The 71,656-nt window shown below is 44.7% G+C and overlaps 1 protein-coding gene across 5 annotated transcripts; it reads right to left on the minus strand.

Annotated features, from left to right (window-relative positions):
* Positions 1-431: 431 nt before the first annotated feature.
* On the minus strand, positions 432-45,926 carry ADGRF5 (adhesion G protein-coupled receptor F5). 5 transcript variants are annotated; one of them, XM_054822019.1, is made up of 23 exons: positions 45,641-45,926; positions 32,391-33,527; positions 30,359-30,486; positions 28,861-28,991; positions 26,553-26,613; positions 24,535-24,705; positions 23,027-23,206; positions 21,011-21,138; positions 20,478-20,536; positions 19,654-19,796; positions 18,641-18,859; positions 17,100-17,333; positions 15,518-15,682; positions 15,166-15,384; positions 14,700-14,918; positions 13,353-13,505; positions 11,911-12,107; positions 10,784-10,963; positions 8,416-9,783; positions 7,431-7,472; positions 7,280-7,339; positions 2,894-2,978; positions 432-1,797 (listed from the first exon to the last, which is right to left on the minus strand). In XM_054822019.1, the coding sequence occupies exons 4-23, from the start codon at positions 28,963-28,965 to the stop codon at positions 1,718-1,720; spliced, it is 4,068 nt and encodes a 1,355-aa protein (XP_054677994.1). In that variant the 5' UTR covers positions 28,966-28,991; positions 30,359-30,486; positions 32,391-33,527; positions 45,641-45,926; the 3' UTR covers positions 432-1,717. The 5 variants fall into 5 exon arrangements, with proteins under 5 accessions (XP_054677994.1, XP_054677996.1, XP_054677995.1 ...); XM_054822021.1 differs by lacking the exon at positions 32,391-33,527 and adding an exon at positions 40,122-40,170; XM_054822020.1 differs by lacking the exon at positions 32,391-33,527 and adding an exon at positions 42,817-42,956.
* Positions 45,927-71,656: the final 25,730 nt, after the last annotated feature.

The raw sequence follows: 71,656 nt of genomic DNA on the forward strand, positions 1-71,656 counted from the left end.
ACAGCTCGGCATCACATCCTGATTTCTCATTCACATACAGTTGAAACCCAGGCTTAGCTAAACTAGGAGATGTGGTGAAACCTCAGAGGTGAAATGTCTGCAGAGATAAGGTGTGGTGGGACTGTGCTGTTTACAGGGACTTGTACTTTGCAGTTTATGGGAAGCCTCAGTGGGAGTGGATGGTTCTGCAGCAGGTCAATATTGTACAAGGTACTTCCAGAGTGAGTTAGACCAAATGGCTGTCCAAAGGCAAATTTTGCTTGGAATAATGTGCAAAGGTCTGATTTTCAAGTTTCCACTGGCCATACAGTTCAAAGAGATTCTGGATTTTCAAATATTTCTTAATCTCTGTGTTCTAATTCTAGTATTACATCTACATCTTCAAGCAAAAAGAAAATTGCTTTCAATATAAGCAATACATTTGCTGGATGCTTGTTTATTGTCTTTAATCATCACCACCTGCCCATACCAAGCCATCACACATGTCTGTAACTGTAGGCAACAGTTTCCCATCCTGGTTCATCCCAAAGTCCTGGGAACAGGTTCACCACTGGTAAACATAGGCCTGATTCTCCTACAACCAAATGGGGCTGTACCACCTGACAGCAGTATTTGATATTGGCCTCAAATCTAAATCTTTATGATTCCATCTATCATATTTTACATTATTTCATAACATTCGTGTGTGCTATAAATACTTTGCAGGCTCTCTTGTAGCCCTCTGCTTAAGACAGGAGTCCTGCCTTTAAAGGTATACAGACTTGGAAAGAACTGATTCCACAAATGTAGTATTAGAGCAATAATTTACACAAAACCTTTCATCCTGCCTGGCACATGGTGGTTTATATTCACTGCAGAGTTGACTCTCTGAGCCCTCCAAGTGTGATTCTCCTCTGAGAGGAGACCCAAATATACAGACTTTACACAAGAGACTCCTTGCATACTTAACATTACTATGCATTAAATAAATGCATTCCCCTCTGTGGTAGATGGCAACAGTCATCTCTGTCTTATCACATTACATATCAAGGGAAGGAGAATTATAGTTAAGGATATAAAGCTTCCTTAAAAAAAAATGCCACATGGAGCTTTCAGTACATTCCATCTGAAAGAAGACCACGCAGGAATCATCACAGTCTTCATTTTATCTAAGCCAAAGTGAAGATCTGAAATGGACCTTCTCAGTTGTGAATCTTTGTTCCAGAAAGTCTTAAATAGAAAGTGGAGAGCACTATACTCTATGGCCTTTCCAGACTCTAATACGAGGGCAGGCGAGAAGCTATGAGGTACTTGTGTATCTACACAGGCCTTTGGAATCATTCAGAGTTGATAGGGGAAATGCTAAAACCACTGGACAACAGCTGTATGTAGCACTGCAATTCATGGCTCAGTACTGCATAGTGCTAAGCACCCTCTTAAAGGCTGAGAATTCTTCATTCCCAATGTCTTTTCTATCACTTGAAGGCCTTCAAATCCTTCCAAGTTTGAAACATCTTGTCATCTCTTCCAGGACTGGCAGCCCCTGTAAAATTCCATCTCTCAAAGCTTCCCTGCCTTACACATTAGCCAGAAATGATTATTCCAGAAGAATGCACCAAGGCACAGTTTAGTCAAAGTGAAGCAGTCCACTTCTTGATGACTCACAGGTGCTTTTTATGTGTGTCTTGGAAAGGGCAGAGGTCCTTTCAGAGTTACATGATTTAGCATTTGCAGTGCCTCAGTTAAGCAAAGAATATGACTTGGAAGTGTTTTCGGAGGAAGAGCTGGATGGCTCTGAAGAAGATACTCTGTATTTTCCTGCAAAACAAAGCATAGTGGTTAGATGTAAGGACAGATAGCCTAGAACATGTTGGCACTGCAATGTAAGGACTATTAAACCTGTCCTGATGACCCAGGTGACTTTGACTTGGTCTGCAGCTCTGATACAAACTGAATTACAGCAATACTACCAACCACAGAAGTTGTGTTGGGTGACACAGCCAGGATGTGTCAGCTTGAACTGATGATCATGCCATAAGGAGTAGCTTACACAAATGAAGGGACTTGCTGGTCTTCCTTGAGCATGGGGATCCATCTAGAATACACGCTCTTGAGATGAATCCCAGCTCCCTCCCTCCTGTGACCTCGAGGCTCTAAACTAAGACCCAGGTGCACAGAACCCGAGAGCAGAGTGTGGAAGAGAGTGCTAATAATATGCGAGTTTCAGGTGGCAGCAGCATGGCAGGCAGTTGTGGGCAGATCTCATTCTTGTGGTGGGAGGCTTCTGCATCTGCCTAGTGTACTCATGTAAACTTACTATAGCAGAGTCAGAGACCAACTTCTTGTTTCATTATCTAATAAACAGACTCTTAAAAAGCAGTTGCTTGCCTACATTAAACTCCTTCATATCCCACTGATCAAATGTCACCATCTTCTCTGAGCGAGGGTTGGATGCAAAGATTACACATTTAGGGATGAAATTACTCATATTTTCACCAATGCTTCTTCCAAAATAAAGTCATAACTGAAATGGTGACACCCATAAAATGACTGCCAGAGAACTTTGAACAGTTACAACTCCGAGGTGGTGAAAACTACATGACCAGTAAATGAATGGAGGAGCGCCATGTCATTGTATCATTAAGCTCAAAACAAAGCTCAGTTAGTGGGTTTTAGAATTGGTGAAACATGCCACCATCCAAAACTTGTTTTAGTGTTGGACAGTTATGCTGCTAGCATTATGCTACAATCATGAGCAATTATGCTAGGGATTCCAATGACTTATTACAGTTCTTTTGTACTAGAAGATAAAATACCATCTATGGATGGATGGATAGACAAATAGATTAATAGATACCAGGATAGACAGACCCTGACAATGAGAACACAGTAGGAGAGATCTATTGTCACATACCTGTTTTCCCACATAAGTTGTTAAAGGTTCTTGAAAATGGATAGCTCATTGCAAGCATTGGCGTCACCAGGATCAGGGAGGTTGACTGTAAGAGAGAACATTGCTTTCTGTCAAAAGCCTAGGACTTTCTTTGTAGCCACATTGCGGTGAAAAAATAAAAGTTTACAATAAAATGTTGTTCAGTAGTACAAGCAGGCAATCCACAGAGGGACAAATTAGATGTTTGTGAGGCATCAAGTTCACATATTTGCATGTTTATGATGGCAATGAGGGTGATCAACTTTAAAAGAAACTACAGGACACAAACAGCCTGTCTCTAAATGTTGGCCAGGGAAGTTGGCTTAGGCTCCAGAGTCTGTCATATCAGACAGTACAGAGTTCTGGTCCCTTATCTGAAGGAGTATGTCCATTAAGGTAGCCAGAAAAGCTAAGATTGATATGCTTGTGGATGGTTGTTGAAGGCTAATAGGCTAAGATAATCAGAGGCAAATTTAACTTGACACACTAGAGGGCATTGGAACACAACTTTCTACAGTCCAGATGGGAAGGAAGAAACTTTTTGCTGCTAAAATTAAGTTTCTTTTTCAGTTTTGGAGTGGTTTAGGAATTTAAGGGGATTCCTCCAAAATAGGTTGAAAGTATGGAAAACACACCTTTTTCTGTTCAGTCCCTCTCTGTTCATTAGGTTGTACCACGGTGGGGGAAATTAGGCAGCTTTGTGCATTGGCACCGACATCATAAGGTGGTAGAGGAAGGTTAATGAATCATATCTAAAAATTTTGATCAAAGCCTTTGATCTTGCTTTATTTATTCCTTATCAGCAGTACAGCCAAGGAAATACGCCAATTCCCACTGCCTGAGGCAGCTTCCACAGTGTCAACTAGTGTTGGAAGTGTCTGGCCCAGGAGATTTTGTCTGAAAAGGAATTCAGAATCGGGGTCCAAGACTTAACAGACTTAACAACTTGTTCTCTCTACTTCATTCTCTTGGATGTGTCCGTACAGGAGGAAATGAAGAAACTGACATGCTTAATGATAGTTGTATCAGTTATTCTGCCTTCCTTCCAGTTTCCTGGGAACAAGAAGATTTTCCCACTGTCAGAATAGCACCACAACCAGCAGATGTCATTTTCAAGCCAGAAAGAAGGAATGGCACTTTAAAAATGCATTAGGAAATGTTCCCAGACCTGGATTCCCAGGAGTAATCCTCCTGCAGAAAACGCTGGAATACTCTGAGTACCAGTTAAAAAAATCCAGATGGATGATTCTGAGGATCCTAAATGAAGAAATGTGAGGTAGAAACTGCATCTTTCCTGTCTCATCCTGACACAAGATCTGAATGTGGCAGGTGGTTGGAACGTTTAAAATTTGAGCGCTGCTCTGCCTGACAAATCACAGGCTGCCTCCTCCCGGGCTTCAGCGCATTGCTGGAGGGGACAGGCAGAGAGGTCATTACTGGGTCCAATACTGGTTTAACATCTTCGTTAATGATATAGATGATGGGAAAAGTGCACCTTCACGAAGTCTGCAGATGGTACAAAACTGGAAGGAGTGGCTGATAGATCAGATGAGTCTGGTATCATTCAGAGGGACCTCAACAGGCTGGAGAAATGGGATAACAGGAATCTTATGAAGTTCAGCAAAGGGAAATGCAAAGTCCTGTCCCTGGGGAAGAACAGCCCTGTGCACCAGGACATGCTGAGGGCTGTCTGACTGGAAAGGTATAAAGACAGAGCCAGACTTTTCTCACTGGTGCCCAGTGAAAGAACAAGAGGCGGTGGGAATGAAGAAAGAGCCAGACTTTTCTCTTTTGTGCCCAGTGAAAGGACAAGAGGCATTGGGAACAAATAGAAATACAGGAAATCCCACTTAAAAAGAAACTTTTTCACTGTGAGGGTGGTCAAACACAGGAAAAGGCTGCACAGAGAGATTGTGGAGTCTCCATCCTTGGAGCTACTCAAAACTCAACTGGACACAGCCCTGAGCTCTCACTGACCATGCTTTGAGTGGGAGGGTGGTACTAGATAATCTCTAGAGGTACTTTCCTGCTTCACCAATTCTGTGATTCTTGTGGAAGCTGGAGTGATTTCAACCAATGCTGCTCCTAGCTGACAGTCCAGCCTTAATGGACTCCTTAATTCCTTTGAGGCTATGTACCTATCTGTCTTAATTATACTGGTTTTCAAGTCTGCTTCCCAGTTCTTTAGCAATACGTCTACAGACTTTTCTAAATAAACCCTGTTCAGACACCAATATAAAACTAAGCTCTATTGTCATGTAAGAGTGATGCTAGCATTTAACACCATTTTCTTTTTCCACCCCAAGTGCGAGTGGTTAGATTCTGATGCCTTCAATCCCTTACCCCCCTGGAGTGGCTTCTTTGGTGAGGGATTATGAATGCGGAAGTGTAAGTTGAAACAAGCATTTCTGTGTTAGAGTACAGAGTTATCCATCCTCATGCAGCCATCCCAGATAGAGGTATTTTATTCCCGTTGCCTGAAACTTTTCTGTATTCGGTGTGTGGGACTGTGGCTGCTCTTGTGCAGACGCAGAGATGAACAGACCTTTGCCATCAGCAGGAGGAGGATAACAAACAACTCGGTAGCCCCAACATGTCTTTAACCAGCAGACTTCTTTGTGAGGTGAATATTAGTCCATAGCCTCAGCTTTTGGCCCTCTCCTGGGGCTTTAAGATGTGTCCTGGGTCACTTTGAATCTGCCAATCATTCGGGTCCGGTTTGGTCCTTAATTATCAAACTGGATGGCACATTTTGTCCATGGCCACATAGCAGCATACATCACTTTTAAAATTCCCCATCAGTTGTCTGGGCTGAAGAGTCCTATGTCATTCTAGCACAGCAGTCATCCCACCTCTTTGATACTTGTTCTGCTCTGCATCTTTCCACTTGGGCTCTATCTTTTTTGAACTTAATTAAGCTCCTTTGTCCCAGCACTTTCCTGAGGCATAAATAGCTCTGCCTCCCTTTAGGCATTTTGGATGAAAGGGCTATGGTGTCATGAGATGTGTGGAGGTGAAGGAGGCATGGAGAGAGGAACCAGGAGCTGCTAAAGATTAGGAGGTGTGAAGGGAGCAGATACGTGGCTGGCACAAGACAGTCTAGCTCCATGGCTGCCCTGTAGCTTATAGCAGCCGGGCCCCGGTTTACCCTTTTCAAACACCTACATAGCATTTTTTTCAGAGTCTTGATCTCTGGACCACAAATTGAAATGGAAGAAATTCCATTTAATCATAAGAAAAAGCTTTTTTTTTTATGCTGAGGGTGGCAAAATACCACAACTTTTTGTCCAAAGAGTTAGTGAATTCTCCAGCTTTAGAGATACTGAAAACCTGATGGGACAATGTCCTTAGCAACCTGCTGTAGTTTATCTTGCTTTGAGCAGTGGGGTTTGGACTAGATGATCTCCAGAGGTTCCTTGCAGCCTCAACTGTTTCATGATTCTGTGACATGTCTTTTCAGTAGGAACACTGCCTGCATTTCTGTCCTAATTGTTTTCCTCAGCAGTCATTTTCCCGAGACACTGTGCAAACTTTTTCTTTTACAGATGGCAGTGGAACTGTTTTCCCCCTTTAATGTGGACACCTGTTCCGAGCAGAGACATTTCCAGATGCCCATTCAAGCTGTACTTCAGTTCAGGGAGGAGTGCAAGAGTCACTGGGCCAGAGAAAGTCTCTGTGGATGGAAGAGAAGCCCTCCAGGATCTTCCTTAAGAACCCGGTCCCTGTTTGCAACATTATTTCTTTTATTTTTTGGCACTGAATGTTTTTTGTTAAATGCAGGAATTTGCTGGGTATTGGACCCAAGTTTCTCCTCTTCTGGGAGTGTGTCCAGGACAGTTAGTTCCAGAACCACATTTATTTATGTTCTGTCTTTTGCTCATTGGAATCTGTGTCTTTGCTGCACATAGACATGATTTTGACAAAAGATTCATACTTCCTCCCATTTTCTATTCCCATCAAAAAGTGCAGGGTAACCTGTCTCCTTGTCTCACGAGTTCAAGTTGCAATATCTCCGTCCTTCTCTGCTCATAGCTAAAGGGCATCTTTCTCTTAGGTTGTGAATAAATAATGGTGCTACTGAAATTTTCAGTTTTCTAACTTAAAGTTTCAGTTACATTTTGTGGTTTATTGTGGAATTTAGATCAAATGTCCACCAACCTCCTTCTCATTTTTTACCAATTATGGGTGAAATAATAAACCTTGAAAAAGGGGGTATATTCATATTTATGTTGTTAGTGTCTTCTATTTCTCTGACTAGTTCTAATAAATAATTCAGAATACAAAGTGCATTTGACTGAAAAGACACTTGGAGAATGTTAGACTATTCAGCAGTAACTCTGAAATGCATTCTTAAGTCAAGGTTCTAACCTTTGTTTGCTGTGAACTCCATTTGGACGTTGAATTCCTCTTCAGCAGGGCTTCTTGTATCTATTTATTAAAAAAAAATCAATCAGTAAATATAGCAATTATGTTCAAATTCCAACAATATTTTCACATAAGAAATAGTTTGAATTCTTACCTTCTTGTCCCAGAGAGTCCCAAACACCAAAATGAATAATCCCTAGGAGACAGATAATTTCATGGAGTTTGATGACACCAACCTTTAATTGCAGTAACTCATAATTATCTCAAACATTGTCCATGTTGACTATTTGAACTCTTTGATAGAGCGCATTTTTCTAACTGCATCTCACATAATGGACTGCTGATGTGGCAGGAGTTCTCCAGGCCTGGCCTATTTAAACCGTGTGTATATCTGATCTACAAAAGTGACAGATAGTTTGCAAGCACTAAACATATTTGGAAGAATGGACGTTTGTGTATGGAAGACATACCCTGCCTATGCTCCCCAGATAAGCTTACAGGCTCACAATGTAAAAGGCAAGTGAGTTTGGTCCGAAGCATACAATTTTGAGGCCGTACTTAAGAGACAGATTAGACATAACTATTGTGTCCTTAAGAAATCCCATTGTATTGGCATCTTACTGGCCACCTAAATATGTTGTAAAAATCATACTAACTGAAAACGCTCAATCGTGTATTTTGATCAGTTCCTCTCTTTATTAGTAGTACTACTCAACTGTTCTTGGTGACTTTCATGTTGTTTATACTCCGCCATTATTTGAATCCACAAGAGCGCAATATGATGCCTCCAGATGCACCATAAAAGAGACCAGACATGATGAAGCTTGCCCACTTGAACACAATAGGGCTATTTTCCTGATCTTCAAGAATGAAGTTCTTCCCAAAGCTACTGGCAAAATTGGAAGCTATCTTTATGTCAGCTTTATCTATAAGGCACATCTGTTAAGGCAGCTGGGAATACAAAATACTGCTGGATTCCTGGAATGGGTTTCCCAAAGAGTCCTTTGGGAATAATGATGTGTAAGGCAAACCTGAGCTTTCCCAAGCTGTTTTTATTCCCCCTCCAGGCACAGCGCTGCAAGAATGTCACTACGTTCATGGTCGTAGAGGAAACAAAACCATACATGTGTGTAACTCACCTGCAAAGCATTGAGCAGAGCAAATAGGATGTGGAAAGCTCGATGGCTGTTTTTGATGACAGTGGCAAGGCCAAATCCCCAGGTGAGGCCTAACAGTGGTGTCAAGATGGCCACACTTTTGCCAATTTGAAACAAAGAGTTCCTTTCCTGCCTGTTTGACCTATCCCCAATAGTTGGCCTCAGTATTTTTATTATAACAATTGCAGTGATGAATAAATTCATGGCCACAATTATCAGGGCAGGTATGACGAATGCCAAGAGAGCTTTGCTGTCCTTCCAGTTGAGCCAGCAGACATCCTTTCTGGTGTAATTGTTCCTTGGCAGTGTGACAGCAATGGTGATGGCTGCAATGACAAAGGGGCACCCATATCCCAGACAGAATGCCACTGCTTTCTGAGTGGTCTTGCTTGTGTTATGTAAGATGAACACCAGTCTGTAGAAAAGAATGAGGCCCAGGCTGAGCATCCAGAAGAAGACGCACAGGTAGAATAAATGGATGAAGAAGGTGGCAACAAAACAGATACCTCTGCTTATCTGTTGGTTTTGGTCATTGATGGAGGCAGTGACAATGAACCAAATGTCAGCAATCAGGAGTGATATAGCTATGTTGAGTATACAGACATGGCGCATATAGGAGGTTGTGTTGTTTGTCACATATTTCCAGACTAAGGATTCAATTATAATGCAGACCACCAAACTCAAGATTGAAATGGCCAGGCCAATGTAGGTAATATAATCTTCAAAGATTACCTGGGAGGATTTATCAGGTGACATCAGAATGGAGAATGATGTCAAGTGATTGCAGGAGCAAATGACATGTTCATCTACCTCTGTAGGTCTGCAACCACGAGTATCCCAGCCACCCCCATGTACGTTGAGTGTGAAGTTCCAAAAGACACACTGGGGCATCTTTAGAGATAAGTTTTTCTTTGCAAAGGTCATATTAATATTGAACTTCTCGCTTCTGTTGCTGCTCACAGTTGTTGTTATCAGTAAGCCGTTCACATAGTCAGACTCATTCTGGGGCAAAATTTGTCCAAGTTTTGAGTACATCACACTGACGACCGTTGAATTTTGTGTTAGAGTACGAATTTCAGCTTCACCAATGAGCACATTAACGGTGAGGTTTTCTGTACTGCTGAAGTTTTTCTTATAATCCATGCTATTTTCTGTGACAACTATACCTTGTAGCTGAAGGGTGTTTGCAAAGACAAGAGGAATGGTATTATTAACTGGTTGGAGGCGCAGGGAAAAATTTTCTACCGAATGCAGTAACAAAGAACTTTTGATTATCTTGTCTTTATTCAGGTCTTCCCAAGCTTTAGCTGTGGAATCAGCAACAATGAAGTCCACTGTGGAGAGGAAATTCTGGAACAACAACAGAATAATGCTGTTACTGAAATCCCATTCAAATCATTATTGTTTCTGATGGTAATTTCTGCGTGGTCCTAGAATTGCCTTTTGAAAAAAGCCCAGTATTTTCTTATTTTGCTCAATCCATGTGAAACCTTCAGTTGTTAACCCTCTGCATGCCCTATTTTCAAGTCAAAGTTTCCAAAAGTGGAGCTGTGTGGTTTTTGTTTACACGTTACTTAGTATTTTTTCTTCTCCTTATATCTAATATAAATCTCCTCTCCTTCAGCTTAAGGCCATTACCCCTTGTCCTATCATTCCATGCCCTTGTAAACAGCCCCTCTCCAGCTTTCCTGTAGCCCCTTTAGGTACTGGAAGGTGCTATAGGGTCTCCCTGGAGCCTTCTCTTCTCCAGGCTGAACAACCCCAACTCTCTCAGCCTGTCTTCATAGGAGAGGTGCTCCAGCCCTCTGATCGTCTTCATGGCCTCCTCTGGACTCGCTCCAACAGCTCCATGTCTCTCTTGTACTGGGGCCCCCAGAGCTGGACGCAGTACTGCAGGTGGGGCCTGACAAGAGTGGAGTAGAGGGGGAGAATCCCCTCCCTCGACCTGCTGGTCACGCTGCTTTTGATGCAGCCCAGGACACTGTTGGCTTTCTGGGCTGCAAGCGCACACTGCTGGGTCATGTCCAATTTTTCATTCATCATTTCTTGTCCTTTCCTCTAACTTAGAATGCTAGAGACATTTATGGGTGCCTAGAAGATTTCTAGTTGCTAAGCATACAGCAGTCTCTCTTTTGTGCACAGGCTCCTTGTCTTCATCATTTTGACTTTTCATAAACTCTTTTATATCTTTGCTGTCTTTTCATCTTTGATGTCATTTCATCTCATTCCCTTAATACTTTCCTGTTCCTGACCCTAACTGTGAAATTTTTTCAGGGAGAATGTCATCCTCTGTGACAAAAGGGGCCAAAGGGCTTGATAAGTATAGATAAGACTTAAAATAAAACCTTACTTGAATAGTGAGCTTCTCTGCATCTGCTGGGATAGAGGAGATCATACCCAGGATAGTAATGATTGCACCTAGGTTTGCAGGAGAACTGTTTATTGTGTTTTGCTCCTTTTCTGTCTTTTCCTTAAGCTCTGCAAGGTAGTTAGGTAGGGTTGCTTTTGCGTCAGGACTGTTGACCAAGGACTGGAACAGAAGATAACAGTAGATTACACGTGTGTAAGTTGCCTAGAGCTTGGTCCTCCTTCATAACGGCTACCCTTACACTAGTAAAATAAACAGAGCCAGGGTCGTTCTAGATGTGCTGGTAGCATTCAACTCTCTGACTCTCCAGAGCAGGGTATCCTAACTGCCTACTGAGAGTGGTCTGTCGCCTGTGCTAACTCGCAGACTGCTCCTGGAAGTTCTGGGGGAAAAAATAGTTGGCCTGGGCCCAGACCATATAAGGGAGTAACCCAGCAAGTTAATAAAATACATAACTGAGTAGCTGTACCACTGCCTGGGGCCTTGCTGTGCCTGATTTACTAAAATAAACATAATATTTGATGAAAGAAAGATGATTGTTCTCATCTAACCTCACCCTAAGAGGAGGGTGACTCTGGATGGTTTGTAGAAGTGAAGAGCACTATGACGGGATACCTAGGCTGAAAGCCACGGCCCTGTGAAGTGTCGTGGCTGGGGTCATGCTAAACGGCCCGGGGTCTGAGGTTGGACAGTGGCCCAGAGCTGTCCCTGCTGTGTCTATAGCGTGCTTTGGGCTTGTGCCACTAGCGTTCACCGAGGCAATGCCTGAGCATGGTTCAGGGAGCACCCCGGGCCAGCGACTGTTCCCGCTGGACGCTGTGGATAAGGTCACCTTGTCTGGGGGAGAGAGTGTTCATGTGTGCGGATGTTAGCCGTGCAGTGCCACATGCCCGCTGGGCCAGAGGAGGGGACCTAGCCTCTTTCACTGAGTTGTGTAGCTATAGTCAATCATTCTTTATATCTTTTAAATGATATTTTTAATTAAATATTTGAATTTTTAATGCTTCATATATTTTAGATTATTTTAAGCAAAAAAACACCCAACAAAAATTTTTGCTCTCTCCTACCTGCCCCCCTGCCCCAACCTCTAGAAAACTCATAAATGTTACCTCGGCATTAGTCAGGAGGTTGCTTATTGGTACAGACAGGCAGTCATTCCTTTCAACCTTCCATGATTTGTTGGAGCACTTGTAAGTTTTGTTGCCTCGGGTAAAATAATCTGGATTATTTAACTCCTGGCATCGTTTTACTAATGTGTCCTCTTCTCTTCCAATGCCAATGCTGTCTGAGCAGGAAACTTCCTTATCTGTATTGACAAAAAGACATAGAGGTAGAAAACTAAGACAGAGGAAGAGGAGTAATTTACCCCCATCAAACCTGTGACCTCCTGAAGTTCAGAGGTCTTTTAATTAGTTAGGATTTCAGCTTGCTCTCTTCATTAATTATGACCTTTCAGGTCGTATATGTCTTGCATTCCCAATTTTTTGGAATCATGAAATTAAAAAGGAAATTGAATAAAGCCCCTTGTTTTTGAGTACCAAATCAAACCAACAAACCAATATCCAAAGTTTTAGGATTTGTCTGTTAGATTACAGGGTCAGATAGGGCTGGAGTGGGATTATATTGAACAGTAATTCGCACAAAGTTTATTCTTGTAAAGGATTCAATGCTGCTGTAGCGCCAATAGGAAATGCATTAAGACTTGGATAGTGAGGCCTCATCCTTTTTGATGAACAGTGAATCTTGCTAATTGGCTTTGATTGGGTTAGTCATATCAGTAAGTATCTGATGACTAAAGTAAGTAAAGTGTCTGCATATTTATTGCCTAAGAGAGTGAAATCTGGCCAGATACAGTGATTCAACAGTAGGCACCACTACTGTAGAAAAAAGAACATTTCTGCATTATAGGGATGTTAAACATTTCTTTCTTTCCAATTTAGAATAAGAAGCTGAAATATCCAAACTCTGGTCAGAACTAAACATCAAAACTGGATTTAGCAATGTTGAATTCTAATTACCCAGCATTTCCTGCAGAGCTGACTGGAAGCTGGGTCTGCCCGGGTCTCTGCAACACCTCATGAAGGTTGCCATTCTTGTGTTTAAAGTGGATATGTTCTCCCACAGGCTGACCTCCCAAGCTAGATGACTTCTTCCTGATGCACCACAATCTTTTATCCTTGCTAAATTATTGGTGCAAGCTGGGAGCTGTGTGACCACATTTCAACACAGGAGATGAAGCTTGGTGATGCAGGCTGCACCAGAAGGAAGTAGGGACAGAAGATGACTGAACTATAACTGCTTGGGAACATACTGGGGCCACTGTCAAATACAGTGAAGATAAAACATCTTGTCTACTTATTTTTTAAAATTTTAGCCAAATTGATATTTTCCTCCATATTTCAAAATTTTCCATCAAAAAAGGAGACAAAAATTCTTGGCTAACAAAACCTGCTCCTGTTAGGTGTCACCAGTGATAAATTTGTGGCATCTGATTTAACAAAGATATGTGGATTTCCTATTTAACAGCTTTAAATAGTAACTTCTTTCTTACCAGGTATCAAGTTCAGTCTTATTCTTTCACTGTTGACTTCCTGTCCAATGCGGTTAATAAACTTGCAATATGCCGTGATCTCTTTCTGTGTGTTGCATTCTGTTTCTGTGTAATTGTACATGTAGCAAAACAAATTTCCTGTTTTCTTTTTCCCTGTATGGAAGGATTAAGACAGGTTAACACAGAGTTGGGGGTCAATCAGCCAGCAGACAGCAGAAAGCTTCTGCAAAACTTTCTTTTCTGTGGGTCCTTGAGAAAAAAAACTTTGATGAAAAACTTCCTTTCTGTACGCTGATCTCTGTCTCTTACTCACTGCTTATTAAATCTCCTGGCAGCTGCTGCATAATCAGTACGTTTTCAATTACTGGTGTATGAGCAAATCCTGAAACCCTCTTTTACCGAGCAGGAACCAAAATTTGCTTTAGAAACCATTTTGGAGAATACTCTTCCTGCTGCTTCTTCTACCACAGGTGTTTCATTTAGCCTAGGATACTTTTTTGCTGTTCTTACGTGGTTCTTGGAACTCAGGATCTGTACCATACTCCCATTGCTTTTCAGTATGCCTGTGCCTGAGGGCCCCTGACTCCAATCTCTTCCAAGAAGATCTTGGCATTTTTCTTAGCAACCAAAGGACCCCTCAGTCTCCACCTGCTTTACACTTCAGCCTGGTTTTTTTGCACTCCTGCATGTTTTCTGACTTAGTTTAGGAGGGTCGTCTTTGCTTTTTTCAAATTAACTGTTTTGTAACCCACTTGAAAACTTCTCGTATATAAAAACATCCCAGGGAAGCTGCAGAACTACCCTAAATTTGAAGACATGCAGAAGAAGGTTAAGCTTTTGTGCTGATAAAGCTGTCACCTGTATCCTTGAAGAAAATAGAATAGTTCTTTGAATAGCATTCTTACTGTGTTGTTCTACATTTTTGATGAATTAGTAGATCTTCTTCTTGAGTAACCTGTCCTCAATACTCAGTTCAAAAAAATGACAAGAGTGGAAGGTAAAAGCAAATAAACAGAGTTCAGCAATTTCTAGTCTGAACAATGATGAGGATACTCACTTCTTACTGCCTGGCAAGGCAAACCAAACATTGAATTTACCTATTACACATTTATTGCCACAGCAGTGACTTCAGTGGCTCTTCTATTAATCTCAGCCACGCTCCTCAGGCATGGCAACTATCCTAAAAAAAGTCCATTTCCCTTTTTTTACACTCTCAGGAGTACTTGTGGGTTGTCATAATAGCAGTAAGTATGAATTGGTTACACGGACCTAACTGAAAACAAAAAACCCAAGGGACTGGGTTCTGACACGTAGCACCAGGGATTCTGCAAGTTTATTGTTTCTTACCAACTTGAACTGCATTTCCTGGAACCACGAATGTGACCTTGTAATCTTCCATGGTGCTAGCATTTATGCAGCACTCAAGGGCTTGTTGCACTTTGCACAGTATAGATGCTGCAATAGGGTTTATCAGGATGTTCTGCTTCAGAGGCAAGGAAATAACCTCGATTGTCACGTTGGCAGAACTCTCCAGATGCTTCTGGGAGAATGTGCAGATGAAGGTGCCTGAAAGAAGTGACACAAAAAGTATGTCTCAGTCAACAGAAGCACTCTTCAGCTTTTGGTCATGAGCTTTAACAGTGAACAACTGTTGGCAGCATCATGTCTTGCTGTCCTTCAGCAGTTATGATCTTAACTGTTTTTATTTACTGTGGCCAGGCTTCACAGTGATTTGCAGGGCTAGGGATGCTGTAAACGATCTGGTACAGAGATTTCATTGCCTTTGTAGCCAATACAAACCAGATTCACTCACCGCTCCAGTCCTGTGTGGCAGTCTTCACTGTGAGCACAGACATGGCTGGAAATCTGCTATTTTTGATGCATGTATCACAGTCTACTCTTCTTGTGCTATTTCCAGACTGGATTTTCCAACTGATGCTGTCATAATTGCTCACATCACTTTCACACGTTAGATTGAATGCATATCCCTCGGAAACTGATGAGTTTGTGCTTGAAGATATTGTTACATGGGCTGAGACAACACAAGAGAAATGCCGTATTATTGAGAGTCACTTGTTATAATCATTTGTTTGCAAATGACGTGCCACAGAGGCCACCTACACGTTAAAGAGCTGATGGTCTGTTACATGTTACCTGGCTCTTACCTGTCCGGAGGTATGTCACTCTGATGTCTTGACTGTGCCTGGCACCGTGTCCAGTCTCTAGCTCACATGTATATGTTGTCACTGTACCTGACTTCGCAGGTGGGCATAGTGATTCATTGATGTTGAGCTTGTATTCAGTGCAGTTTGCACTGAGACTGGAGACTCCTAGAGAGAAAGAAACATTCTGTGAAGGGCTATGGATGTCCAAAAATACCTGGGCTCTGGAAATCACAAGCATTCGCTCTAGCTAAGGAAAATCTTGTGAGTTTGTATGTAATCTTTGACGGCGTGGCACTTTTAACTTATTGTTGCTGAAGTTCATTTGCATATTTTATTCTGGCAACACTCGCAGTAGTCTTCCAAAGGCCTGAAGACAGCTCTCAGCACAGTGCTGGGCACCTGCTGCCAAAACCAGTCTAACTGAGAGCAACAACATTACCTCAGGATAAGCCAAAATTAATACTATTCTGGTTCAGCCTAACCTCATTATCCGCGATATTTAGGATGAGTAAGATAAGTAAAACAGGAGTAAACACTGCAGATTTTAATGTCATCTTATTTTGAAATAAACATTTGGAGGTACTTGTCATTCAACTTTAAACCTGAAGGGTGCAGGTTTAGCTATAAGGGGAAGACCTGTCCCAAGCCGGAGCTGAAAGTGAAAGAAACTCTGCTGTCTGGCATGGGAGCAGTTCCTGGGGGAAAGCCTGGCCACAGGGAATCAAGGGCAACACAGCTCATTACAGTAGGCCAGGATCACCCCTCTCTCTGCAAGCACTGCCCACCAGTACCTGTCCTCCGTGCACATGAGCTTTGAAGGTTTTCTCTCATTTTGCTGTCCTGCTTTCTGCTAAATTTCATTTATAACAAGTGGTTAGCAATAAACAGTTAGTCCATACCCATAAAACATTAAGAGGGCAATAGGCTGTTTATGACTATGGTTCATAGACATTTATGAGTGTTTCTATTGATGTTGCTTTTAATTCTTTGTAACACATTTACTTGGCACTTTATTAACTCTTTGTATTCCTGTTATAAGTAAAGTCTTGTGGGATGCCACTGACTCAGCTGGCATGTGATGTATTACAGCTACAGGCGGAGAGGGAAACTGTGCGCTCAGTATTTAGCCATGCTGTTTCAAAGTGTAGCACCTGCCTCTCTGGGTTGCCAAATCTCACTCTGAGGTACCCAGAAGCTTTTCATACCCCGAGGATGATTCTGGAGATAGTAGTAGAGACTGACGCACTCATCCTTGCTCTCAAAACTAGGCAATGTAGAAGTAAGCTTTTTGGAGAAAGTTGGTATGATGCCGGTCCAGGCAGCTGTTTCCATCTAGGATGGCACAGTTTTAAGCATCAATGTCTGCACAATGCATGGAAATGCCCAGAATCCCACTGGCACCTGCACAACACTTATGGAGTCTGTACCACACTGTAAATCCATCACCCTTCCCACACACAAACCTTTGGAGCATACCCTATATTCATCCTAGGACTCGGCCTTCAGGGTGGCCAATTAGGAGGAGATCTTTGAAGAACAAACAAACCTAGCAGGTGAAAGACAATATTTTTTTTAATCTTACCTGTAATATTGATTGCTCCATTTACTTTCCAGTCACCAGTAAGTGATGGTAAGTGTCTGTCAATACAACAGGACAGCAGAGGACTGTTTGTCTGCATTTCAGGACTGTTGCATGTAACATCGATGTCATTTAAGTTCGGAGTGATGTGTAACGGAAAGACTTTTACTGGTTTTGTGGCCTTGTATATCAGTCTGTGAGACGAATCGCTCTTTGTGAAAGTGCAACTATAGGAACCTGTAAAGCATAGGCAATATCTTAGCATTGAGAACACATTTTGCTGGTTTTTCCTCTACGCTTGGAGTTAGGAGCTGGGACCTACTTCCACACCTATTTTTCACATCTCCCTGCTCCGCAGTGGCTCTGCTACTTGCTAATAAAAATGTACCCTCAGGTCATCTGCAGTGCGCTTTCTGCAGACTCCTGGTGCCAAATGTATCCGGATTAGGGAGCTTCAGTGTTGATGGGTACTTGAGAAGAGACCAGTGCTCAGGGACTGAAATACTTAAAATCTGGCTGAGTTGGTGTTTTTGGGGATCTGTATATTGCTCATAGTCCACGTGGCAGCAATATGTCATGGTAAGAGTGTAGACTGACTGTGCAAAAGGTTCCTACGAGAATGGGTAAGAGATAGGTCCCCAGGGTGGACTCCACAAGAGCTGGCACTCCGGGTGTAGGTACATACACTTGCTCGGAAGGTATTTGCAAAGTGGTATTTATCAGTCGCTTTCTCAGGCACTTGTCCCCTGGATGCAGCCAGGCTTCCTTTTGAAATTGGTAATCAGAGCTCCAAACTTCCTTCATACTTTACGTAGATGGGTTCCCCTTCCCCATTGGAATAGCCAAGTGAGTAGGCCACTTTCATAGGAGTGGAGACACCAAGGTTCAGGGCATCCTTAGCCCAAAGAAGTCCTACCTCCCATAAGCGTGCCCCAATACCTGGTCACAGGCTACCCTTTTTGAAGTTGAATGTAAAATTCATAGTCCAAACAGAAGAACTGAGTGGGAGCTCGAGTGAAAGCTCTGATAATACATGATAACTCTCCTGATAACTCCTCCCAGCAAAATGTCACCAATTTACCTGTTTCTGATTTTCAAAAAGCCCTAAGCATGAACACATGAAAAACTGTAACTCTGAGCTCTATTTAGGTAGGTTATGTTTGCAAGGGGGGGCAAGGGCCATCAAGGACAAGTTCAACCGCAGCCTCAAGTTCCCTCACTAAAAGGGGGGGAAGGCCTCACAGCCATGTAGTCACTGCTGTCTCCTGTGATATGGCAGTGAGGGCTGGCACTGAGAATACAGGCCTGTATCATCACTTCAGTCAGTTCACATTTTACTATGCCAATCAGAGCATAGTTCATTACAGAAAAAACAAACAAAACAAAACAAACAAAACAAAAAACCCCACAGGAAAATTATGAAGGACAGTGTATTTTTCACATTTACTCTAGGAAAATGCAGTCACTGCATTCCTCTTTGCTTTTTATAGAATGAGACACACTAGAGGGATACACCTGCTGTTTTAACGATAGAAAAATCTTACCATAATCCTCCTTCGTAATGTTGATAATTTTAAGAATCGAAATCGTCCTTGAAATGGTTCTTGTAATTTTTCTCTCAACTGAATACCGGAAGCTTGCTGAGATGATCTGATCGAAGTGATACCAGGTCACATTGTCAGATGTTGAATTTATCTCGCAAATCAGTTTTACTGTATCCCCTTCAAAAATGTCTACAGGACTCATGGTGAAGTTTGTCTGATCTGGGAAGACGAAGAGCAACATTCTGGATTATTGTCATTTCAGCTCATGTCTATATGGTGTCTTTCATCTCATGGGAATCCTAGGTGCTTCACAACTAATATGCACTCAGCATCAGTTGCAGGGTACCACCTCTGATTAAAGCTATGCAATTTTCCCACAACATACTCTTCTACTATCTTTGTCCACCAAAGACCCCAGAAGGTTTTATGCAGAGAGCCAGAAATATTATCACCACCACTACTTTCTAAGTAGATAAACCGGGAGGAGAAGCAACCAGGTTGAAGTAATCCTCTGAGACGGTCCAGCGCTCAGTGTGCTGAGTACGGCAGCTCTGGGGCACTTGATCAGACAGCCGAATTGTAACACGCTGCCCAGCAGCAGCGTGGCAAATGTGCCAGGGAAGCCAGGGGGAACCTGTTCTCATGTAAACTGCAAGAGGTTATTTGGTTTTCTTTGAAGAAATGGGAAGTGCTGGCAGCCTGATACGCTAAGAGTTGTCTGAGTTCTGGAGGTGAACTTAAGGGTATTCAATCTCTCTTCCGTAGGAAGACTGCATCAGGGTCCAGTGGATTAGCTGGAAGGATTTGGTTTTCCGTGGGAGGTACTGCCTGCATGGTCATCTCAGGTAAGTCCTAAGCTTTGGTGGCACAGGATGAAATGAAATAGCCAGAGAAATAAATGTTTTTTGAAGGTCCAGTACCAAATAATCAACAGTATGAGGCAGCTACATGGTTCAGGCTAGAAATACTAAAGTAAAGGTTGAAGGAAAATACTGAGGGAGCTTTAAACTTACTAGTTATTTCTGTTGTGAAGGTAGCTGGGTTTAGCTGGTACACTGCAGGTAGAAATTGTGGTACCATTTTGTTGGCACTTGCTATCTGATCGAAGCTTGCTGCTCCTGCTTTTACTTCATAGTTCACAAAAACGCTTCCAGGCCTAAACAGATACAAGAATGAGAGAAGCACCAGAACTAAATATCCTTACATATTAGTGGGTTTCTATGTTGTGGTGACCCATCTTGCATGGCTAGGAAGGCTTCACAGGGCTCACCTGTGAAGGCTTCTGTTGTGACTCAAGGCTTGCTCTGATATACAAGAAGGTTGTGCTACAGCTCTTGCCAAAGTAAGAACACCTTCATGTGACATCTATCATCTCCTTTGTCTGCTGTCTATTTCTAGTTAACTTCCCTTAGAAAACCTAAAATACAGCTGCATTTAAATATGGGTGGACTTGAGTAATGTCTCTTCTATCCAGATCCAATGTTATATCCAGAGTCAATGTACTAATTCATCTTCCTGATGACCTAGGAAATGATGTTAGGTTTACTCACATCCTTTCCCCTTTTGGGTGGAATTCAGTCTTTCCCACAAAAGGCTTTGATCCAGCTGGAGAATGATTATGTTTCTTGGACTTTTGCACAGTAGTGAATTTTACCCGCAGTCCTATTTCCATGCTAATAGTTGAGTTTTCCTTTGCAGCTATTATACTGTTATTCTGTATGCATATCCTGGGCATGGGTTCTAGCCAGAGTGAGTGTAGTCTTTGCTGACAGGTGTCTCCTTGAGACTGGACAGAAAGATTTGTGTGTTCCAGGAAAAAATGAAATTGTTCACTTACCTGAAACCAGTTACTGTTGCCGATACAAAGCCTGGTAAACACTTGTAGCTATCATTAAACTGTGAACAAAGACATATTACATGACATAAGTCTTCTGTATATTACTCTAGCATGCTTAAAATAGGAAACTCTCCATTCAACATGGATGTGAGTAAAGGTATGTAGCATATCTGATAGAACAGGCCCAGTGCTCTCCCCACTGTCATGGGATAAATTTGTGCTGATGGTTTCATTCTATGTGTGCTCACGTGGATTTAAGCTTCAACCAATAATGTGATTTTTTTTTTCATGCTTTTGATGCAAAAGATTCCTAAATACTTCCTTATTGGCCAGCATATTAAAATGAATGGGAATATTGTTACTGCCTTTCAATGAAGGTCAGCTTTGACCCACTTTGTAGCTACCACTGCTGCACACTTCACAGCTCCCCACAGAGACCGTGACACTGCACCCTATTTCCCAGACCCTTAGGGTAAATACCATATTTCTTAGAGGGTTTTCTACCTTCAGAGATGGAAAACTAAAATCATTACCGCTTTTTCAAGGTCAGCTTTGTATTTTTTGTATTGTTCAGAAGAAGAATTCCTGAGATCATCCGAAAAGTCTGTGTCGAGTCTGACTGACATATTCATTACAATGGGGTCTCCCATAGCACATAAGTCTGCAAGGAAAAACATAAAAATACATGTAAAAATAATCAAAAGCAATGCTTAGAAAGTGATCAGTCAGCTTTTTCTTCTAACTTAATCATCGAATCTTAGAATCATGTAATGGTTTGGGTTGGAAGGGACCTTTAAAGATCATCCAGTACAACCCCCCTGCCATGGGCAGGGACACCCTCCATTAGACCAGGTTGCCCAAAGCCCCATCCAACCTGGCCTTGAACACTTCCAGGGAGGGGGCATCCACAGCTTCTTGAGTGGTCAAGGTCCCTCTGGATGGCATCCCTTCCCTCTAGCAAATTAAGTGCATCACTCAGCTTGGTGTCATTTGCAAACTTGCTGAGGGTGCACTCGATCCCACTGTCTATGTCATTGATGAAGATATTAAATAGTATAGATTCTTGAAGTCATCACTTGTTACTGGCTTCCCTTTGGATGTTGAGCTATGTTGACTATAACTCTTTGGAAGTCACCATCCAACCAGTTCTTTATCCATCGAACAGTCCATCTGTCAAACCCATATCTCTCCAATGTAGCAGCAAGAATGTTGTGGGGGATCGTATCAAAGGCCTTACAGACATCTGTAGCTTTTCCCTTGTCCACTGATGCAGTCATCCATCCTATAAGACCACTAGACTAGTCAGGCACACTTTGCCCTTGATGACGCCATCCTAATCCTAAATCAAAATCTTACAACTTGCCAAAATTCATCTGTATAATAGGAAAGTTGGGTCTCCTAATTTTCTGTATCTAATTTAGATGCCTGGCATCTGCTAGATATCTAGACTCCCTCTCCAGCTGATGCAAAGCTGTAGACACTTCAAAAGGTGACACATTCATAAGGTGATAGTCAGCTTTCCTACAATGGTTGAATTGCTACGTTGCTCCAGTTATAGAGAGCTTGGATGAATAACTTTTTGATTAGATGATACTTAATTTTACATAGATTGAATCTCTATCTATGTTTCACTGAAATGAATGGAAAAATCCTCAGTGACTTTGGGGGGAGGCCATAATACTCTGGGTGAAAACCCATCAATGGGCACAAAAGAATTTAAAATGCTTCGACAAATATTGGAATTTTCTAAGCTGGGTCCGTTTATGGACATGTCCATACCATGCGGTGGAGGAGCATTGTACCCAGGGCCCTGGACTTCTAAGGGGTGTGCGACTTCCACATGGAAGAGATACTAGCTCTAGTCCTGGCAGTAGTATAGCGGTATTGATATGGAGCTGCCCTGTGATAAAAGCATTGCCTCTAAGCAGAGTTGGTTAGAACGGGCATGCTGACAGCAGTGGACTGCTTCCAGCTCTAGGGCTGCCTCTGGGTAGCTCTGCATGCTGCTCCATCACAAATCAGAGGCAGAGCCTCATAGGGGTTTGTCTTGGATTGCAGAGAAAACAGGTCCTCACCCCAGTGCTGCCAAGCCTAAGTGTCCCGTTATCAGTCAGGTTCCTAAAAACTCATGGGCACCTTGTCACAAGAGCCATGAAATAAAACCAAACAGAAGATACATGCTGGGGTTTTTTGTTCCTTCTCTTCTCTTGAGCACTGTGGCACACTTTGGTCACATTTATAAGTTCCTCTGTTGAAAATCTGATGAGATGAAACTTTCTTTGCTTAGGGAAGCTGAAAGTCCCAAAGAGGCACCTGAGTGATTCCAGGAGCTGGGGCTCCAGTATGGCACTAAATATCTGCAAGTACTTGGGTCAAGGGGGACCCACATCACAAAGACAAGAGCTCTAGACCATCTCTACAGACTTTCCACATTCATAGGCAATGTGGTAGCCAGCTCAGTCCTGACGTGCTGCTTTCTCACACCTATAACACTATTCCATCTTCTAACCAGTTGTACAATGATGAAGTTCAGTACTGTTTCTCCTTACCTTCAGTCTGAGGCTCACAGTAAGGCCCGTAGAAAGGCATTTCCTTCATGTAGCCACAGAGCAGGGCAGGTGCTGGGCTGGCAGAAGGGCAGGTTATCAAGTCACTGCACACCGCATTTGGCCAGGCATATCCATTTTCACAAGAACAACAGCTATTGTTCTCACCACTGGGCAGACAGACTAGTGTCAGACAAACAGAGAAATACTATAAGGACGGTAAACAGGGCAGAGCTTATTGCATGATATATATTTACCTTGCTATATCTTTATGCCAGTGATCTCAACTAAATGTTGCCCTTCTCGTGAGTTCGCTTGAATGATGCAAACATGATGATCTGACACCGTGCAAATCTGACTATACTAATAATAAATTACTAACCAGAAATGGGAAACAGACTGGTACAGGGATAAGTCTGATCAATTACTTTTAAGTAATTGAATGGAGACGTGAAGCCTCATACTAAAAATTTACCTGGCATATTGGCCAGGATTCTGTGATAGTTTTCAGATTAGATATTTCTATATTGCTGGGGCTGAAAGCAAACATATAGGCTTTTAAAGCTTTTAAGAGCACATAATGGTCACGCAAAGTCGCAGTGGCTAGTGAGATCCTGTGTCATTCTGACTGTATCCTGACAGACGCTGCATGAGAGAAGGTGACATTATCACAAAGTGCTTTAAAGACATACATTCTCTCCAATTAAAAAAAACAAACCCAAACCACAAAACACTCCACTGTAAGTTTTTCTGCTCTTAATCTGGCATTGGAAAAATGAGATATTAACAAAGTGATTTTCACACATTGCACGTGACCCTGAAGGCCTTTAAAAGATCCATTTGCATGTTGTTTTGAGAACTGATGAACATTTCCTTTCACTGCTTTATGGACCAGCGATAAGAAGGTACTAAATCTCCTCCTCTACTGTTGTAAATGCTTGGTGTGTTTGTATATCCTCCGCTGTATTAGTTACTTGGATGTGATGTTGCAGAACAATTCATGTAATAAAACCTTTCTGCTATCTTGCCCTGTAAGAATGTGTTTACTGACTTATATGAAGAAAAGACTGTGTCTCATGCAGCTTGTCTCTATCAGGGTCAGAGTACAGCCTCTTACACCGATTTACATTCCAAACGCAAGTGGAGGGAAGTAAACAGTCTGATAACCGCTGTCGCAGCTTCCTGAAACTTGAAAGTAACTCAGGCTGCTTGTTAGTCAAACTAGAACAAAATCCTTTGGCTCAGGCTTCCTCTGGCTTTGTCCCTTCCTTAGGAAAAGCAAAGCATTCAGGGCTATTGCTAATGCCAATGTTATACAAAGAGGAGTGGTGGGATGCAGAGAACAAAACATGCCGTTGTGTGCTAAAGCTTCAGTCTTGTTGGGTCTTTGGCAGGCAGCAGACAGTTGGGTTTGGCTGATTTCTAAGCGTGAGGAATGGTGAAACTGGCAGAGATCACACACTGGCAAGAAAGCACATCACTCAGAATATAAAAATAAATAACCAACCCACCTGTTGTAATGTTGATGCTTGAAACTGTCATTTCTACATTTGAAATATTTGTTGAAAATGGAAGATTAAGGTTTTTGAAATACTCTTTGATTGGCTCCAGAAAAGATGAATCCATAAGGCTTACTTCAATGTCAACGGTGTACTCCGGAGGGGGAAGGTCAAAAGTAAGTACTGAAAGAGAAAATAGCATGAGACTGCAAAGCTGTGTGTGAAGGTAAATCACAAATTTATGGCTTCCGGTTCGGCATTTGGGCTCTTTGTTGCTATTTAATGGTAGCTTAGTGTGGCATTCTGCTTAAGAAATCTTCTTGCTTCCTACTCAGCAGATATTCTGCATGTGTTTTATCTGCTGCTTCTCTGACAAAAGCAGATTTCTTTGGTCTCAGAGCAATACGAAGATGATATAAATAGCATAATACATACAGAGAAAAGCCGACTAATCCCTTCTCTCCTTTGACTCAGCAAGTGGATGCGTTGTCAACCATAGTCTGAAGGCATACAGGATTATCGTGTGACCCCTGTCCTGCTAAAGGCCTCGGGGGTTTTTCTGCACCATGTATTTCAACTTGCATAGAAGCTGTGATCATATATGTCATCATATGGATGCCATCCACAGGGACCTGGACAAGCTTGCAAAGTGGGCCCATGTGAACCTCATGAGGTTCAACAATGCCAAGTGCAGGGTGCTGCATGATTCGGGGCGACCCCTGGTATCAATACAGGCTGGGGGATGAAGGGATTGAGAGAAGGGAGAAGGACTTGGGGGTACGGGTGCATGAAAAGCTGGACATGAGCCGGCATTTTGTGGGCTTGCATCCCAGAAAGCCAACTGTATCCTGGGCTGCATCAAAAGAAGCGTGACCAGCAGGTTGGGCTTGTTCAGCCTGGAGAAGAGAAGGCTCTGGGGAGACCTTAGAGCAGCCTTCCAGTATCTAAGTGGGGCTTGTGAGAAAGATGGAGACAAACATTTTAGCAGGGCTTGTAGCGATAGGAAAAGGGGTTTAAGACTAAAAGAGGGTTGATTTAGACTAGATATAAGGAAGCAATTTTTTACAATGAGGGTGGTGAAACACTGGCACAGGTTGCCCAGAGAGGTGGTAGATGCCCCATCCCTGGAAACTTTCAAGGTCAGGTTGGATGGGGCTCTGAGCAACCTGATCTAGTTGAAGATGTCCGTGCTCATTGCAGGGGGGTTGGAACTAAATGACCTTTAAAGGTCCCTTCCAACCCAAACTATTCTGTGATTCTATGGTTCTATAGCAATCTCTGACCAGACAAAAGGTTCCACCTTTTTGGTTTGTGCCTTTGCTACTGTACTGGTTTTGGCTGGGGTAAAGTTACATTGCTTCATAGTAGCTTGTATGGGGCTATGCTTTGGATTTGTAATGAAAACAGTGTTGATAATACAGAGATGTTTTAGCTACTGCCGAGCAGTGCTTACACAGAGCCAAGGCCTTTTCTGCTTCTCACCCCACCCCACCAGCGAGTAGCCTGGAGGTGCACAGTAAGGGTGACACAGCCAGGACAGCTGACCCCAACTGACCGATATGATGTCACACACCATATGACCTGGAGCATGACACCCACACCATATGACATCACGGTCAGCAATAAAAGCTAGGGGAAGAAGAAGGAAGGAGGCGACCTTTGAAGTGATGGCATTCGTCTTCCCAAGTAACCATTATGTGTGATGGAGCCTGCTTTCCTGGAGATGGCCAAAGACCTGCCTGCCCATGGGAAGAGCTGAATGAATCCCTTGGTTTGCTTTACTGATTAAACTGTCTTTATCTCAACCCACAAGTTTTCCCACTTTCACCCTTCTGATTCTGTCCCCCATCCCACTGGGGGAGAGTGAGCCAATGGCTGGGTGGTGCTTAGCTGCCAGCTGGGATTATGCCACAACAACTACTCCCCCTTGATGATCTCAGTTCACTACCTCAAGAGATGCTGTCCCAAATAGTGGTTTCACCCTCACCTTACCAGAAACCTGCTCTGTTACCATACATTTGTGTACGTACTGTTTCGCTTCTGCCTTTGCATCTCTGACTGGAAGCTTTCCTTTCCTAGTGCACTGTCAATCTGTGGGGGGAAAAAAAAGTGAAAAAACAAAATGAAGCTTTAGCTGCTGTTGTTGACATGAAAGAATTAGTGAAGAAAATACCATCATAGATAATTTTTTTCCCCTCCACCAATATTTGCCCCTCCCCACCCCCCTTTTCCTCTTTAAACAGAATATTTCTATCTGCCAAGCAGGGAAATGTTAAACACCAGCTGAGGGACGTACCGAGTTTGCAGGTGTCTCTCTGCATTTCTCTGCAAGGCAATTGTCTCAACTTAGCAGAAATTCTGTGTCTGAGCTGCAAACTGGCTATGGGGCTGATGCAGTGCTCTCAGTCCTGGGCCAGCCTTGCAAACTGCTTCAGCCTTTGAATCCAGAAAGTGGACTCTCATTACCCTTTGCTTTCCTCTTTGCTCTGAGCTTCCAGCTCTGCAGCAGCAAAGCCAGCCTGAGTAGGAGTAGAAAGGGGATTGAAATGTCTTGGCTCCAGCTCAGGTGTCAGGTCAGCTATTTTGTGGGCCATCAGTAGCACAACAGTTGACCAGGGCAGTGGTGGCACAATTTCAGTACGACTGGGTTCACGCAAGGTGCAGCCAAGTGAGATGCAGACCGTCTTATTTTTTTAATCATGCCCTAAAAATACATTGGCACGACAGTTAGCAAGGAAGGCTAAAGAACAAGCAAAGACGCAGGCAGGAAATTTGCAGCTTTGCCAGTTTCTTGAGTCCTACTCAAATCTTTATTTACAGAAAGGGTGAATAGCTTGGCAACCCTTAAGTCATCTCTTTACATAAAGGAACCATCTGGTGTGTGATTAGAGCTGGGCTTTGTATCCCAGCTGTGCTAGCAGTGAAGATCCCAAGGTGCACTGGCATTTTTGCACTGCTGGGGTACTGCCCTTCACCTTAAAGGTTAGCTGCAAAAGTTACAGAAAGCCCACTGTGGTCCACTCCTTCCCCCAGGTTTGGTCTCAGTGGTTTCCTTTTTTAATTATTCTCCCAAACAACTACAGGGTATTGCTATGTCATTAAATAGTTCACTGCTATGCCGTTAAATACTTCACATATTTCACACCATTAAGTGATGACTCATTTGCAGGATCAACCATGGATCAATGATGCTATAAAAAATAAAGTGTTACTCTTCTCATGAAAATGCCTAACTGCTGAGCTGGAGTCAGTTTGGAAAAAAAATAACAAACAAAACACAACCAAAAAACAGATCAAACAAGATATTTGGTCACTATTAGACATCTGCCAAAGGGCAGATGGGGCTGCTGGAACCAGCTGTATCTTGCCAAGACACAAGATAGTGGCGGAAACAGCTTAAGGAGTTCCCACCTTCCTCTTCACCTCTCCTTGCCTTTTTTCAACCTGCTCAAAAAAGCACATTGTGTTCTGGTCATCCATCAGAACTAAGGTGTCTGTGGTGCTAGGGGCTTAATATAGATGTTAGAATCTGTTTTGGCTTGATAGGGTTCATAATGCAGAAGACAAAAGAAGTATTTTCTGGTCTAATAATAATTGTGATAGACCAAGAGCTGGCAAATTTGTAGACTACTTTTCTTTACCAGACTATATTAAATTCCATTTGGTCAGTCCCTTTGTTTCTCTGTTCCTCTTTTGTTGTTTCTAGTCAGGGACTACTTGTGCAGAAACTGTCTGTTACCAAACCCATACACAGGATGAAGGACAAAATTTCCTTAATTTGCACCACTGATGAAGTAAAAGAGGTATGTGAGAATTATTGAAAAAGTGGGAAACTGAAGTAAAGTCTGAGTCCAAGTGCAACATCTAAACACAAGTCTAAACTCAGGAGTAGCATTTTGGTCATGTGTACTCATGTCCTATTGTCAAGACAGTGGTGAGACTCCTGTCGCCTACCCATAATCAAAACGGAGCCAGATTTGTTATTTGGCTTCTCTCTCTCCTAGGATGGGTGAATCCTGTCCAGGAACAGTGCTGCCCACGTAACTGTTACCGAGGCTTAGCTCCAGGGACAGCAATTCAAATCCCTCGCAGGCTAACACAAGTGAGAAACCAGAAGTTTTGCTCCGTTCTTTCTGGAGAGGCTTTAAGACTGGGAAGCAAGAAGAGCCCTGTTCCTGGATTTCTCCATCTTTTTTACATACTGGGGAGACTCTGGGTTGTTTCCCCACCTGATCTTACGCTGACCGCCTCTAAGTTTTTGCGGATGTAAAGGAGAGCTGTAGCAGCTGGGTGCTACAGGCAGAGACCAAATGAAATGGGTTGGGAAAGGATACTCACTACATATTGGATGAATGGATCAAAGTTTGAGTCCTGTGATGTCTGGCAACATGCTGTGACCAGTAGAAACAGGCAGTGGAGACCTGCAGTAATCGGGGATGGCATTTTGTCCACTGACTTTGCTGTACAGCCTGAGAGGAAAATAAAGCAAAAGGATCAGGGAATTTTCAGCTGACTCACACAGTAGGAAATACCAGCACACTACAAAAACAGTATGTTCAGACTTTTTCAGCACAATCTGCCTGTTCATGCCAACCAAGACAGAGCACGGAACAAGGTCTGTAATTATTCCTCTGCCACTGTCACCAGACTGCTTCCCTGAAATCTCATTTTTGTGTTCATGTGGGCTGTACCTACTCAAAATGGAGGGGGAAAGAAATCGCTTGGAGAAAGCAGAATCCCAAGCAGATTCCTGACAGGGACAAATGAGGTGCTAGAAATTCATCTGCCGTGAGAAAAGTTGACTTTGGATCTTCAAATATTCCTCACAGTGGTACTTGGCAAATGCACAGCCGGAACATGGGGGAATAGTTAGAAATATTGCTGTAAGCGAGCGCTTGTCCTGGTGCTGCAGGGAGAGCTCTGCGACTGGCCCTGTCCCACTCTGGAGAGGGCTGTAGTAACATCATGGGCTCAGCTAGAGATTTCTTTTTTTTTTTTTTTGGTTGATCACCCCTTGGCTAACAAGGGAGATAATGAAGAGTGAGATGTCCTGGAAAAAATCTGTTTAATTTTGAGTTTTTAGTATACATCTCCATTAATTGCACTGAACATAACAAATAAATCACCTAGAACCCAAGAATACTGACACACTGAAATATAATGTGGTGCCTGAAATAAAAAAAAAAAAAAACAACCCAGAAAAAACAACCTTTTCCAGCTCATAAATACCAAAGCTATTTTACTCATGCAGTAGATTGGATGATGAAACATAAAGTGAGAGGCAAAACATGCATGGACCCTTATACCAGGTGCTGATACATTTATGCAACCAGAGGGATAGAGAAAGGGAGCTGAAGAGTACGTAAAAATATGTATTTTGCTATGAATATGCCCTTTCTGATTATTCCAAACAAAGCAGTTCCCTACCTCCAGGATGAACAACTAGTAGAGAGGCAGGAAAAGGCAGAACCCAAGTGGATTGTGAAAATCATTTTAAGGAAAGCATTGAGAAAAGACTCAAGAACAGTGCTGAACAGTACCTGAGTGAGTAACATCAGCTTGACTAAAATTATGAGCTTTTGTAAAATTATGATCTTTTTGTATTGAAAAGGCTGCTCATACAAAGTCAGGCTTTGAAAGGCTGTGAATCACCAGGTGAAAGCAGAAGAATCAGCACCCCCTGAGATGAAAATGAGCATTGGCAATGGCTGCCATCACCACCACAGTGCATGTCAGAGCTGGTGCTCCCAAGTGGACGGGGTGCTTCACTGTGACTTTCCTGCTCGAAAGAGCCCATGACAGAAAATTATAATGTGAACATGATGTGTGGTCTCACCTCGTGAACGGATAGAGGACAGCAATGAGCTTATAGCCAAGCAATATACTTGATGTCACTGATGCGGGTACCCAGCAGGGACTTGTCAGAAAGATTCATCTGCAGAGAGGCTTCAGCTGGACACTGACCTGGTTAAAAAAATAGGAGGCAAAAGTAGGAAGAAATTATTGGCTTTTCCAACAGAGAGATGTCGTCACCAGAACTCCACAGAACGTGTGTGTAAGCCTGTGTCTTACCCTCTGTTCTCAAGTGATGTGGAAAAGGCAGTGATCAGTGATACAACACTGTGAACGACTTTACATGATTGAGGCTAACAAAAGCAAAGCCTGCCTGCAAAGATCTGCGTAGGGATCGCAGGATACTGAGTGACTGGGTCATGAAATTAATGAAATTCAGCACTGGTAAGTGTAAGGTAGAAAAACGATCCTGACGTTATGTATTCTGTGATGGACTCTGAACTAGTGCCACTCAGAAATGGGGTCTGAAGAAATGTCAACTGAATTCTGAGATGCAATTAGAAAAGGAAAATTAATTTTAAGATATTCTAGAGTAGCAACAGAGACGAAAAAAAAAAACCCCAAACCTAAAAACTGTGCTCTCTAGACTTTTGAGCTGACCCACTATGGCTGCTCTTATGCTCCTATATAGGAATAACCAGAAAGCAAGACATCTCCCTGGTTCAGAACACCTTCCTACCCCATCCCAAAATCCATTAAAAAAAAAAGACTGTTACAGGCTTTTTTTTTTTTTTTTTTTTCTTTTTTTTTAATCCAGTGAATGAATGGCTGGCAGAATTGGGGGAAAAAAAAAAAAGAAAAGAAAAAGGTAGGGAAAAGTTTCTTTGGTTTGCTGGGCATGTCCACCAGTATACCCAGCATTCTACAAAAAAGACTAAGTTGCTGTTTTGAAGACATCATCCACTTGTGACAACTTCAAGACTTCCATGGATCTGGCTGATCCCAAGACCAAGATGGATCAAAATGGATCAAGAGAGAAACATTGCCAAGTTATAAGCTGTGACACAAGTCATTGAGATAGTGACATGCCTCGATACCAGAAACAGTAACAGAACAAAGATTTCTGATAGCTTTGTATATGCAGCATACGCTCGCACATATGGTACAGTAGCTTAATCTGTACGAAGAACTTGTATTTCATTGGTAACGGGTTGATAAAACAGATAACAGAAAAGAAGATCATTAAACAAAGTTTATATTGAGTTTAAACAGCATCTGCTACAGTTTTACGTGTATCTTTTGCACTGTTCACAAACTTGCATTCGTATTCAAATGTTGTGGATCAGCCTCTATTTTCAAATACACTCTTTGTGCAACCATGTAGCTGAGACCAAACGCCCCGTTAAGTGTATACATAATAAACCATACAGAGGACAACTTGTGCAAATGAGAACCCTGCTGCTACTCAGGCTTTGATAGCTAGCTGAAAATCCCCAAATCCCAAGCCAGTATTTAGAAAACCAGAAAACTAGCAAACAAATATCAAATAATAAATGAGGAAAAAATATTAATGTTCTTCTCAAGTAATGGGGCTGTTCCCCTGTTCATTTAATTTCTTGTTGAAAAAAGAATTGCTGTAAATTTTTCAGCAAGCAATTTCTCAAGTGTCTATGTGCCTTCTCTTGGTAAAACAGAAGCTACGTGGACACATTCATCATTTTGCATACAAACTTTATCCCGGGACGCAATAAGTATCTTTGACTTATAAAGCCCCAGAGAACTAAAGGAGCCCAGGTTTGCTCCAAATCTCTTCTCCACAGTATTCAGGCTGAAAAATGTTGTTAAAAATTAACTGTAAAGTGGAGGAGATTCCTAGAGGTAAATAGCAAGGTCTCACTTTAACCCAGGACACAGGTGATATACATGACCTCCTTTTTACTACTTTGGAAGTTTCTCTTTTTCATAAATATTGCAAAATAATTACACCCTCTTTTGTAAATCCACCCAGCACAGTAGTTACTGTCCCGTATGTTTTAGAAAATAAAGAAGACACCCAGAGATATAATATGGTTTACCTTCACAGGTGATTCAAAAAGATCTTCTAATTAGATCCATCTTAAACGTCCTCTGCTTTCTACTACAGCCCAGGCTGCTCTCTCAAAGGGAAGCCAAGTTGCAGGAACTCATATAATTAGCTGAACATGTTATTACTGCCCAGAAAACAAGTTGCCTCTAGAGCTTGCACTCAATTTACAAGTGCGAGGCTGACCAGAGATGCCACTGCAGGAAACCCACAAGGCATTTCGAGAGGAGATATTTCCTGATACCGTTCATCAGGTAGTACTCATTATTTCCCCCTGCACTGATCTAAGTCCTTCAGGTCTTATCTGCAGATTACTTTATGAAGTGGACTAACTTGTTCCGCTGCTGCCATTACTCACCTGCTTTGTTCTAACAAAAGAGGGTGTTGAGGACTCAAAGGAGTGAAATCATATTTTGTAGCTATGGCAAATTGTTTGTGGGCTTTGATTTAAATAACAAGGGAGGGAAACCCTGAAGTTTTCCTAACCTGAGCTGGCAGCATGCTCGCTGTGGACTGGACCTGCAAGGCACTAGGGATTTGCATTGATGCCCTTGGAGAAGCTACGTAAAGATGCCAACCTATAGCTCTGATGGCTACTGCGGAAGGTTGGGAAGATCAGGAAATTCCCAGAAACCAGGGAAAAGTCTGATGTGTTATGTGCATTTCAACCTTGAACAAAATCTGGAGCCAGGAACCCACTGTACAAACAGGAGACGTCTGTCCAAATAACAATGGGGTCCTTGTCCCTACAGTATTCGATCATAGCTGGTGTATCAATGGAATTTGTTTCCACAGCAGTGTGTGTGAGGCAGTCACTGAGTTCATGCAATTTCTGTGGAAAAGCCTGGAATTAAACTCATGTTCTGGGGGATTTGTTTTTTAAAAGTGATTAATTCAGGTCTATGGAAAGAACTCCTGTTCCCCCACAGACTGGTCTCTGTGGAGATCTAGACTTCTCGTAAGAAGTTCGTGGAGGGCGTTACTCTCATGGTGTAGACAGATGTGCCCCAGGATCTCCAGAGCCACCGTGCAGCAGCTGAAGGCCATGTGGGACACACCAGGCCATCTCAAAAGGGCACACATCTCCAAGGTAAACTGATTCAAGCTGTAAATGCCACTCATTGTCACACTGCAGAAGGAAAACAGAAGCAAAAAAGTCTGTAAGGCACCTGATAACGTGTCATGCCTTTCCCACTTCTACGCTAGTTCCCAAATTAAGGGGTTGTGACATTGGGGCTGGTCCAGCAGTTACAATAGGGTCACGTTGCCAGCTGACTTTGGCTGTTTCAGCGGAACAGGAGGGATGGCTGTCAGGGCAGCACTGGACAAAGTCTGGGTTGCTCTTGGTGTTATCTGTCTAGAGTAGTAGTGGTTATTTTTGTGTCACAGTGAGCTTGGACCGGGTCTTCAATCCTCTGTCAACTGTCTGCGGTGAGTGTGCTGGTTGCTCCATTTCTAACAGCGCTCAGACATGTCACCGCATTTTGCCCCTTGCTGAGTTTGAGTCATAAAAAGCAAAATGTGTGTTTAGCAAAGTTTACCCTGCAGGCTTGCAGCTGCCAGCGTTTACTGCAGATGCTAAGGATAACACGCTACGTAACTGTAAACTTCTCTTCAGTGAGCCAGCTTGAGGAGCATTGTCCTCAGCAGCAATACAGCCCATTCCTGTTCCCTTTTCCGCAAACCTGGTCACCTGCTGCTCCCCGCAGTGTCTCAAGTCAGCCCCCAGCTTGCCTTTCTGCAGCAGTTTTAAGGGGAATAAATTGGCATGATTGATGCCCTCGTTGCCCTTACAGCGTGTCCTCACTGTTGCGGTGGCATCAGTCTGGTTTATTGCCCACCCAAACTGGTTCAGGAATCTGAATAAGCAGAAGACCTGGGCTACATCTACAGCACTGCATGCAACCACCTCTCTCTCTGCAGACAGGTTTTACGGCTGGCCTTGTGCTGGTGCCTACCAGACCCCTCTGAGCCAACTTAACTCACTGTCCCTGCAGAAAACTAATGCAGCAACAAAGCATCTCGCTTGTTTTCATCCGAGCGAGTTTAATCAGCTCAGAGAAGGGCCCAGAGAGTGCCAGGGCCAGAGCAAGGAGAGGAGCAGATATGTGGCCCCAGGCAGGGAAGGGGAGAGGAGCAGATATGTGGCCCCAGGCAGGGAAGGGGGGAGGAGCAGAAGCTGGCAGAAAGGGCAGGAGGGTAAGAAGAAGGAAGGGCAGGAGGGTAAGGAGGAGGACCTCTTCCCTTCTGCCCTGGCAAGCAGTTCAGCATGAGTCCATGGTCTGTCCCTACAGAGCAGCTGTGTCGTTTTCACTCGGTGTTACTCCCTTGGCTGTCTCCTTGCTAGGTTAGATGAGCAGCAGTGCCAGGGCAGAGGATGAGGTGAAGAGGAAGGCAGGCTTGGTTTAAACCGAGTTAGCTGTGGTGGATCTACATTGCCAGCCTTGACTGGACAGCCGATCTGATTTAAACCCTCCTGCTCCCCCTTTGTTTTTTGTTGCTTTGGCTTTCAACAATTTTAACTAACAGCACCTTGGGGCAGGGGGAATGGAAAGGAATGTCAGCAAGGGGAAAGGATTCCTTAAATGAGCGTTTCTGCTCTGTATCATCAAACTGCAGCCTAAAGGTGTGAGAAATCTCGGTTCACTTTGCAGGACAATGTGAAAATTGCCCAATGTCAGAGCATTAGGTGTGTAATCTGTTTTGTATGTGAGCACGGGGGGACGTCCTGATCATCCTGCTGTTTTTTCCTGTATGCATTCGTCATGTACTGTCATGTCACCAGAAACTGTCAACTTCCTGGATTTTAAAGTTTTCAAGTTTCAACCCCAGAACACTTTCAGTTTAAACATCTGAGACGTGCACTTAGAGAGCCATCACAGGCTCAGGAAAGGAAGCAAAAGGTGTGTTAGAGGGTATCTGCTCTGAACGAGGAGCACTCATCCAAAACAAGGCAGAGATATGCTGATCCTATAATTCACTGGAAATGTGCCGTTACAAACGCATGTGAACACATCTCATCTGGCATGAACAAAATGGACCGGGGTAACGTTCCCACCTAGGTGTAACCTGAGAGATACTGTTCAAAGCAAAAAATAAATGCAGAAACAACTTAGAAATGAAGTGGACAAGATACAGCCCTCTTGACTCACTCATCTTCATTCCAGTCCTGGCTGCTAACACTTCGGTCTCATCCCTAGAATTTAACCTCAGCAATTTGTGTCATCAAATCCCATTGCCACTTGTATCCCAAATTCAGAAAAAGATGGCAAAACCTCTCAGAACCTGGATGCAACACTGCAGGTTCTTAGACCATTTGCCATTCTTATTATTTTTTTAGTACGAATTTTGCATGGTCAGATACTCAGGGAGATGTGTTTTAGAAATGGAAGGACAGTGTGAATCCCAAGAATATTGGGATGATAGGCAGATTACTTTGAGATAAAAGGGTTTGGGGTGAATCTGGCAATGCCTGGGGCTTCACTTATTATCTCTCTCACATGAATTTATACAGTTTTGCCCACCTCAGTCTTGCAGAAAGGAATCTGGAGGGAGTCCTAGCAAATTGCTACCTAAATCCACTCAGCACGATGCTGTTGAAAATAAGGCTAATCTTATTCCGAAGCTTATGAACCAGTATTTTTAATTTAAGACCTGGAAGATAACAAAAGTGCTCTGTTGATGCTGTTGACGCCTTGGCTGGAGTGCTGTGTCCAGATGTGGCTGTATTGGAGAGCATCCAAAGGAGAGCCAGGTGAATGCCAAGACATGAGCAGAGTACGGCCTTATGAACAGGCGGAAGGTTGTTCAGTTTAGGTAGGAGAAGACTCAGGTAAGGCCACAATAACAGGTTGTCACTTGGTAAAGGACTGGCATAAATGTTCACGACAATAGCTGGGTGAAGGATGATGTGAAATCCCACAGTCTGAAGCAAAGAGATTCAGAAGAGACATGCAAGACCACCGATCTGTGTACTCAGAGCTGTGTTTGAACTCTGCTATATTCACCTTAGACAAGTTCAGGAATTCCTTTCTGGACCTCTCCAGCACGACATTCCCACTAGTTTAAGCACAGAGGAGGTGAACTGTATCTACAGCCATATCAAGAGTTTCCCCAAAACAGTATTTCCAGAGAAGAGCTCTGGTTCACACCCTCTTCTACATCAAGGCACATTTTCCATCCTTGTTTATGAAGTATATACTTTTCCTTCTTGACCTATGACTTTAAATTCCTTTATTCCTCTGTAAGCCTTGCTGTGAATCAGTGATGACCTTTTTACGTACTCAAATAGTCTACATGGAAAATGAATATAGTTTAGTCCCAGCTATCTGCAGATCAGACTCAAATCATACAATGACCAAGCAGGACTTCCTGCAAGAAGAAAATAACTCTGCAACGCTCCTGTTTGCAAGGCACAGTCGCTGAAATAGGAACTGCTCAGCCAGATAATTGAGAGCACAGAAAATACTGCCTGGCTGAATGGCCAAATTACATCCTTCGAGCACTCCTAACGCTCTGAGAGCAGCCAACAGAAGTTTCCACGAGCATTTCAGCACAGTCTGGACAGTACCAGCCAGCCCTGGAACGTCGTCCTAGCCCTCCCGGAACAGTTCACAGTTGGACTTACTGCTTGTCAGTGCAGAGCAGCAATCTGCTGGATCAGTGAGGGTATTCTGACATGAGTAAGCATTGACTGCAATAATTATCGGCTAAGCGTTAACTAAGGGAAGGAGGAAGGTAAGAAACAGTCTGCCACACTTGGCAGGACATTACTGCTGTCCCGGTTGATGGCTAGCTGTGCAGCTGACCTCTCTGGGAAGCTACCACACTAACGCTAGACCTCTGTCCTGCCTCTCTCATGGGACTAGGCAACAAAGTTCACCTGCACTTACAGCCATTTCGCTGTGTTAGGATAGAAAAGGCCTGCTGAGGACTAACTTTTCTTCAAAGTAGGTACCTCCATCTGTTGGCAGGGAGATGATGCCCACATAGCTTATGGCTTCTATGGCCTTACCAGTGTAGAATGGTGCAGAGACATCTGGGTCGTACCAGAGCCAGAAGTAACATATTGTTGACGTGCTGTATTATCCCTTGCAGCAGGGTTTGGTAGCTCATGTCTGGTGGCCAGACTCTTCTATAGACACTCTTGTTACTTGGGTTCCTCAGCTCAGGTAACCTCTGTTCACTCAGCAGGACCTGGCTTATTCCACTTTATCCTTCTGACTCCCAGATTCCCACTCTCTTGTCTCTTACAAGCAGACACATTTGGTAGCCTCTCTTAGCCTGCCCTGTCATGTCTTCTTTCTAGAGTCTTTGACACAACATTTCTCATTTGATACCAGAGTTAATGATGAGAACATTTCCTGGTTCTGGATGCCTCTGAAACACAGTGTCCAGTTCCCAGGCTCCCCAGTATGAGAGAGACGTAGACATACTGGAGTAAGTCCAGCAAAGGGCCAAGAAGATGATTAAGGGTGTGGAGCATTTGTCATACCAGGAGAGGCTGAGAGAGCTGGGACTGTTTAGCCCAGAAAAGGAAAGGCACAGGGGGATCTTATTAATGGCTATAAATAAATGATGAGGGGACCTAAAGAAGCACCCACCCTGGAGTGGCTTCTTTGGTGAGGGATTATGAATGCGGAAGTGTAAGTTGAAACAAGCATTTCTGTGTTAGAGTACAGAGTTATCCATCCTCATGCAGCCATCCCAGATAGAGGTATTTTATTCCCGTTGCCTGAAACTTTTCTGTATTCGGTGTGTGGGACTGTGGCTGCTCTTGTGCAGAGGCAGAGATGAACAGACCTTTGCCATCAGCAGGAGGAGGATAACAAACAACTCGGTAGCCCCAACATGTCTTTAACCAGCAGACTTCTTTGTGAGGTGAATATTAGTCCATAGCCTCAGCTTTTGGCCCTCTCCTGGGCCTTTAAGTCATGTCCTGGGTCACTGAGCCTATGACCACCCAGTGTGATTGGCCTCCCATATTCTGCTTTAGAGGTTTGTCAAGCCTCATTGTAAAAGCAGTTAGTTCTGTGGCTTTACTCCTTTGTTCACATCGAGAGACCGTTCCCCCAACCTTTCTAATGGGTAGTGGTTCTTCCTGCCCTGAGCAGGTTTGCACTTGGCTGGATTTAAGGATTCTCTAGCCCAGTCACTTCTTGTCCAAAGAGGGCTATAGCAGAGGCCCTAGGGAAGAGTTTTACAAAAGCAAAGTAAGCTTGTAGCAGCACATCTTCAGAATGTTCTTTCCACCTCTGGCTGTCAGAGGTACAGGGACTTCTGGAGGCAGGGCAAGACCTTGGTGTTTAATAGCCCTTAACGGCCTATTAAGCTTACACAAAATGAAGTAAACTATAAGAAAACCTAGGAAAGTGTCAAAGATCCATAATGTCCAGGAGCAACGAGGTTTAAATCTCCTCTGCTTACTTTGAATCTCCCACTCATTAGGGCCAGGTTTGGTCCTTAATTACCAAACCGGATGGCATATTTTCTCATTGGCCTCATAGCAGCATACGTCACTTTTAAAATTCCCCATCATTTGTCCAGGCTGAAGAGACCTATGTCATTCTAGCACAGAAGTCATCCCACCTCTTCTGTACATGTTCCTGCTTTAGCAGGGGGGTTGGACTAGATGATCTCCAGAGCTCCCTTCCAACCCCTACCGATCTGTGATTCTGTGATTCTGCTCTGCATCTTTCCACTTGGGCTCTATCTTTTTTGAACTTAATTAAGCTCCTTTGTCACCATACGAGCACTTTCCTGAGGCATAAATAGCTCTGCCTCCCTTTAGGCATTTTGGATGAAAGGCCTATGGTGTCATGAGATGTGTGGAGGTGAAGGAGGCATGGAGAGAGGAACCAGGAGCTGCTAAAGATTAGGAGGTGTGAAGGGAGCAGATACGTGGCTGGCACAAGACAGTCTAGCTCCATGGCTGCCCTGTAGCTTATAGCAGCTGGGCCCTGGTTTACCCTTTTCAAACACCTATGTAGCATTTTTTTCAGAGATTCAATCTCTGGGGCTAAAGCCCTTGTTTTTGGTGAAGTTTGTTCTTCCTCAGCCACAACAGAAGAGCTTTTCCTTCAGTGCATAAAGCATGACCTTTGGGTAGTGCGTAATAAGTTGGATGATCGGACAATGTTTGTTGCAGACATAAAACACACAATGACTTTAAGAAACACACACCCAGGCACAACAATATTTCATGGGAGAGCTGGCTAAAAGGGAAAGGGGGGGCAGGGGAAGTTGCACTGACCTTAGATAACACATCTGAATGAGAACAAAAATAAAATAAACACAAATTAATCAAGGACTCCCTATCGAACCGCTTAGTGATAAGGATTCAAACAGGCAATAAACAGGCTGTGAGATACTTTCTCTGCAATGTTTGAGGAACTGCGTTATTCCAGCTTTGTGCGTAGCATGGTGCAGGGGGCTGAGCTGGCTGGCATGCTAAGGGATCTGTAGGGCTTGAGCAGAGGTTTAGTGTTCAGAGGGGCTGTGGGGGGCAATTTTTGTTTTTTTGTGAGTTAGTTGCATGCAAACAGATGCCATGGCGCTCATAAGTGAAGGGATGAATGCTCCCCATGCCACATGACACATTCATATGCCAGGCTGAAAATAGTAGTAGCTGAAACCAAAGTGAAAAAGGCATTTAAATCAGCACTTTACTGGAAAAAGAAAGCCCTGCCTAATTCTTGCCCTTTTCCTGGCATTTCTTCCTCACCTTTGCTCAGGAGGTTCTGCTCAACTCCAGCTAAAGGCTCCTTCTTGACCTTTGTGTTTTGTGGAAGGAACAAAGAAAAAGAGTAAAACAGAAAATGCAAACCAGTGAGTTCCATTCTGCTATTCCAGCTCCATGCACATAGCTGAGCACCATATGTTTGGAAAGGCTGGGGGAAAGCACACGCCACCATACATTTGATGGCCGGGATGGGAGAAGGGATGCAACCATGAACTTTCCCTTCCTCTCCTCATCCTTTTTGGAGCATCCGCAGTTATTAGTGGCAGGCCTATCTCACAGCTAGCAGTAACGAAGCACCAGATTTGGAGCTCAGCGCTGTGTGAGTTCAGGGAAGGTGGAAATCTCCGTGTTCTCCCATACCGATATAGCAAAGAGCGAGGTCTAACAACATCTGTTAAAGTGGAATTTTCATGGGCTTCAACGAGTTTTGGATTAGGTCCCTAAGTCGGGCCAGCCACGGGTTACTTCTATAGACTGAAGTACTAGAAAGTCTGATGACTGCATGCTTCCTGCTCGTTTCATTTTATTAACCTCTTGATTTTTTTCCTGTTATTGCTGCAAGCACAGCTGGCTGTATAGGAAGCTACTACAAGTTGTGTAGGTGTCAGCCATTTGGAGTTTTTATAATCCTGCTCTGGACAGCAGGAGTTTCCTGCCTGAGGGCCTGGCCTGTCACACCTAGCAACAAAAATGTAGAAGTACAAAATAGTATCCATCTTTTGCACAAAAAAATCATATAAATGGAGGAAAATCCCCTAGATCAGTGAAGGCAGGTATCTGTTGTACCTCTCTCATAATTCCCTTCTGTAATGATCAAACTGAGAGAAAAAAAAATATATATATTTTGTTCCACTGATCTCACTTCCAACCTTACTATTTTTGTACTGGTCTGTCTTCCAGAGCACAGGATAACTCAGAAATGCTAAACAATACTAGTATTTGCCTTCTTTGAAGGCTACACTTGTCTGTAATGTTTTCAAAATCATCAGAGCTCTTTCATCTTCATCATTGGCATTAGGTGTGAGATCAACATAGATGGGACTAGTTTGTTTTACTAATGTTCAGAAGACTTTAAGGAATATTAGACTTTATACAGATGCTAGGCTTGGTTGAAAATGACATCACACCAGATTTAGACCAAGGATGATCCAGCCTTTTGAACCCCTAAGGTGCATATCGGGCTCACATGGTGTAGAAGCACAGCAATGCAAAGACAACTTGCACCTGACAGCAGGTTTGCTCATGCAATCCCACACTGAGCTACGTAGATGAGTGCCATTTCTCAGGCCCCAGAGATGCCTTCAGAGAGCTTAAACAAACACAGGCCATGAGATGTAGGGCTGGAGTAGATGACCTATCACATGTAGTGATAGGGCAAAGGGTAATAGTTTTAATCTGAAGGAGGGTAGATTTAGATTAGATGTAAGGAAGAAATTCTTTACTGTGAGAGTGGTGAGGCACTGGCACAGGTTGCCCAGAGAAGCTGTGGATGCTCCCTCCCTGGAAGTGTTCAAGGCCAGGTTGGATGGGGCTTTGGGCACCCTGGTCTAGTGGAGGGTGTCCCTGCTCATGGCAGAGGGGTTGGAACTAGATGGGCTTTGAGGTCCCTTCCAACCCAAACCATTCTGTGATTCTAACATCTTACGTGTCCTTACTTAGATAAGGGCCAGTGGTTATGAATGGCAATTGAACTTTTTAAGCCATAGACTTGAAACAGGATGGATAGTGAGAGGAAGGAAGGAAGTTCCATCAGTCCTGTTTTATGGCCAGAGGGACTTGAGGCATGCACAGGCTCATCTGGGATCTCAGCCATAGGATGTTGACTCAGATTTTAGGGACCCCATGCAGGAATTTAAAGAATTTGTCCCTCAAGAAGGAACAGTAAAGCAATTTCAGGAGCAAGGGACATGCTGTGAACAGCCTGTCATAAAGCACGTAGGGACAGCTTTGGAATGAAGATGGCTTTTACACACTCAGCCTGATGGTTGTCGAGGGCCAAGCCTGTGGTCGCAGGAGCGAGCTGAAGCAGGAACTCTAGCAGAGCTTTTCCTCTGTGCATGAACAATCGGGGGAAACTCTGCTGTTTTGAGGAATTTCCGAGGACAGTAAATTACATACTAGATCACAGCTCTATTACGTTTTTGGGGAAGGCATTTGGAAATTAATGTTTCGTATTAAGATTTAAGTGGGGAATACATACAGCTCTGCTACTCATGGGCATCCTCAAACCTGGCCTGCTACCTACAGCATTTTCTCTCCTGTTGAGGTGGGTTTAAGTGGAGCCTGGCTCACAGCAGCCAACCATGTAAGCAGACCCTCTTTATCTCTGTGCTTCAGTTCTCCCACTCACCACCTCCCACAAGCAGACAGATGCCCAGCAAGTCTCCAAGCAATGGTCACCCTGGAAGACAACCCTGGCCCTGACCCTGTTTTTTATCGCTGAGCTTGATGTTAGATGGTTTGAAATATCCCTTTTGTGAATTCGGGTCAGCTTTCCCAGCTGTCACCCCTCCCAACCTCCAGCCCACTCACTACAGAAGCAAAGTTGAAAAAAGAGAAAGCCTTGATGCTGTGCAAGCACTGGTCAGCGATAACCAAAACATTGGTGTGCTATCAACATCGTTTTATCCACAAATCCAAAACACAGCACCTTAAGGGCCGTTATGAAGAAAGTTACCTCCATCCGAGCCAGACCCAGTACTCCCATCTTGTTTGGCTTGCTCAGGTGGAAGTTACGATGGAGAGGGGAGGGCTTTGGGGCAGAATTCATTACAGGCTTCCACAGGGATAAACTGAAGTTTGGAGAGAAGATACGGGCTGGGTACACAAATGATGGATTAAGGTTATAACGTCCGTGCCATGTCATAGGATGGTTGTCAGAGTGAGACCTCTCTTACAGGCTACCACCGTAAGCAGACAAGCCCTCAGAATAGGCTGCAAATATGGCTAAAAATTCCTTAACAAAGTCCACCGGTGCAGCATTATAACAGGCAAATATAGTACTGCAATTACTAGACAACCTCCCACAGTGAGTTAGCTGCTCTGCAGGAACTGCTCGTTCCTGCAAAAACCATGGAGTGGATCATTTCTCTGACAGAGAGAAACAAGCCATTGCAAATCATCTTTTGCAAGCTCTTTCCCATGCTCCCTGTTCCTGCACACCCACCCCGTGCCTTCCATCTCACCCACTTTCCTAACACAACCCCTCCAGCCCACTGTAGGGCCACCATCAGAGCCCTCCAGTTTCTGCCCTCACCCAGCGCTGGCTCAGTCCATATGCAGGATGCTGCCGAGCACGGATAAGGGGAACAAGCTGCAGCTTTGTTACCGCACACAGCAGGTGCTGGATCGGGTTAGTTGATGGGTGATAACTGCCCATAGGTGTGCTGAGCAACATGCGAGATCATTTGAGAAATAAACTCTGCATAACCATGCAGCTACAGTGAATCAGCTCACAAATCTCAGTTGGACCCCTCTGTGAGAGGACAATCCTAAGAGACTGTTTCATGGAACACGAGAAAATGATTTTCTGAAAGGAGTTTGGTTTTACTGTACATTCATCCCGTCTGGTCTTAAAAAACCATGATTCTTACACTAGGCTGAGCTTAATTCCAGCAGCAAGTAATTTAAGTTTCAAGTGCAAGTGCATTTCAGTTGCAATGTGCAAATATAGCCCCAAAACTAATGATGCCCTCACAGATGATGCAATTCACATCCATGCTTCCCTACTGTAAGCCTTTGTTTCTTCTGGCAAACCACAAATCACAGGCATGAACGGCGGCAGCAGCAGGGAGGCTTTCTTGATCAAGATGAATGGGTTAAAAAAGGAATTCTAGTAAAGGCTGTGCTGGTCTTTTGTGTTTTAACAATGGGAGGAAGCTCTGCCTAGTTTGAGGAATTTCCCATGTCTCCAATTCGGACTTTGGAAAACTGCTTTATTAAACCTGTCTACGAGGTGTTAAAAAAATAAAAATAATCAAGGAGATTAGGATAGATAGCTTCCCAGAGCTTACGCATGTTCTGTGTGTTTGTTTTTTAAACCTAGATCACCGGAGGCAAACTCAGAGGAATCTGGGGACATTAAATAATGACAAATGCCAAATACACCAGCTTCCTGCTCAGCTGGCCGAGCCATTATTGAATTCAGTCAAGTGTCACTGCTATTGCCCCTAAATTTCCTTATGTATCACTTCGTTCTGCAATGTTGCCAGACATCGCAAGGCAGATTAAGTGACAGAAATAGATGAGGAATTTTCTGAGTGAGAGGAAGATCTATGGGTTCAGCAATGCCATTTTCACCATGTAGCAGCAAGTGATGGAGCAAGGAGAAATGGAGCCTCAGGCTTTCAAATTCCCAACGCCCTTTCCCTTGCTATTCCCTTGCCTGCTACAAGCTCATTGCCTCCCATAAAACTGTCACTGAAAGCGAGTCACAGTATTCAAACAATTACACCTTTCTCCCCCAAACCTGAAAGCTCCCTATGCACACAGGTGAGCACCACTTTCCCACTGATGGGGAGAGACAAACGAGGTTGTACAAGGTCACACCACGGCTGTGTTTTTTCTCAGTCTCGATTGCTTAAGCGACCGGTAGATGCTGCTGCACCAGAGAGGTTTGGAAGGGGCAGGACTTTTTGGGGTTATAGACATCAATGGAGGTGAAAGCCTCAGAAAGCATCCCTGCATCCTCCCTGACACTGAGCACCGGCAACAGCACTCTGGCACTCCAACATAACACCGTAAAGCTGGCTTTCACTTAAGCAGCTCAAAACACAGGTAGAAAAGAATGGAAACAAGGTAAATGTGACACTCAAAGCCAGTACGCAGCAGCCTCTCAGCCTGTGGCCACGGGTGCCCCAAGTCCCTCTCCCCTGCCAGCAAGCATCACCTCATAAGAGACTGAAGGGGGATGCGAGAGATTGCTCTTAAAAGAAACAAACCCATTTTATGCAGTTGACAAAAATACTGTCCCTGTTAGCTGCACTGCAAATCCCAGACACTGTAAGCATAACACAAAGTCAGAAAAATCCAAATGCTATTGCAGGTGATCTGGTTTGGGGGGTTTTTTTGTTTGTTTGTTTGTTTTTTCTGAAACTATGTAATATGCCTTTAGGAGGTAATAAATGCAGTCCAGATAAGCACACTATTTCCATGCATGTCCCTCTTTACATCTGCCGCCCTGAGCTTAAACATCATTAGTCATAGCCTCTATTAAAATTCACTAGCCAAGCTAACAGGCAGCAGCACTTTGTCAGAAGCTTAAATGGCTGAAAAGCCAAAAAGCACCTTACAGAAAGCTGTCATCTAATCACCACAAACCAAAACACACGCCGATCACAGTTCTCCCAGGAGAAAACTGCAGCAAGTTAACCGGTCGTGCAAAGCTTACACCGCAATGTCAGAATCTGGCCCTGAAAATTCCTCCAAGCTACCTTAACCTGCCCCAAACTGTCGAACTGCGCGAGGAGACCGATGCTACATTTCACGCACCCCATCCATACCTGTAGGACAAGTGCTGGTCGTGTCCGAGTCTTTTCCAAACTTGTCCTCCTGCTCTGGGAAGGAAACTTCCCATCCAAGTGTCAACTCCTGCCTCAGCCTCTGCCCTTTGTTTTCCCAAGAGCTGGAGACACACCTGCTTTTCCGTGTGTGCTGTTGGTTGTTGGGCTCGGGGTTTGGGTTTTTTTGTTTTGCTTTTCTTTTTGGAACAAATTAAACAGCTTGTGAGCAATTCCCAGTAAGCGAGAGAGAGAACTTTTTGGCTTGTGGTGATTTAATCAAACAAACCCCGTGACCTCCCTTTCCTGCGATCAGTGGGAACCGACCCCTTCTCCACCAGCACGGGGTGGAGTTGCAGCTAAAAAACACAAGCACTGTGCTGGATGGGCAGGGCAGATCTTCCTTCTCCGTTTGTTGTGTCAGAGAACACGGTGATTCCTGCTGGTCCGAAACACGGAGATGACCTCTGGCCAGGAAGGAACCTGAGACATATTTTCTAAGCAATTTCCTGCCGAGGTTGAGGGGGAGGAAGTGGATGCAAGGGATGCTTGGGTGGTGGTGCTCACAGAGCTGCTGGAGAGTGTCATTTCAAGGTGAGGAAAACACTTTTTTGGTCATCAGGGGTGCGGAAGTAAAATAAATTACTTTTTCTTTTTTTTTTTTTTCCTAAACTGTTCTAAGAGCTTCAGTTATCACTATACACAGTGATCTGGAGCCTAAGTTGTGTAGGTGCTTCTCAGACTTTCAGCTACGGTGCCTTTCATGCTAAGAGGTGCTGAGATACTCTGCAAATTAATACAGGAGAGCCTGTCCTCATGGAGCTCGTGTTCAGCAACACCCCAGCCATGCAGCTGTGGCACCAGGGCTCCTTGTCAAGGTGCAGAAGAAATCTGGACAGGCTCATGCATCCAGAAGGACAACTACCCCTGGAATAACCCCCAAACTGTGCTGTGCAGGTCCTTCTGCCTCACACGGGAGGTCCCAGAGCGGGATTTTCATGCACTAGCCAAAGAACTGCACCCCAGGAAGGTGGGGATTGTTCCCCAGGGCTCAGTCCTGGTGCAGAGGTTATGCTGAGAAAGTGAAGGACGATGTAATGACTGCCTTGGTTTTGTCTCTCCTGGCTTTGGACATCTCTGATGTTCACGCTACAGCACCGTGGCCCAACACCAGCACATCAGATGGCACATGTCATCACCCACCTGTGATGAGTATTGCTTTCTGGAGGTACCAGCTTCTGCTTCTTGACTGGGGACAGCTGGCCTCTCTATATTTCAGGGTTTGAGCAGAGTGAATCTGGACCATCTTTCTGAGGGTGCCTTGAGATGGAAAATTGTATATAGGTCTCCAGTCTCTACAGCTAGTAGCATCCTTCTTTCTGGACACAATAAGAACTTATTTTAGTATCTTGGCATCTCCACTCAGGATTGCTTCTTAGTTACTCTATCATGATCCAGTCCATTCTATAAAAGCAGGAAAGGGCATTGGAACAATTCGCTGCTGAATGCACCTCACCCACATGCTCACTGGTACACACTTTTTTTTTTTTTTTTTGCAAGGAGAGGGAGAGAAAGAGACAGAGAGGGAGCTGTATACCACATCTATATGTTCTTTTGATTAATGTGATCGGTATTTCCTTATATTTTTAGTTTGGATATTAGGAAAAAAATCTTCACCGAAAGGGTTTTCAATCACTGGAACAGGCTGCTCAGGGAAGTAGTTGAGTCACCATCCGTGGAGGTAGCTAAAAGGCATGTGGATGTGGTGCTTAGGGACGTGGTTTAGTGGGGGACTTGGCAGTGCTAGGTTAACGGTTGGACTTGATGATCTTAAAGGTCTTTTCCAACCTAAAAAATTCTATGATTCTATGGTTCTATTCTATATTTAACAGCATCCTCTATATTTAACAGCAGTCACTTCATTTCAGTGAGATTTTCAGTTTCATTTCCTTTTGTCTGGTTAGAACTGGAAGTTTTATTCCCATTTATCTCCTGCTGCTGGATGGGATGAGTAAAATATGATGGTTGGGACATCTAGGAAAGAAAATGCTGCTGAGATACTTCGATTAGAGTAACAGAATTCTTATTTCTTTAAAGCAGAGCACCTGAGTGATTATTGTTTAAAGCATACAGAAAGTGCTCATGGTATGTTTATTGTTCGTTCCTGACTTTTATCCCCCATCTATATTTTGGTTTGCTCGTGGGTTTGGTGTGGAGTGGAAGATGTTTTCCGCCTTCATGGTAGTTTCCAAGGTTTCAAAACTGTTCTTATTCAACGTCGAGATAAGTTTAAAATCTTCAAGAAAGCCTGGGGCAGATTTTACTGTCATATCTGGGAACTGGAGAGAAATGGGTGCTCTAGAAAATGGTTAGATAAATATTTAAAACAGCTCAGAAGAAAGTATCTAAACCGGCTCAAACTAGAGATGCTCATTCTCTCTATTGACTAACAGGAGCTTCAAAGACTAGCTCAGGAGCAGGTATCTATTGCTGGCATTTCTAGTGAAGAGAGATGAACACTACTCTTTGTGGAAAGACCTTGCTGCAATCAATGTGCCGTTATATTATGCAAAATAGAATGGCTCTTTGGACTTCAAGATAAGAGCTGACAGGCACGGTTCAGCAACATCATCCAACAACAATTCGATTTGCCAGAGTGCAGGCGGGTGCTTAGGCTGGACATACAAATTTTGAAGGGAACAAGAAAGCCTGAACTCTTGATATTTAAGCAGATGTGAGTAAATGCAAGCTACACCTAGGTTTGGATTAATCTGGTTTAGTGATAAGGAAAGGCGTGCAGGACCTCAGAAGAGTCCTATCATCTTTTTTTTTCTATATCCTGTGCTCTGTCTTTGCATGGCAAAGCTTAATCAGTTTGTGCAGCACTAAGCACTGTGGGGTTTGAGGTTGTCTGGGGCATCTCCTTACAACTATATCCAATACAAATCATTAAATGCCTCAGCTCACTAGAAGGATGCTATAGCAGGTATCTCACAAACCTGTCCTGTCATCAAGGAGTGACATGACCATGAAGTGAGCTGCAATGCTCTAATGTGCACAGGGACAACAAAGGAATATTTCAGATGTCCTGGTGATCCTGGCAGAGAGCAAAGAATTAACCTTTGCTCATACCGGGGACAACAAATCCTGAATCACTTTGCTCTCATGTGCTGAGAAGGAAGGAAGTAATGAAGTGTCTCATTATATATCTGACTTGAGTAATATATTTAGAACTGACAGTAGTGCTGAAGGCTGCACGGTTTCATACCAAAAGGAGTGACATGCTCTGGAATGTCTCACTGCAGCCAGTGGTCAACTGAAACTATTTATCTGCATGAATAAGGTCCCTGAAGATTACTTTTTCTCCTGAAGCACCAGGAGTTCACTGCAGTGATAGAGCAATTAATTTGGGTATTCAGAGAACTTCAGTTGTACACTGCCATTGCCCAGCTTTATGGGTTTATTTTAGGCTTAAGTGACTTGGGTTTATAATGTGGGGGGTTTTTAGGCTCATTACCACACTCATGTGAATTTCATCATAGGAGAATGTTGACTACAATAATGGGTAATGTAATCATTGTGTTGAGAAGGCACAAAATGCTAAATCGTTATTTGATCTAGAGAAAAGCACAGAAAAAGCAAATGTGGGGAACTGAAGCTGGACAAATTTATTTTAAAAGCAAAGGTCCGTATTTTTAATAATCCCAGCAATCAACCATACATGCCAGCTTCCGTGCAATTCACTAATACTTGACAGATTCATATCACAACTGGCTGCTTTCCTACATGAGGTGCTTCATTTTTCTTCATTATTTGGCTTAGGTAGAGATGCAGCTATTTGACATCCCTAACAGAGGACCTGCTCTGTCAGCCTTTAGACTTGCTGGAGCTCTTTTATTATAAATTAGGGTGCTTTAGTGGACTGTGGTTTTAACAGCATGTTCTGTCTGGGGTTATGTAAAGCTTTGTGTGCTAAAAGCAGTATTGACAATAGGCAACCAAAGGCCTTCGTACCTGATAGGAAATCCCAGTGCAGAGACCCAGGCCAAAGTAGCGACTTCTGCAGAACGATGGAGAACTCATTGAGCTCTTGTGAAAACCAGTAGAGGAAGTGGAAAACGCCTGTAACTGGTAGCCTTTGTGTTCATGCAATTGTTGGATTTCCCCTAGCAGAAAACACACAGTAATTCCTCCAGGGATTTTGAAGTCCCTACTCACAAAGTGCAACCCACCCATCCCTTTCTGAAACTTCAGGCAGCTTCCTTTGGGTTAGCTGGGCCCTGTTTAAAATGGACGGTTCCAGGCGATGGCCTATTTTCCCATCCTTTCTTCTGACAATGGACAATGAAGGAAATGCTTTTTAATGGCACATTACCAAACAGAAGTGATCACCTGAGGGGTTTGGGTGTGGAGAGCTCTGCAAAGCTGTATCCTACACAACGTGGGGCTTGAGGACTCCATACAACACAATGTGCTGTGGAATTCCCTCTTATTATTGTAATTGTCTGCACATAAAAGTTATTAATAGAAGTAATAGTAACAACACAGAGAAGCCCAGCAGTCAGGAGGATTCCTTTGTGTTGAAGGTGCACAGACTCAGACCTCTTGCTCCAAAGAGCAGGACAAGTAGTAGCTGAAGATACAGAGATGGGACAGGGCAGGGACACAAGGAATGGTCCTGGTCCTGGCATGTCAAAGGGACAAGCTAGGACAATGCTCAGGCTAGACATGATGTGTGCAAGAGAAGACACCAGGAGAAGGAGATGAAAGAATGTTGTCATCATCCAGGTGGTGCCATCAGTGAGATGGCCATAACCTGGGTGGGGATGGAGGGAAGAGGATATCTCCTGGAGCTGGAATCAAGCAGATCCTGCAGGATTTAGGCAGGGTGTGAATGGGAGATCTTGAAGAGTTAAAGCTCCAGTCATGCACAGACTGTGGCATAGGAGTGACCTCATGCACATGAAGAATCCAGTTGGGATTGCTTTCAGGGCCAAGACTTTTCTTTTGAAGTCTGGTCAATGTGACCCATAGTCCAACATGGTGGGTAAGTTGATGTGTTAGATTATGATTTAAAAAATTGTATTCTTCTCCTGGGGTAAGGGGGAGGGTGTAGGGAAAGCGCTCCAGGAGCTTTTCTTCTCATCTCGTCCCCATGACAGGCACAAAAGTGGGGAGATAGACTACATGTATACTGCCTTTTCTTATGTTCTCGTGCTCCTTTCACTTAGTACTCTATTTACTTAGTACTCCATTTATATACAAGAGAGAGGAAGCCTTATGTAGCTAGACATTAGGATAATAAACTTGCTTAGGAAGATGTGGATTTAAAATCCTTGCTCAGACAGCAAATGTCATGTATGATATTAAGTTACAATACCTTGAGGAGGTCCTCCAAAGTGTTTTCTGTGCTTATGAAGGTGAAGAAGAAAGGATCTGCCATCTGTGAGAGGCTCCAAGATGAAAGAATATGAGCTGTACAACCACTACTGATTCACATTTTATGTGTGCTGGCTGAAGTACATGTCAGTGGGTTGCATGTATATTTAATTCATGGATTTGCATATCCTTTCCAGTGAAAAGAGAGCTTTTGACCCAGTCAGAACATGTTTATGCATCATGCTGGTTACTGGTAAGAGCATTCTGGTCATACAGCTGCTTCCAGTCACCCTTCTGCCCTAAATGTCCATCAGCTCACTGCAAATCCCAAGCGGGCACAAGACAGCAAAGCTCAGATCCCTCTGTGAGAGCTGTGAGTCACCACATGGATGACCAGAGGTAATCGAAAGGCAAATACAAAAAGGATTTATGAATTCCAGCTTGCAGAGTCCATATATAGAGAGCCCATTCATTAAGCAAGCCATTTCCTCTTTTGCATAGAAAATGAATAGGCAAAACAGAAACTTCTGGCTGTACCTTTGGCACAATTCCCTGTGAAAGGCACTTTTCATGTGTGAATCTGATCTTTTTTTCTCTTTTGCAGACATGAATGAGATGTCTTCACCATCATATGTTCCCTCTGGCCACAGGTCCAGCTCCCAGACCTATTTTTTTTATTAAATCTAATTCTTCTTTGCTGTCTTCCTTTGCTCTGGGACAAGAAGCACTCTTTCTGCTGTTAAAAAGAAGACAACGTTGCTGCAAAAGTGTCCTGGCCAGATATCCATGGCACTTTTTAAGAGACAACCCCATGTGTATTGGGAGAAGCAAACTAATTTGAGGAAGGGGTTCTTTTAGCCATGAGTATACTTTTTGTATTGCAACGTTTGTTAATTCTTTCTCTAACACCTTTTAGACTCATGACAGTGTTTCTCTGAAGGACAGAAATATTGTCATTTCTTGTAATCTCAATGATAATAAATACCTACATGTTTCCTGTCAGAGACTGGGCTAAAGGACAAATACCTAAAGCTCAGCAGCTGGAAAAGATGTCCAGCTAGTCAAACACCAGTTAAGCGTTTGCCAACTATATGGTGAAGACTTTTGTTAGGCCAACAGCCAGGCAGAGCCGGGCAGGAGACACGTGAGTTGGCTGATGGTATGAGGAAGGGAGGGAAAGTATAGAAATCAATTGGGGGTCATGGTGAGGAGGTAAGGGATAGGTCTGTTGGAAATACAGGAGAGAGTTGGGAACAGAGACATAGAGAGGACACAGAAGGACTTCACTAGGGTCTAGGGCAGGTGTGGAGGCCTGAGTATTGTTATGGTGAGTGTTATAGGGAATACGGTGGGACTCACAGATTCACAGATTCACAGATTAGTAGGGGTTGGAAGGGACCTCTGGAGATCATCTAGTCCAACCCTCCTGCTAAAGCAGGATCACCTAGAGCAGGTTGCACAGAATCGTGTCCAGGCGGGTTTGAATCTCTCCAGAGAAGGAGACTCCACAGCCTCTCTGGGCAGTCTGTTTCAGTGCTCTTTCACCCTCAAAGTGAAGAAGTTTTTCCTCATATTCAGGTGGAACTTCCTGTGTTCCAGTTTGTGCCCATTGACCCTTGTCCTGTCACTGAGCACCACTGAGAAGAGTCTGGTCCCATCCTCTTGACACCCATCCTTTAGGTATTTATAAGTATTGATCAGATCCCTTCTCAGTCTTCTCTTCTCCAGGCTAAACAGCCCCAGCTCTCTCAGCCTTTCCTCATACCAGAGATGCTCCAGTCCCCTCATCATCCTCGTAGCCCTCCCCTGGACTCTCCCCAGTAGTTCCCTGTCTGTCTTGAACTGGGGAGCCCAAAACTGGATGCAGAACTCCAGATGTGGCCTCACCAGGGCAGAGTAGATGGGGAGAAGAACCTCCCTTGACCCGCTGGCCACGCTCTTCTCAATGCACCCCAGGACACCATTGGCCTTCTTGGCCATGAGGGCACACTGCTGGTTCATGGAGAGCTTGTTGTCCACCAGGACTCCCAGGTCCTTCTCTGCAGAGCTGCTTCCCAGCAAGTCAGCCCCTAACCTGTACTGGTGCCTGGGGTTATTCCTCCCTGGGTGCAGGACCCTACACTTGCCCTTGTTGAATTTCTTTTGGTTTCTCTCCGCCCAACTCTCTAGCTTGTCCAGATCTCATTGAATGGCAGCACAGTCTTCTGGTGTGACTCCACAATATTATGGCAGACGATGTTGGATATAAAGTTGGGGAAAAAATTCATTACTTCTATGGTTCATAAGACAAATTTATCTTTTCACAGTTCTATGCTAAGCAGGTGGGAGGTAGCTGAAGAGTCCCAAATGTTCCTGCACCCTAAGGACTCTGGAGAGAGAAGCCCACATCCTGGGTGTGAGACACAGCAATGAGCTTGGAGCCAGAGCAGTGGAGAAAGGTGCTTTGGCTCCAGTGGAGGAGCATTTAAGCAGGCTTTTGTCAGTGTTACTGGAAGGGGAGAAATAGTTCACCTGAATTCCCATCTTCTAACAGAGACTCGTTTGCTTATAGTCTTATGAAATGGGAAAAATCTGCCCTGTAACAGCATTAAGGAAGGGTGCAGTTTGTGTTCTGCATAGAGTGGAAGGAATCTGGCACAATTTAGTTGCTTACCAGGGGAAAGTGGACAAATGCCACCCCCACCCCTACCAAGAACATCCCCCTCTCATCCACCACCTGGTAGAATTTTTGCACTATCATGTTCCTGTGTTGGTTGGTTAAACTTCCTCCATGCGTCTTTGCTTTGTGCCTGATCCATGATGCTCATCAGTCCATTAGTATCTTTTTACTCAAGATAGATGGGCCATAAGAAACTGAATTCTCTTGCAGATCAGAATGACCAGCAGATATCCCAAACGCTGGATAACATATTGAACCTTCAAGTGCTTGCCATTGGCATGGAAGTCTCCAGCACAGCTTCTGGTTGACTTGCAGTAGCATGTTTCCGAGGACTGATGAATTCATAGGAAAACCAATGGAAAGGCACCTGCTGAGGGACCTAGGACTTGGCTTACAACTGCCTGGGTGGATGCTTAACCCACAGGGGAGGGAGAGACCCAGTGCCAGGGACCTGGCTGCTCTGTGTGGCAGGAGCTGGGAGCTGGCAGAGCAGTGCCCTCACTGATGGGCACAGTCTTGTGGCACCTGAACAAGGAAAGCAGAACAGGTATGGTCACAGTGACCAGGTTCAGCCACAGTCCCATCCCCAAACAAGTCCATAGCAAAGGCACAGGTCCAAAGTGAAGCTGAGCAGTCACGTCAGCAAGTCAGCGTTGGGATTAGCAAGGTACAAGACTGGGTCTTGGCCACAATGTGGCTTGGCCAAGGACCAAAGGCAAAACTTAAATGTGGCTGCTAAGCCAAGGCAGGGTCCGCAGTGAGATGTCTTCCAGCTTGTTCTCACACCTTAGCTGACTTTCCAGCAGTCTGATCCCTGGTTTCACAGCTGCACCCTTGCAGAGCTGACCTTGGGTAGAGGCAAGCAAACCTCAAAGAGAGACGGAAAGAGCTTGCAAAGCCTGTCAGTGCTCTCAGGGACATGACACTTGCCCTTAGACACCTGAATCCATGTGGAATGACTACTGGGAGTATTTCAGTGTGTAGAGATGCAGTTATATTGCAAAACTCAAAGATGCCTATACCCAACATGAAGAAAGAGGAAATACCTCACTTCTGAGCATCTGCTCCTACCATAATACTTTGCCTTCAGTTCAGTGTCCAGGCTTGCCATTACACATAAGGAGGATCAGATCTGGGGATCAGATCCAGCTGAAGCAAGAGTAGAACGGTGGAATTTGAGTGCCAAATCTCTTATGCCTTGCTAGATATGGGATCCTTCTCTCAGCAGCTTCTCTTAGAGGCTTTTCCCCTCACTGGGGGCCTCAGTTGCACTAATGACTTCAATTTGCCATGTTTTCTGTGTTAAAAAAGAAAGAAAAAAAAAAAAGGGAGAGAGGCTAATAAAGAAAGATAGATCTGAGCAGCCAAAAAAAAAAAAAAAATTCTTAACAAGGAAAACACTCACCTCAGTGTTTGAGGCCAAAGGGGTAGATCCCAAAGAGGTCAAACGCCAGACTCAACCTTGATTTGGAACTCAGTTCGCCAGAAGTGAGACCAAAGTTTGGCTTTTGTTTGAACCCTGAGCTCTCTCACTCGCCAACACCAAAAATGCCTCTGTGGTATGCAGTCATACTGGTCTGATCCCTTAGGCTAAGCTCGGCATCTTTGCCACCCATGCAGAGCTGATGCAGGTGTTGCTGAGCAACTGCAAACTGAACCTGAAAGGGTTTGGGCGAGATAAGCATAGTGGCACAGCCTCATTCACATCTCTTGGATGTGCTGACACTGCATCGTAGTATTGGTGTTTCTGAAGTAAAACAGGTATGGGTGTGAGGTGCTGTGTCTAATAACAGGTTTTGCTGGAAAGTCCCTGTGCTTTTCAAAGTAGACAACTCCCTAGCCAAATCTGAGTGCCCGTAGGGATGTGAGTACTTAATTGCCACTTCAGGTGCCACATTCTGTATCCATTATCAATGACCCTCTTAAATACTCTGTAAGTCCCAATCAGCCATTGCCTAAGCCTATAGATACCTCTGTCTGCTCAGGACTTATTTGGGTAGATCCGTGTTCAACCTTGCAGGTTTCCTGAGGAGCTCAGCCTGGACCAGGTCCAGACACCATCCATGTAGGGAGGCATTTATGAGGATTACAGGTTGTCCCTGGCCAAGCCAAAATTCTTGGGCTACATGTGGATTTTATGATTCCTTCCAGACTTGTCTTCTCCCAATAGCCTTTCAGATCTCACCTCTAGAAATGACTGGAAACCTGTGGGATTGTGGCCCAGTACAGGCACATCACCTGTAGAGCAGATCTGGAGAGAAAAGTCTTGCTGCACATCCCAGAACCCCTCCAAGAGAGAAAGAGGAAACCAGGACAGGGCAATACTGAACTATCAGGTTAATACATCCCGAAAATGCCATTTACGGATTAAAAAGGCTTGTTTGTTTTTTAACCAGCACACCTGGCCCTTTTATTAGTGCAGCACAAAGGTGGTTCTTAATGGCTAGCAAAAAAAATGGAGAAAAAATATCAACAGTGGACTGTGTACATGAAAATAAACCCTGATCTTAGGTTAGGGTGTGCATTCAAGCAAGCTCAGCTGACGTTGGTCATGGGTTTGACCTTCTCACTGGTCCCAGCTGAACAGAAAGGACAGCAAATATTCAGCTTGAATTTCCTCTCACACCCATTTTCTGCCAACATAATTTCATTGGCACCAGTGTAAATCCTCTGTTTGCAAGGGTGGATGGAGAGGAGGACCAGATCTGTGGACTGGCAGGTGGGGACTCTTCCTCCTCAAGTCCCAGATGACTGAACATGCTGATCCTTACAGAAGGGCCGATGCATCACAGGCTCTTCCCCAGTCCAATTTTTGGAGCGTCCAATCTGTCCAAGGGGCTGGGGAATGGAGGCTGAAGATAGCTGAGATTAGAGATGGTTGAAAGCTGGACTTTCCCTCCAGCTGAAATTCAACACATACTGTAAAACATATATCCTGCTCTGAGGCCTTAAATGAGAATCTCTAGCATGGTCCCTAAGAGAAGAAAATACAGGAAAAAAATATTTTGAAATAAACAAAATACTTCATTTTAATTATCTGATAAATGATACTAGGATTGAAACAGAGACTTATCCATGAGTGTTGATGGTTTCTCTCATCTTTGCTAGATGTCAGCCAAATCAGTGAACACTCAAGTTTTACAGAATTTGAGCACTGGGAGAAAATTGTCGTGGGCCAAGGTTTTGAGAGCATTCCATCAAGCCTGGAAGTAGTTCTTGTTGCTTGTTGAGTATCCCAGGTGTCCAAGATGTGGATCCCAGGTGTCTAAGATGCCTTGGCTCCCTAGTAGGGGTCTGAGACACCCTATGACCCTCAGCATGGGAGAGCTCTGCTGGGCAGAGTTTCCCTGGAGGCATCACTGATGGTGGCTGTGCTCACAGACAATGAGAAAGTAGGCTGGCTTCTTGCACGCATAACCCTGTCAGTGTTTCATCCGTAGTTTTGTGGAGTCAGACACATTTCCACAAGACTTCATTTGTGACAAAATAGCATTTCTCAGTTAAAAAAAAAAAAAAAGACCACAAAGAAGACCCACAAGCTTTCAGCACTGGCTTTTCTCCTTGTTCCCATCTGCACACAAGGTTGATCCAGAGCAAACCTCCTTTGCCTGAGTCAGTTGTACACTTCCTGCAATTATTGTTTGCCCGCTATCCTTCCTGTTACGAAAGGGAAGCTGGCAAGATAAATTTCGTGATGCTAGTCTACACTTGAAAGCACTGGCCCTATCCTAACCCCAGCAAGGAATGCGGAGGGACACTGCTGTCACCCGACACACCTCAGAGGGATCCCCAGCGGGTGAGACAGTGCTGCTGGCAGCAGGTGAAAGGAACGTGCGTAGGGGGACTTTGTTGGATGGATGTGGCACATCCCCTGTTTTCTCTCCTTTCCCCAGATCCCTTGCACAGTAGCTGGCTCAGCACACTGCTGGCTCATCCAAATCCACCGTCCTCATGGTCCCAGCACCATGACGCAGGGGACAATATGACGTGGTGCTGCTGATACACCTGATGGAGTCTGTTGGTGTGTAGGCACGACCTTGGGAACTGCGTGGGCAAGCACCTCGAGCACATACTTCACTAAATGTACCCCTCTGGCCCCGCTGATTGCATGAGGCTTGTGCTCCTGGGGTAGATGGGCAGGCTGTGGCCGCTGTGGGACCTCTCTCCACTGATACTGTCTGTTGCAGGATGTATCCCAAAGGAAAAGCATCATTCCCCCTCCCGCTAGCCAGCACAGACCAGAGCTGCTTGCCGCTGGTGGGTTTTAGTCCTGCCAAGGATTGCACACCGCTGCCAGCCCATGCTTACCTGTTTATTCACGTCCAACTGCAAGGGGCCATGGGACATCACCGATCTGTGTACACTTGGCCACAATGTCCATTCCCATGGCCAAAACTCAAGGTCAGATGGGACAGGCACCAGTCCCCACTGCTTTCTGGGAAGAAGAGCTTTTTTTTTCTCCTTCTGTTTCAAAGCTTTAAAGTTGGACAGATGCTCCCTGTGGAGCACAGCCCAGCTTTCGCATTGGTTCTGCTTAAAAACACACATTGATCTAGCTCAAAACACCGACAAATCTGACCAGCCTGAGCTGCCTGCTCATGGGGCTGGCGGTTGCAGGTTGTCTGGTTCAGACTACAAAGAATGCTCGTAGGATGTCTCTAAGAGGCCTCCGATGAGCAAACTCTGTTTGTCTTATCTTGGGTAAACAGGTGATACTTTCTGATAAACAGACATGATAGAAGTAGGAAGGAAAACCTGAGGTATGGTTGTCTACCAGCATTGCTCAGCCAAGCAAGAAAATAAATCTTGCCTTTTTATGTGGTTGGAAGGGCCAGGGAAGCCTTTCATCCAGCCTGCTCATTTTAAAGGGAAATGGTTCCAAGAATGCCATATTTACTTAGTATTAAATGCAGTCTTTGCCAAGTATTGAAAAAGATAGGTTTAGTTTTTGCTGTATTTGGATAGCGATAGCCTGTCTGTCCATTTTCATGTTACAATTACTCAGACACAGAGTTTGCCCAAGCAACTCCAGTCAGCCTTTGGCATCCTTTCTAATTGGGGAAACTAAGGCATGGAGCACTAAGCTGTCAGCAACATTTAAAGTCTTTTGGGGGGACAGCTCTTTGGAACAGCACAATCACCACTCAGTGCTTCCTGGACCCTCGCCCCACTTTTAAGAATAACTTTTAGCTGGTAAAAGGCTCCAGCAGAACTACCCGGCATGCCCCAGCTGCGCTGCCCTAGCACAGCAGGAGATGGAGGAACTGGTTGAGCACTTGAGATGCCACCGGGCAGGGGACACTGACAGGACATGGCTAAGAGCAGGAGGGGAAGAGATGATCAGCTCTGTTCAAGTCCTCGTGTGTCATATAAAGGAGAAGGAAAAAAGTCAGGTGAACTCACCCATAGGAATATTCCTATTTGAGCAGTTTCAGCAGAAAGTTTGTATCCTTCCCAGTTAAATATTTTATTTAGAAAGGAATTTTGCCCAGTCCTACCAAGAAGTCCTTGGTTTATATGGACAAGCAAGAGGTTTGCATAGACACTTCTCATGTGATCTCAGGCACAGCACCAATGACTTTCTTCAGATGTGAAGGACAGATCCTTTTAAATCAGTTCATTGCTCCCTTTTGGAGCTGTGCAATTCTGTTTTGCTCCCTAAGCAAACGAAAATACACTACGCGTTGTCAACCTAAGTCACTGCTTTGTACTGCAAATGAATTTTCCCTCAGGAAGGACTAACTCACCATGCACATGTGAAGTATTAAGGGAATTAATTAATGAACATCTTGTTCACACTAGTCTTTGAGCGGTGCTTGCTCCCTGCTAACCAGGGCTGCTCCATTTGCCCCGTGCTTTTTGCAGCCACCAAGCAGCAGCTCCGGCTGTGCCTCCACACCTTATCCTGCTCCGTGGACGTAGTTCCTGGGGACCTGCGGGCAGCTCAGCGCCACATTTCTGTTCCCAACGTGGGCAGGAACTGCAGCTTGCCTGGTGCTGCAAGTCCATGAGCACCTTCAGGCACCTTTGGGACCCCGGGGACAGACAAGGTCCCTGTGGGAGCCGCGCGGCTGGCACGTGTTTATGCAGCAGCACAGCTGCACACGGGCTCTTGTGTTTAGGGAACAAAGTTCTCATTAATTTTATTAGTGCAGCAGCTCTTTGCATGCAAGAGCTAAAATTCCCTGTGCACCCACAGGGAGGGTGAGTTCCCCCAGGCTTTAGGGTAGCCAGCAGTTAATAGGATTTAATAGGCACCCACCAGAGGTGGGCTCAGCTGTGGGGGATCACTAAGAAACCACCCATCTTGAGTCCCCCCAGCCAGAAATCTGGGAGAATGAAAACAAACTGGGCACTGCTCCTCCAGTGCATTGGTAAGGATGAATCAGTTGATTTAACAAACAGTGGGTTTTTCAAAGGAAGAAAAGAAAATTGTAGCAGGAAGATAATGAGTAACACAGGATGTCTAATCACTTTTTCAAAGCTTGATTATAACTAGTTATTGTCCTTATCTCAGTGTTCCCAGGGAGGCAACTGTGAGGTCAAAAACCTCTTGAAGTGAGAAGGTGCATTTCTAGTGCAATGAACTGCGCAGGTCTGTGAGGACTAACGACATAACAGCGTGCGGTGGCTTTGGGGCATGAGCAAGCTTCATGGGAAGGAAGGACAGATCCAGCCCAACCGACATTTGCAGGGTGTCCCCTTAGAGAGGGATTAGTGGAGAAGACAACCCCTCCAAGCAGTTACACATCAGCTCTCCATCAGTGAGGGGCAATTCTGCCTCCTCTGCTGCCCAACCTGGACTCCCCAGCTGGCAGCTGGAGATGGGCTTGGTCCAGCATGTTTGTTCCAGTCTGCTTAAAACAATCCTTGGTATTTATGGCTGGTTCAGGGCCAAAAATATGTCCAGCATCCAGTCAGCTGGCTTTTCTCTGAGCTACACAAATCAAACCAGCCTTTGAATTCCCCTCTGTTGAGGCAAACTGGAGGTCGAGCACTGGGATTTCCTTTGGTCCCACCAGTGAAACTCTCATCCAGTTTCGCTCTTGCATTTGGCACTTCTTAATGACTTCATATAGACCCGTATGCAAATCAGCTTAATGAACTAGGGATGCTTTCAGCTGGGTGAGGGGAAGGCAGAGCATCAAGCCATTAGTGTGGTGTGGTCAGGCTCCGACACCAGTGTCAAAGGTAGCACAGCAGTCACCCAGTGCCGCCAGCTGCTGTAGATGTGAGACTCGGTGGATCAGACTGCTCTTTCCCTACTGATCAGAGCTTGCTTCGTCACTCTTTGCAATATAAACTAAATTGATCTATGAATAAACTTCAGAGCAAGGAGCCCCATGAGCCATGGGAAGGTTCTGCTCTGCTGGGAGCTCTGTGTTCCATGTGTGTGCTGCGTTTCTCTACTGACGGATGGAGGGTAGCAGGTAGATGCCCCTGGCAGCCCCCCATGCCCATAGGAATGTGAACATCTGGGGTAAACCTGAGCAGCTGGGCCAGGTTTATGTCTGCGCTGGCCAGAGGCCTTCAAAAGCACCTCCCTAGCTCTCCTTTCTTCCCTATCAAAATGGCCGGTGTAGGTTTGCTGCAGGCCTGGAGATGGAGGCCAAGTTCAACCAAGAGTCCAAGTCCTCTGGCAAGTTGAGGTGATGAGGCAGGTCTGAGGTCAAGCTGCAAAGTCAGCCTGCAGGTCAGGGTCAGGACCAGGTGATGGTAGCCGGGCTTAGACACAGACCAGTGGTCACCAGACAGGTCCATATGAACCAGGCAGGTCCAAACGATGGGAAACTGCCCACAGCTGTGCCATCTCCATTTGACCCCAAGTCCTGGTAGTGAAACCACTAAAGGGAATACACTGAGGGTGCTGCCAGTACCTCATTTCCAGGCAGGGGAGATCCACCCACAGCAGCATCCCACTGTCACCAGACCCCGGACACCCCTCAGCCACCTTCCTCCTGAGCTGGTAGGCTGTTTTGGACAAGAGCTCAGGCTCGGGGGAAGCCTTTCACAGCAACAAGCCTTCATTCACCACATATGCCTCCTCCTAAGTCACCACAAGTCCCACGGAAACCTTGTGCCCTTCCTCCCTCCTCCTACATGTGACAAAAAGGAGCAACGTTTTCCTTTCTGTGGTGACAAAGGACCATTTCTGGCCACTTAGACCACCCTGGCTGCTCCCCATCTTGGGGACAGCCTGCCACCTTGTGTTGAAAGCTGAGGATTATCAGGGTGGTTTTGCTCAGGGCATTGAAAATGCCTCAGCCATTACTTACCGGTTGGCATTTAGGACTCCTAAAGTCCAGAAGAAATGGAGACCTCGAGAAGCTCAGCTCTATGGGAAAGTCAGAGATGCAACAGAAATCACCTCAGTATCCCCAATCTGGGCTTTGGTGACACAGTTGCTTTTGGGTAGGTCATTGCCTGGTGTTTCTCTCCCCAAGCAAGGGTGAGCATCTCCTTGGACCCCAGCAGCCATTTTGGACTGTCACTTCCATAGTGGAGGATTTTGGTCCATTCAGGTTGTGGCATCCCCCTGCAACTGGATGTGACTTTTCTTGCCCTTGAGCCAGGTCCATGATTTGCAGCACCCATACCAAAAAGCCCATGAAAGCTCCATTTCTTCCCTTCTCTGAAGGCCCCAAGCATCACTGAGCTGCTCATGGGCATTGAAGACATGAATATGGGCTCCAGGTGCAACATGTGGGACATCAACAGCCACTGAGTGGCCGCTGGAGGCCAGGCCAGATGCTCAGGGCACCTCACACAGCCCTAAAGACTGCTGTGAGTCAAGGACTCCAGGTTCTCACACACCTCAGGGACTTAATCTCAAACTGGACCCTGCTTCACGTCCGCTTGGCTAATTTTACTTTCTCTACTCTTAACAAGCATGAAGTGTTCATTAGAAAGGATAGATGTTTATAGGGTGTACAATTCTCTCCAGATTATTTTTTCATTTTTCTAAAGCCTCCTAAGAGTGTGACAAATTCTTCTCATAAATCCTATTAGTGGTTAATGAACCCAGAGGGAGATGTGCCATCATCTTGCTGATCTCTGCTGTAGTTTTCTACAGAGGTTCTCTTTTACTTCTCCTCCATCTTTCATAATTTCTTTCATATTTCACTTTTCTTTACCATCAGCTTTTCTTCCCTTCTTATCTCGTTTTCCTCCTGTCCCTGTTCTTGCTGCAAGCAGTGTTACGCACCACACGCCCCATTCATAGGACAGGCAAACAGCACACGCGTGATGTGCAGCTGCTATGCAGGGTGGCAGATCTGGATAAAACATTCACAAAACCCCCACATTTGCCCAGCTGTATTGACTGTTGCAGCCCCCAGCCAAGCGGTGACGGCAGCTGGGGTTAGTCGTGACACCCCAGCAGAGGGGAGGGCATCTGCCTTCACTCAGCTTTCACAGCGGACATGTAGGGACTGCACCGGAAAATGGTCATGGGTCGGAGCCAGCTTAGAAGTGGAGAAAAACATCATTTTTGTCTTCAATATTTTGGATTTCACTTCTTACACAGACCTGATTCCTCTTACTCTTGCACAGGCAGACAGCTGCCCAGCTGAGAAAGGACGGGTTTCGAGTTATTAACTCACAAGCAATGCTTGACTTCAGAGATGATACCTATATGCTTACCAGTGGGTGATGACTCACCCAGTGCTCAGCACGAGCATGGCAAAAGTAGGTTTTTGGGACTAAGTGGAAGTACCAGCTGCTTCCTGAAATGTGTTGGACATCGCGTGGTATGTCTCTGTTGCTGGTGTAAGCTGTTGGGGTCACAGTGAGATGGTGCAATTCTGCCTCGTGAGCGACCGCAGGCTGAGCAAGGCAAATCTGTGCTGCTTTTTCTAAAATGACCTTCTCTTTGTTTCTTCTGCGGCTGGGCCAGCTGAGAATTAGTCTGCAGGATTAGCTTTCCATGTACGCTGAGATGAACCAAAGGAGAGCTCAACTGCGATGATTTTTCCTTATTAGCAGCAGGCTGCGGACACAGTCTGGCAGCGTGGCACCCATTGAATTCTGCCTGGGTACTGAAGAGCCTCTTGGCAGCTCGGCTGGAGAATGACTTATGGGTTTGTTTACTTGGTAGGGCTCCGACTCATGTTCAGCACAGACCAAGCTGAGTCAAATTTTCACATTTTGCTAATACGGCATGTGCACATCAGGCATGAGGAAACATGCTAAAGCTGCAGAGACTCGGCCATGTGTGCGTGCTCCTTGGTTTCCTTCTTCCTGCATACCAGTGCTGGCCAAGGAGGCAGGTAAGGCTACGACAGACCCTATTGTCGGTTCAACCCTCGGCTGCTGACCTGCTTATCCAAGTGCAAAATTATGTGTAAGAAGATTAAATCATCTTCTAAAGAAGGTCTGAAATCCTTGCTTTTCCAGTAAACAAGCAGGTAGCTGTTTACCGGCATACTGTGAAACCCAGCCAAGAAATTGTGCAGAGTGCTAGCAACATCAAAAAATGACCCCACGTGTCCTCATAGGAGCAGGTCCTTTAATAAAATGAGGAACAAGTACAAGGCAACTTTCCAATTACTTTAACATGCATAAAAAATCAGATTGTGCCTGGTCACGGCTTTGTGATCTTTGAGTGGAATTGCTATTCAGTGCTGACTTGCTCTTGCATCTTTATTGCTTATTTAAAATGCGTCTCTGCTTGGACTGGAGTTTTGTAATAGTGGCACTTTGGGCTTCACATCTATTGCCTCGGAAAACATCACATTAAAACCTGTTCAGCTGTACAAATCCCAGCCCTGCAGACAGAATTCAAAACATCGCTGGCGCCTTCCTGGGTTCCCTGTGAAGCGCCGACAAAGCCAACCCCAAATCTGCAGTAACGATCACGTCCTTGTGACTGCACCTCTTTTACCATGTGCTATGAAAGTGCCCTTCTGGCTTCTGCTTCGACTTAATAACTTCAGTGCACATCAGATGTACTTCACCACTGAAATGTATTTTCCTCCGCTCCTCCACCAAAACGTGTTTACCTCTGTTGTAGAGCACAGTATTAAATTATTAAGTAATTTACTGCCTACAGGAGTTGGGAATGGCATTGCTCGCATTAGGAGGTGCTGGGCTGCACAGGTATTGCAATAGTTAGGTTTAACTGATGCTGTCCTACTCCTATTCTAGTGGTACCCAGAACTGCTGCGGGTTTTGTGACAAGTGTCTCCTGTCCCAGCTTTGTCCTTTTGCTGCATGGTGACAGGTCTCTGGTCAGATGTCCAAGAGCATCAAAATCTGTGAAATCTTTTGCTAAAATGTAACTTGGTTCATTGACACTATATAGTATCCCTGAAAAATGGGGGAAAATCTCTTTTTTCAGCCCTCGCTCACAACCAGTGCCATGCCTGGGGAGGCATCCAGTTAAAATCAGCCCCCAGCCCCCTAAAATGGAGATTGGGGTAGAGCAACCTCCTCCCGCCTCCAGGTCCTCCCCTGCCCCATGCCTTCTCGCAGCTCTCGTACTGGGAATCGCTGAGAGAAAACCCAGCTAAGTAGCACGCTTCCTCACACCAAATAGTTGCTTACACACCAAAAGAGGTCCCATGGAGGAGCTACCTGCCATGGCAACCTGGCTGCAATGGCTATGAGTTCCCCTGAAGTCTCATGACTGCACATGGTTCCCCTATAGCGCACAGTAGGAAATGGTCACATTTTTTTACTGAGAGAGAACAGCAAGTGAATTGTGTGGGTTTTTTCCTTTTGGTTAAATTTGTAGAAGGCTTTTTTTCCCAAGTTCAGACCTATCCAAGTGTGGGGAGAGTCATTTTTGGAGGTAGATGAACATTGTCAAGCATTGCAACAGGCTGCCTAGAGAAGTGGTTGTGTCGCTATCCCTGGAGGTATTTAAAAGACGCATAGATGTGGTGTTTAGGGATACAGTCTAGTGATTGGACTTGGCAGTGCTAGGTTAATGGTTGGATTTGATGATCTTAAAGGTCCTTTCCAACCAAAATAATTCTATGATTCTGTGATTCTATCTCCTCAAGTGCTGCATGAAGATCCAGGGTGCTGAACTCACAGCTGTGATTTCAGGTGCTGAGGGACCAAGAAACATCAAAGCTTGTTGAGCTGAGCCCTGCACAACACTTGCTGGTGTTGGCATCGAGGAACTGTGGTGGCTGGTGGTGGCCCTGGGCAGCTGATGAGCTATTGGCCCAGAGCAGTCTGCAGATGACTGAGTGATCTGTGGACCCTGTCGGCAACAGAGCAGGACCTTGACAAGCTCAGGGATGGGAAGTCAAATCAGCCCTGCAGAGAAGCTAAAGGCCAATCCAACCCTAGCCTGCAGGACTGGACCAGTGGCACTGGGTAAACCTTCATCACTTTTCTAGGCCAAGGACAAAGAATGTGACCAACCCCATCTAGGTTTTCCTTATTATCTCTCTCCCATCTGGACTTTGTTTTCCCACAATCTCTGGTTTTCCCCTTGGAAAGGCTTGTGCCTTTCCCTTTGGCAGCCCTGTGGGATGGATCTGACCCCATGCAGAACCATTGAATGTCGTGGAGGTGGAGGTGGGCACCTTGTCATGACTGTGCATGAAATTGGACAGAGGAAGAGTTGGGCACTTGGCTGCTTCATGGTGTTGCACATCTTCTCGTCCAACCATGAGTGGTGATGTAGACCTGTGACATATTGGGGGAATATGGGAATTTTCTGAGCTCTTGAGGAGTATAGGTCACAGCTGGGCAACTCTTTCTTACAGATGAATGGACAATAGGGTGGATGTAAGAAGCAGTGGGTGAATGTTTCTGAGGCTATGGAAATCTAATAATCCTTGGTGCCTCTCACATCTATTATGTGCTTTATGTTCTGGAAACAAGATCCAGATCCACAAAAATGTTTAGGAGCATCATTGCTATAGAGGGTCCTAACCTGTGTCAGCACCCATGGGTGTTTATGCCACCGGTAGGAGCTGGTCCCTGCAGATCTTTCATACATCTAGCTTCATGCTATTGTTTTGGCAGACATGCAAGGACCTGGCCTGGCTGGAAGAGCAAACACAAAACATACAGTGTCCTGTGTGGGACCATTGATTGGGAGGGGACGTTCTGCATCTCTGCCTCCAGCTCACTGAATCACATCACCCATGCCTGGAAAATGGCCTTCACTGGGCATGTTCTTGGCATTGTGCCTCCATGCACAGCAGTTTTTGTGTTCTTGCTGAGACTCATGAGGCTGAGCTGTGTGTACTAGAGGCTGGCAAGAAAAATGCAGAAGAATAGAAGAACCTCACAGTCTATCAGGGTCTCCAGGGAACTGGGACCGACTCATGGCAGAAAGACACAGGGAAATAAAATCAGACAGTTATATAGATGCTGCTAGACCAAGCCCAGTGCAAACCAAACCTGAGTCCAGGTTTTCAGCATCACCCTTCTCCCCCCAATATTTATTTATCAGGGAAAAAACCTACTGTTTTTCTGCCCTGGTTATAGTTGCAGGCAAATGAATGCAATTTCAAAGGATATCCAAACATTTAATTTTGAAAATTTAGAAATGTCGTGTGTATTTCAGCCTCTGTGTAGTCCGCTATAGTGCACAACCTATAGCAAAGATGGGGGGGGGAGTGGTGGGAGGGGAGAAAAAAAGGGGAATAAATTCATTGTAAAATGAACAATATTTGCAAATCTTATTTGGAATCATAAAGGCAGGATGATTCAACATTTTCTGGACATTTTTCAGTGTTGTTGCAGCAGGAACAGGAAGACCAAGGCTGAGTGCAACACCTCTGGGTCCCACCAAGGCTTTCAATGCCATGCAAGAGTTGTCTGCCCGTGATCAGCTTTTCAGGAGAAGCACTTTGAAGCCCACCAGTTTTTTGCAGGTTTGTTCTCATGGGGCTGCATTTCTGCAAACATGAGATTTGAGCCAGCCCTTGTTTTCTTTTTTTTCTTGCATTTGCTTTTCTAAAGTTAGCCTCCAGAGGGCGAAAACCCTTCAAAAAGACGCTGGGAAGAGCTCCAGCCAAGCTGGAGGTGATCTGCTTGAAAAAACGCAACAGAAAGACTTGTGATAAGGAATTCCCCCCCTCAATTTTGCGTTTTTCAGCTAATTTTTGTGATGACGTCTCCAACCCCCAAGCCTGACCACTGCTGTGGAGGTCAAGGCAATGAGCTGAGTGAGAGAAGGGGAACATGAACTCCTGATTCAGGGCTTCTTGGAAAGCTTCTGAGATGATGAAATCAGCTGGTGCCTTACGTCAGGTGGGAAGTTTTCCATTGCCTTGCCCTGGGAGATGGTTCATCAGCCAGAAATCCTGGGTGATGCAGGGAAGTCCCAATGCTGATGCAGACATTATCCTTCTTTTTAATACGATACACAAGCAGTTTCTTTGCAAAGTGCTTTAGGAAAGAAGGGGATCTGCCACTTGCCAGCTTCAGAAGGGGTAGAAAATCCTGCCAGGTCAGAGCATCCTGCTGCTCTAACCCTAACCCGGAGCCCAATGTGATGGAGAAATGGGTCCGAGGACAGCAAGTGTTAAAGCAAGGGCTCGATGCTTTTGAGGACAACACATCCATTGCCCCACATTGAAGAGACCCAGCTCCTGGGAAATGCTGAGTATCTGCTCTGAAAAACAGGTCCTTTGCATATGTCTCCACAGGAAGTGGTAAAGTAAGAACTGGTGGGAATATTATACTCATGGACAGAGAGGGTATTGCTGGGTCCCAGCTGAAAAAAAGTGTTTTAAGTGGGTATGGAAACAAGATGGAATGAGATAGGAGCAGTTTGGGGCTGAGGAAGGTGACTGAAGGAGAAATGAGACCTCTGGGGACCTCTGTGTATGGAATATATCAGTGTATATATGCATACATAGCAACTATACTATTAGTACACTCAATCTATAAAGTAAGATTCAATTCTATAGTATGTTTATGGTGAGATGGGAGGACAGAGGCTCGCCTCAGGCTCGCTGCTGGGCCGCGGGGGGATGCTGCTGTCAGCTGGAGGGACCCAGCACCTCTGCGTCCATCCTGGCAACATCACTGAAATAAGCTGGGTAATTAAATCATTAACTGCTATGTTTCTGTCAGACGTCATTACATAGCACCTGAGTTATTTTTCCGCTTGAATGATTGCCTGGATTCTGCTGTGGCGATGCTAGATATCCCACCCCTGATGAAATCCCTGGAAATAGCCTCAAAGGGGACATTCGGTTAAGGCTGGTGCTTTCTTCTGCAGCAGTGGTGCTGTTGGGGTATAATCCTGGTGTGGATGTGATCCTGCCTTGTCTGGCATCACAGCTGTCACAGGCAGAAGGGGAGAAGTTTGGAGAAGGGATGTAGGGAAGATCAAACAGCTCCTGCAGCGAGTAGGTCATGGCTCCTTGTCTTTGAAAAGAGATGGCTGGAGGGGAAACACGAGGAGGCTTATGAAATGAGCAGGGGACAGGCTGTTCACTGCTTCATCCAATAAAAAAAAAAATCAATTAAATAAAAAGATAAGGGCATCAGCTGTGGTTGTCAGGCTCAAAACAAACAAACAAGTCGGTGTTTGGTACAAGGCTTGGTTAAGCTGTGAAACTCCTTGCCAGAGCAAGCTTTGGGTGGTCCCAGGGGAGACGCCCATGGAGGGTGACCCAGCACACAGAGCCCTCCGCTGCTCCAGGCACTCCCCAAGCCACAGATGGTCAGAGACAGGAGGGTTTGCAGAGGAAATGCCGTTACCTCTTACTATGCCTTTCCCAGACATCTGCTTCTGGTGAGTGTCGGGGGCAGGACGGCGGGTGACTGGGACATGCTGGTGAGCTGGTACTGCAGTCCAGTCCCGTTGTCCTAACCCCTTCGACTGCTGCGCAGCAGCTGCAGCAGAGGCAGCCCTGGTCAGAGCCTTTGCAGGCTCACCTCGGTTGCGCTGTTTCTCGCTTTGCTTTTGTTGCGCAGGCGTGGGTGGCTTGTGTCAGCACAGATGCTGTCCTTATGCCGGTCCAGTTGGAGAAACACCTGGAAACAAATCCCCCGCCTTCATCCGTCTGTGTTATACCAAGCTAAGGAGTCTTCCCTCTGCCTCAGCTGCCTCTTAGATCCAATAAATCCTGAATTGTTTTTTGCACGGTCCGGCGTTAACAGCACAGATGGAGCAACTATACTGGAATATGCATGGCTTTTAGTTGAGAGGAATAAATTATAATGGTACCCAGAGTCTTTTTTTCTATGGCTAGGTCCGGCATAAATATATCTTACAAAAAAAAAAAAGACCGCCTTCTCCCTTTGTCTTCTTTCCCATCCAAAATAATCATCCTGGCCAAATGCTTGTGCAGAACTGTCTTGGGCTTGCCAAAGGGTTTTTAAAAGCTCTATCTTTCAATTTTTCCTTTGCATGTATCTGACACTGAAGGCGCACGAGCACCGCAAAGCTCGTGGTTTTTTCATTGCCGCTCTGCAGAGCGTTACTGTGTTCTGAAGCGGTTTGTACTGAAGAAAATCAACTGTCAAATACAGGGAGCAGCAACAAGCCTGTTGTCAGAGCAAACCCACCTTCACAGGATTTCCCAAATGTTTTGCCTTTGTTCTGCATTTTGTGTAAATATTCAACCTGCTCGTTTCATTTCCTTTTTCTTAGAAAAAATAAAGCAGACAAGGTTTGAAGGCAGAGAACATGCCGAATGCTTCAGAGAGGTTTTTCTAGCGATGCTTGTCAGGTCCTTCATCCGGAGCTGCTCGGCTTGACAGCCTGTGAAGTCCCATTTTTTTAACCAAAGCCCTGAAAACATGATATTCTGTTTTAACTACCCCGACCTTTTAAACTACTCTAACCCTTTATAGCTGTTTAAGCTGCTTAAGATTCAGCTACAGTTCAGATCAATTCAGATGCTCAAGTGTTGTTGCAGAATAGCCCAATGCTATAAACTCTCCTGGCTTTGAAATGATCTCAAAATTGAAAATGTTTCAACTGGTAGTATTTAAATATTCATTGCTCTAAATCTAAGAAATTTGTTCTAAATAGGATTGAATTATGAGTCTCAAAGAGATTTGCAGCACAAAGCCCCATTTGCAGGGAACCTGAGTAGCAGTTTTAAAGTTATTAACTTCTGCAGTTAGGAAATTCCTCCTTAAGTGGCATCTTTAACAAATGCTTCATGAAATTGCCTTCACCCATCAAAAAAATACAGATGCAATTAATTTGTCTTGAATTTTAAACCTCATTGACATCAACAAAATGAGCTGTATTTTATCTCCCTGGCTCTCACTACCCAAGCTGCGTGCAAAATCTGGCAGTGACATAAAATCGGTACGGCTTGCTGTTTTCGTGCCCATTTGCTCAGATGCATTAAACCATTTGTGATGGGGATGTGCAGTCGCACACATAGGCAGGCACAAACCCGAAACCATTGCTGGGGTGAGATGGAGCAAGCCCAATCCCAGGCGCAAAGTGGGTTGTTTTTAAGTTACGAGCACCACGTGGGCCATCCTTTAAAATTGCCAACGGCCCAGGCAGTTATGTACATCAATATGATGCCGTGCTGGTGGGATTGTGCCAGTTTTCAGCCTGTTGTCGCAGGGGTCAGAGGAGAAGACACCAGCCCAGGTGAGGAGCAGATACTTCCAGTGCACAACAAGATGCAAAGTGTTTGTGGCCAAGTTTTTTTTCCTGTCAAAAGAACAGGATGTGATTTTCATGGCTGAAATAGGGCACGACCTTGTTGGGTCACTTCTCCCACCTCCACCTGGCCATGGAAATGAGTTAAATATCAAACTCTTCAGATGAACTGATTAACCAGCTCCAACGCTGCTGAGAGCTGCTGGGGTGGAAGCAGTGGAAAAATGCACAGGTGTGGGACGCGATGCAGAGATGTGCTGGGCATTGAGCTCATCTGAAATGCCCTGTGAAACCCCATGGGGACCCAGGTCTACAAGGTGGGGGCTGGTGGATAGCCTGCTTGCTGCGGCAATGGTGACAGATGACCTCCAAACCACCACGTGTCCCAGGAGAGACACATGGTGCTTGATGGTACTTCCCCTGCACC

This window comes from Grus americana, chromosome 3, assembly GCF_028858705.1.
Source record: "Grus americana isolate bGruAme1 chromosome 3, bGruAme1.mat, whole genome shotgun sequence".
Lineage (NCBI taxonomy): Eukaryota > Metazoa > Chordata > Aves > Gruiformes > Gruidae > Grus > Grus americana.

Coding starts and splice junctions, on each gene's coding strand:
- ADGRF5 (XM_054822018.1), bottom strand. CDS start 28,965: ATGCCATCCCCGATTACTGCAGGTCTCCACTGCCTGTTTCTACTGGTC. Junction 17,334..18,640: donor CATTACGAAGGAGGATTATG/GTAAGATTTTTC, acceptor TATGCTTTACAG/GTTCCTATAGTTGCACTTTC. Junction 7,473..8,415: donor CTCTGCTCAATGCTTTGCAG/GTGAGTTACACA, acceptor TCTGTCTCCTAG/GGATTATTCATTTTGGTGTT.